Below are 72089 nucleotides of genomic sequence, written 5' to 3'. Positions count from 1 at the left end.
TCATTATTGTAACCATAAGAACGAATTCAATAACTGCGTAATGGGTGCTGGACCGCTTGGTTCCCTTGCGCATAGCTCCTTTTGCGCACTGGTTGGGTAAGTTAGCATGAACGCTTGGAATTCTCTTCGAATTCCTCCAGTTTCTCCATCAAATAATGTGATGTTACTAAGACAAACATTGATAAGTACATGCAAAAATGAAAATATAACTTACTTGGGTATCCAACGGCGGAGTGTAGTAGGTCCATGCCCGGGCCGGACAGAGTTAACCCGTTCACGGCGTAATGAGGCTGCTTAATGTAGGACATCATGCCTGTGCCGGCTTTAAAACGCTTCCTCACTCACCCTCTCTCTCTCTCTCTCTCTCTCTTACACTCACGCCGGGGGCCGGTCTTCCCGCTATTCTCCAGGGGGGTGTCTCTCTCTCTCTCTCTCTCTCTTTCTCTCTCTCTCTCTCTCTCTCTCTCTCTCTCCCTCTCTCTCTCTTATGTCCTCACTTGTTTTTGACCTATATATCAGTCCGTTGTTTTTGTTTTCCTTTTTGTTACTCCTTCACTCTTTGGCGTTTTGTATAGGCTACAGTGGCACCGATAAAGAGTGCAGATGCATGGCGCCGGTACTACTTATGAGTCCTTCACACCTGTAGCTCTAGTACAGCTATTGAATAGGTATGTTGGCACCGATATTGTCTCTTAATCAAGATACACTAAACTCACAACCAACAACACTAACCAATGAAATGATCACAGAGTTTTAACAGTTACAATATTTCAATTCACGACGTGCCTTTTTGAAATGCGTATCGGTTTCAAGTAATGGGAACGAGTTCCCTTCTCTGTCTTGCCGTAAGATCAAGCCTGTCTTTCGAAGCGAAGCGGGGGTAAGACGCGCCTCCCGAGAGTAGCGAAGCTGGGGTGAGAGCGCAGGACTGAGCGAACTAAGAAAGAGTTTGGCTAATTAGACCATAGTTCTTTACCGAGTAGACATTCTGACCCCTCCCTCTTTCTCTCTCTCTCTCTCTCTCTCTCTCTCTCTCTCTCTCTCTCTCTCTCTCTCTCTCTCTCTCTCTCTCTCTCTCTCTCTCTCTGTCTCTGTCTCACACACACACACTCACACAAACATTCCTTAGTGCTTTTTTTTCAAAGTAGATCAGTGAACAATTAACCAAAATGACCACTGGGTAGAACAGAGTTTTCAAAATTATATGTCGAATATCATTTCGTTCATCCACAGAAATTACCTTGCTGAAAGAGGACACGTTTGGTGCATCGCACTTTTTAAAACGCAATTTATTTCATTCGGTTGGCCTACAGCTCCACTATTCAACTTGTCTATTCCTTTCGATCTCCAGTGACATTGCATTAATAAATTGTATTGTCCATGGCAAAACACATTTCATTAATTTTACAACGCTTTCAAAATGCTGAAATAATTGGGCGATGTCTGTGTGAGGAAGTACACGGGATGGAGGAGGTGGGGAGTGGAGTGGGGTACAAGCAGGATTAAAACTACACAAAGACCGCGTTGTTCTGTATCAAATCCCCACTGATCCCCAACATACGCCTTTGCCATTCATTCACCATTCTATGATAATAATTTAAATAATAATAATAATATATCAATAACAACAACAATGAAAACAATTATATGCATATCAATGTTAATATCAATATTATTATTATTGTAATTATTATTATTATTATAAAATTATTATAATGATAATAACCCACTACTAATAATAACATACTAATGTTATTAATAATAATATCCTATTGTTATTATCATCAGCAAGATGATTCTCAGCTACCTGCAATTCAGGCCAATTGCTTATACAGGTATTTCAAAATACAGTGGTAATTCCAACACTTACTTATTATCATTACTGTCATCAATAACATACATGTTAATAATAACATGATAACGACAACAACAACAACAACAATTTCCTCTTGCTTGTGATTTAAATAACTCATCACAGACATTTTGAGTGAGTAAATTATTAAACAAAATCCTTTCTATATTTTATATCACCATTATATTCGTTAGCCTTTATCTCTCAAAGAATAAAAGCTGGGACAGGTATTCGTCTGTTGATATGATAAGACATCGAAACGGTAAAAAAGTTACATTTAGCGCCAAGCCACTTGTTCTCTATTTTTCCATACGGGTTTGGAACATTGTTTGTTTTTCTTTATTCGTACGATTTTCTATAGTACATATATGATAATTGCTTCTAATTTCTATAAGGATATATACATTCTCCATTTAAAGTTGTACATTTCATTTCCGCAAATGCGACGAGTTGTTGTCCCCCCTACGATTATGGCCTTTGTCTCTGCTATCCCTTCGCCCAGACAATTTCACAGTGTCCAAAGCCGATTCTCTGCGCTTGTTAATTGAATCGGATTTCTTATAGTTTAAAATCCACACAGACCCATGTACGGCCCAAACTGTATAAGGGGTTTATCTGAATCTGCAAAGCCAAGGCGGAGATATAAAGAGAGAGAGAGAGAGACTATACCAGCGTGTATTTGAACATTTTAAATCTCAATAAATATCTTTATCTGCGGCATCTGCCGGTGCATGCGTGTTGTTTAAACGGTCACACTTTGGAATATTTGTCTCAAGCGGCCACTTCACCTGCTCAACTATCAGGTATGCCTTTGGTCTTTACATATTGATTCGGGCTACAGGCAATTTTTAAACACGGCTATCGAAATGCTATTTGTAAATAGAACAAGAAACGCAACAGAATATACGTCGACATATCAGAGGAATGACTTAGGAGCTCAAAAATACGTGTAGGCTTCCTGAGACACAATAGCCATAGCGCGCGCCAGTGTACACGCGCATTTATGCACCTGTTTGTCCCATCGTGTAGTTATTGCCCCCTGGACATTCTTGTGGCAATTTATGTTCTCATACGTTTCGCATGAAACTTTAATGATGTAGCTTTATGCTTTGACAGACATTTTCGCCTTGCTTTCTTTATCCTTAATCGCCTCTACGCAGCATTGGAAACTGTAGTGTTTAGGCCTACTTAATACTAAATACCATTTCCACTCAGTAAAGGCTATTTCGATAGCTCGCTATTTTGTGAATGACACTTTAGCTTTATATTCAACATTTGCTAATACACATTTCGTCATTACGAATACATTGAAATCGAGGGAATTAGACGAATATTAGAGAAGGCTGTAACGCCCAATATGGTTATAGACTCAGCGATTATGTTCTGCTCTGTTGGGGTCGTTGTGTTGCACCTTGACCAATTTCTTACTACTCTATATTTTCTCCCTGAACCTGCACTCGTGTTTTAGTGGAAGGCAATGCATCCACTCACAATGTGTGTCTGTCAGTAGTAAACTGGCAGCAATGAGATTTAGTAACTGAGAGGTTAACGACTGAACCTGTGGAATCACTGTAGAGATACTTCTGATACTTCTATGGGCAATAGATAGTTTGGCCTATATTTAATTTCTCTACAAATAACCTCTCTACATCTCTCTTGTTAACATTTACATTTTCATCAGAACAAGTTTTATAATCATTATTATTATTGTTATTCTTATTACTATTATTATGATCAAAATATATAATATCAATATCCCAAAAAAAGATATCATCATTATCATTATCACTGTTAACATGTATGTATGTATGCTAAATCTGTTTTCTGTGATGCAATAAATTGTACTGGGCACTAGGACCCACCCAGCACAGATCCAATTAAGGACCACCACCACATAAGAGGCTTAACATATCTAATCTATACACCCACACAAAAGCTCTCTCATACACACACACACAAATGCACGCGCATGCACACACACACACACACATGCACGCAGGCGCACACACACACAAACACACACTTTGTAAACATTACTTTGAAAACCTATTTTGAAACAAGCACGCAATTGGTCTCAAAGGCACACAAAACATTTGTTGTGTTTTTATTACACTCATCGTATCCAACCTATTAATTTCCTTGGTTGGCCCTTACTGTACGTCTTTCCCACTCTGCATGAGGACTGTGGCCATATAGGACTGCCCCTGTTCTATTTCATAACCATGTTTAATTTAGCTAGAAGAATGTCAATACCCGTATTTAAGTGAACATGAACAATTCTAATGTAACATTTCTAAACTTCTAGGTTAAAGCTTATGAAGCCATGCACCAATTTATTACAAATTAGATAGAAGTTGTGAAATATAGGGGTCATGCGTGCAGTCTATTCAGTCACATATGACTCCATTCCTTGTGTCTTCCGGGCACAAAGCAACCATGTCTGGATGACTACTCAGACAGGAACAGGGACACACTGACAAAACATTACTTTGCATGTCTGTAAAATAGCTATTAAATGTAGGTTATGTAAAACATCTTACTGGTTTTTATAATTTGTGTGTGGTTAAATGAACGTATCATTTCTTGAATTAACTGAGCCTGTACATAATGTATGTACACACAGTATGGGCAGGCTGAATGGCTTTGAGTGTGTGTGTGTGTGTGTGTGTGTGTGTGTGTGTGTGTGTGTGTGTGTGATTGTGTAAGCACAGAAAAGGAGATTACCCACTGATCACCACAGTGTTTAGATCATCGATGTAGAGCATTGCATGTGCCACAACCGCCCTTCCAAAAAAATCTCTAGTGTTAGAGTGTAGCTGTTATGTACTGCTATGTTGACATCATGGTATTTGTTCAACACACACACACACACACACACACACACCCACACACACACACACACACACACACACACACACACACACACACAGAAGAACAGAAACAGTGTGGCACTGACACGCTCACACACACGCACAGAGTTCAGCCGATTTATCATAATATGCTTTATCTGAAAAGTAAGTATCTTACCTCGGGATAAAGGGAGGAAAGAGGGGTTTGTAGTCAGATTGGTAGAGGAGAGGATGGAGCCAGTCTATTCATCCATACGTGGACAGGACCCGTTCTGGATGGATTGATTGATTACTATTTATACGCATACAGTCAGAGTGTATAGGGACGCACTGATACAACGGAATTGTGTTGCTTATGGGTACATGGGCCGAAGTGCCACACTGACTGGCCGAAGTACTTGGACGGACGCTTGTCGTACTTGGATGGATTGACAGAAGGACCTGATTATCCACAATTATCCAGGGACCTGAGATGAGTATGGTGCTTCACACTCCAATGGGTAGCCTTTTTCTACTGTTGGAGGGAGAAGGAATGGCGTGAGTCCTGGTGAAGGGGTGCAGGAATGAGAGGAGACAGAGATAGAGTTAGAGAGAGAAGGGAAGGAGGGGGGGTAATGGTAGGAGGGGCATGGGGTGGACCTGAATACAGATATGCTACAAGGCACATACTGTCTTTTCATGTGTGTTTCCTCAGAATTAATTTTTAGAATGGATTGAAAGCATTTATTTATTTATTCAGATATATCAGTTCCAATGTGTGCTAATTCTCATTCACAATGACAGCCTGGTCAAGAGGCCCAACCTTGCAATGGTAAAACAAAGAACAACCAATAAAAACAATTAATAAAAAACGAATATGAAATTCAGTATAGCACAATAATGTGACATGAACGGAGAGCATCAGTAAGTACAATCTGTTTAAATCTCAAGTAACTTTTCTTAAAAAGAGGGTTAGAGTCTGGTGGAATGAAGGTAGAGAGTTTGAGTATGAGTCTCGTTGCAGTCATTGGCGGCAGAGAACTGGAAAGAGTTATGGCCAAAGGAAGTGCAGGAACGATGAAGGTGATAAATCTACAGGTTGCTGTTGCTGGTGGAGATATTGAGAAGTTTGTTCAGGTAGTGTAGGGATATGCCAAAGAGGGAGTTGTAAACAAACTTGAGCTATTCAGTTTGTCATCTAGTGTTTAGGAAGGGCCATTATGGTAACATACTGTATTTTGTGTTTGGACTCAAATAGATCTTAAAAACGGTCTAATTTGTGTGATCTTTTTGTGATTTGTAACTATTGTTATATGCATCTTGGTTGCATAGCCTAGTACTGTGTATTGATGCTGAAGGATTGTATAGGGTTAACACCATATCTGTGATTGTCGGGATATTGAGGTCAGTCTGAGTTAAGGCTTCAATTAAACTGATGTAGGGATTACTCTGTTTGAACTAAGCCCAGCTGTGTGTCTTTGTGCACATACTGTATATACAGTGCCCTGCATAAGTAATGGGACAGTGAAGCATTTTTTCAACTTTTGGCTTTACACTCCAATAGTTTGGATTTGAAATCAAACAACTACTATGAGGTTAATGTAGAGATTCTCAGCTTTTATTTGATGGTATTTGTGTTTCACCATATTGGTTTTACCATACAGAAACTCCAACACTTTATGCATAGTCCCTCTGTTTTAGGGTACCCAAAAGAAATTGGACAGATTTATCAATTTAAGCACTCATGTTTAGTATTTGGTCAGCAATCCTTTGTATGCAATAACTGCCTGAAGTCTGTGACCCATTGACCCCACCAGACACTGTGTGTCTTCTCTGTTGATGCTCTGCCATGCCTGTACTGCAGCCATCTTCAGTTGTTGTTTGTTTTGAGGTATTTTTGCAGAAAATCTTATCATCAGGAAATTAAATGCATGTTCAATTGGATTTAAATATGAAGATTGACTTGGCCCTGAAAAACTCCCTAGTTGCTATGGCAGTATATTTTGGGTCATTGTCTTACTGTATGATGAAGCATCATCCAATGAATTTGGAGGCATTTGCTTGTACTTGAGCAGACAAGATGTTTCTGTCAACTTCAGAATACATTCTGCTGCTACCGTCAGCAGTTACATCATCAATTAAGACAAGTTAGCCAGTTCTAGTGGCAGCTACAGTACATTAACACCCCCTGCAACATGTTTCACAGATGAGGTGGTATGCTGTAAATCTTGGTTAGATCCTATTTTCTCAGAAATTTCCACTTGCAATCACTCTGGTATATGATAATATTCATCTTATCTGTCCACATGACCTTTTTCCAGACCTCTCCTGACTTTTTAGGTACTTTTTAGCTGTAAATGACCATCCTTTTTGAGGTTAACTAGTGGTTTGCACCTTGCAGTCTGTAATTTTGCTGGTTACATATTCTGCGGATGGTAGTCTCAAACACATTCACACCTACCTCCTGGTGAGTGTTCCTGATCAGTGGGACAGTTGTTTTGTGTTTTTTCTTAGTTATGGTGAGCATTCTTCAGTCATCCACTGTTGAAGTCTGCCTTGGCCTACCAGCCTGTTTGTGATTGCTGGGGTCACCAGTGTGATGGAACACACCTGACTTACCAGAAATACCTGTCAAGCCTATTGTCCCATTGCCTTTGGGTACCCTGAAATAGGGGGACTATGCATAAAAAGTGTTGTGAATAATGAAACCAATATGTACACAAATACCATCAAATAAAATAGAGAGAATCTCTACTTTAACATCACAGTGATTGTTTGATTTGTAGAGCCAAATGAAGAGAAAATGCTTCACTGTCCCATTACTTACGCAGGGCACTGTATATCCCAACATTGCTTGTTTACCAAGTTTGTCGTATAGGTAACATACTGCTTAGATCACACAGTCATAAAGTGTTGTAAGACATGTTATAAGCATATATGACTGCATTGTAATGTCTTACATCACCTCATAATGATCCTGAGCAATTATCAGCAATTTTCCAATAGTTGAAACAAAAAAGTGTCAAAGACAAACACAACAGATTATGATATATTATAAAGACATCATACATGCCTATAATGAGTTATAATGCATTATACCTGTATGCTTAAATGTGTTATTGTCATATATGATGTCAAGATGTCATATAAACTCCTGACTACTAGGCATTAAGATTGTGCATCAGAAGCCAGTGTGTGTGCACAGTCAATATCTGTCAATTCTTGCATCTCCTTGATCAACCACCCAAAACACACATCGCCACACAGACACACGCACGCACGCACGCACGCACGCACGCACGCACGCACGCACGCACACAGAGATTCCTAATCCCGCGTAGAGCAGACAGCAGCAGGTGGGGTCTGGGTGTGTCAGCAGTAGCAGTGCAGCAGTTTGTGTGATAACGGGCCGCAGTTTAGACTCCCTTGCCCTCATTGTCCGGAGATAGCCCAAGTTATGGCTCATACCTTCAATGTACTGTATGCTTACTGCATTGAACACTAGACTAGCTCTTGATGATACCCAACTACATCTCAAATGACTGAATCTATTGTTGAAATACAGTAGATATTTCAAACTACAGCTTCAATCTACTACTGTGTGATATCACTAACACGCATTCATGTTCCCACTAGATTTCAGTGTATACCATCTCTCAAGATTTATCATTGATTCTAGGGGGGTATTGAACATTTGAGTAAATATCTGTATTCCCCCTAGAGTTGCAACTGCACACAGACAAAGTGATTCTTTAACTGCTGCCACTTCAGTTTTCTGTCTGTCTGTGAAGTACATATGATGTACAGTAGATCTCTCCCTAGTGAAACACAGGCATGCCTAAGGCATTGTGTTCTATGTTCATGACAGCAGTTTGACGCAGTTTGATGCTTTATAAAATAAAGCGTTACCAAATGTACTGTACTTGAATCGGGCTGGATAAAGAGTGGTGAAGTGCTATTGTCCTCCCAGATAGAGACGAGATGTTTTATGAAAGGGGAGATTTATGCAATTTAAAGCATGAGCCTGCTCACTAACTCTCAAGATTAGTACCTAGTTTATGATGCCTCAAATAAATTAGGGGCATGTTTGTAAATACGTCAAACCTGTTAGCACATTCTAAAGATATTTACTAGATTTACAAACCATAAAAACTGTAAGTGGTTGTGGTACACAGATTTTGAAATATTTAATTAAATATTTTCTTACAGAACCGGCACTGAGAGTAATATCACTCTACATTTTTCAGTACTTTTTTTTTTTTTAAATAATAACATTCAGTACTCAGTAATCTTTTTATTGTTCTTATTTTATTCCAGTAATTCTTTACATTTTTGTCATCCTAGAAACACTTCCTATACAGTTCTATAAAACTGAATCAGATGGGTTGATTCATTACATTAATTGATCCATATTTCTCATATAGGCTTGTTCAGCCAGGCTCCTAGGGTTGTTCAGCCAGGCTCCGAGGGTTGTTCAGCCAGGCTCCTAGGGTTGTTCAGCCAGGCTCCGAGGGTTGTTCAGCCAGGCTCCTAGGGTTGTTCAGCCAGGCTCCTAGGGTTGTTCAGCCAGGCTCCTAGGGTTGTTCAGCCAGGCTCCTAGGGTTGTGCTGCAGGTGCCATCCTTAGGGTAACGCATTAATGCACATTTCAGCTTTTGTTTAGTAATGCATTGGCTGTGTGTGTGTGTGTGTGTGTGTGTGTGTGTCTGGTGTGTGTGTGTGTGTGTGTGTGTGTGTGTGTCTGTGTGTGTGTGTGTGAGCATGTGTCTTGACAGAATGTGTGTGGTGGTGTGCTGGTGGGTCTGGGTGAGGGGAGGGATGTCTGTGAGTTTGTTTGGTGTGTGTGTGTGTGTGTGTGTGTGTGTGTGAGAGAGAGAGAGGGAGGTAAGGGGGGAGTACAGTAGCTTGGGACCCTCCCCTAGCCCATATGGCACCAGACAGCAGTAGTAATCAAGGAAGTGGAGCAACAGGCCTGAGCCTTTATAATCTCTAGCCACACTCTGACACGTGCCATGCTGACGCATAAACCAGCCACACAAGTACACTGGATGCATGCATATGTACACACACACACACACACACACACACACACACACACACACACACACAGACCAGCACAAACTCAAGAAAATTATGTGTGCCATTCACACACAGTAGACATGCACAAATACAAATACATCACAAAGTGCATGCTTACCTTCTGTACTCTGTGACACTCTCTAGAATATGAATGCATTTCGCAGTTTGCACCAAAGCACATCATATCTTTAAGTCCTCACCTTATATACACACACACACACACACACACCAGACACACACACACACATACACATATACACACACACACACACACACACACACACACACACACACACACATACACATACACACCTTTTCTGTGACGCACAAGGACACATTCTCACAATGGACCTCTTATTGTTAATTGGCAGTTTAATCCTGTGGAATGTCTCTAATTAGTCCATGGTGGCGGGCCAGGATCTTGCTCAATATGCTGCATTACAATAGAGTGGCTGTAATGGTGATCTTGGGTTACTCCAGCAAGCACAGGGCCCAACAATGCCCCATACCCCTGACACTGAGATACATACATACAATTGAAACACAAAATCACAAAAGCCATCCGGTTGAAACATTGTAATAAGCTCCACAAAAGCCAGGGTTAAGGTCAATATGCATGTTAATTTACTCAATGCAAGAAGTGAATGCAACCATGTGCCATTTCTTTCCATTCATATTACTCTTTTATGTACCCTGCACCTGGAAAATTGTTGGATGTGTGTGCTTTCGATTTGGGGTAATATCTATATCAGCAGTCTGACATCAAGGTTTCCACATCAATACTGTGTGTTGCAGGATTTGAGATCAAACTGTATCGACCAGAGCCGTGCACAGATTTATGGAAGGGTAGGTGTTCGACTCCGAAATCCCATACGTTTAACCTCTGTGGCAGATCCAGCCTATCGCAGCCACAGGCCACAGGCTTTGTTTGTAGTCCCTAGGCCTCAGTCCATAAGCAATGGAGCAGATAACTGTTCACTAGATTTGATTCTGTGCTCTACACCTTCCATTGTAGTTCTCCCCCTATAAAATGCACAGAGGTGTGAACAGAGTAAACACAGACTCACACTGCTTCCCAATTCTCCACCATTTTCCCTGAACAGTGCATTTGTACACTCTCAGACATGGATTTAAAAGCATCTTGAGTGTAAGAGCCCATGCTGCTGTAGCACCAATCCCATACTTTTACAATAAATGCATGTGTGTAGTGCACAACTAAATACACACTTCAGGGGAAAAGGTGGAAAATTTAGAGGCCGGGTGGGATGACATCACCACCCAGGAAGTGAGAGATGATATAACAGCACAATGACAGGAGGCAGTCCAAAGACATACATATATTAATCTATTGACGCGTGATCAAACTGGTGATACCAGTCTAGAGTGGTCTCTCAAGCGTACGGTCTCAACGGTGTGATTCATTCAACACTTCATTAGAATGTCTATTTACGATTGACGAAACAATCAGCATTGAGCTAACCACACTGTTATTTCACATAAACATTTTGCACAAATTGTAGTCTTAGATGTCTTTACAACTATATGTCCTCAATGTGAGCAGTTCATTTTTTTTATGTAGACGTTCACAGAAGCAGCAACAGTATTCCAAATCGGAAAATGTAGGCTAAGGCTACGTTATTCTTAGCTCTGGGGAAAGAGTGATCTAACAAGTGGGCTAATTGAGCCAACTCTCAGCTGACAGAAACCATCATATAAATGAGCTCATAGCGATTACAATTTACAATGTATCACATTAGGGGTGAGCTCACTAGTGATCGATATAATTGACTAAAACACTTTCCAAACATTTAATGTAATTCGATGGTGGCTATTGTTTGGGCACTACTCCAACATCAATAGTGTCACCACACTCAAACGGATCACCACTTTCCCCAATCAGAAGCCATGGATGAACAGTGAGGTCCGACTCCTGCTGAAGGCACGCGACATTGCCTTCAGATCAGGGGATGCTAGGGCCTATAGCTTATCCAGGGCTAACCTGCAGAGGGGCATCAAAAAGGCCAAGCACAACCACAAGCTGAGGATAGAGGACCACTTCAAGAACAACTCTGACCCCCGACGCGTGTGGCAAGGCATCCAGGCCATCACTGACTACAAACCGACTAACACCTCACCCCTCTCCGTCGTCGCCTCCCTGCCTGATGAGCTGAACCACTTCTATGGCCGCTTTGACAGGGACAACAAGGAGGTGGCCATCAAGGCTGTCATCACCAGCCCCTCACTCTATCTCCCACCGACGTGTGTGCGGCACTGAGCAAGACTAATGCACGCAAGGCTGCTGGTCCTGATGGGATCCCCGGACGCGTCCTCAGGGCCTGTGCTGTGCAGCTGACTGAGGTTTGGACTGACATATTCAACCTGTCCCTAGCCCAAGCAGCTGTCCCCGCGTGCTTCAAAACCACCTCCATCGTGCCGGTGCCAAAACACTCCACGGCAACGAGCTTAAATGACTTCCGCCCAGTGGCACTCACGCCCATCATCATGAAGTGCTTCGAGAGGCTGGTCTTAGCTCAACTCAAGACCTGTCTACCACCCACACTGGACCCCTTCCAATTCGCCTACCGGCAGAACAGGAGTACAGAGGATGCCATCTCAACGGCACTTCACTCCGCCATAGACTGTTCACCCCACTCCCCTCCGGGAGGCGCTACAGGTCTCTCCGCACCCAAACCAGCAGGTTCAGAGGTAGCTTCTTCCCTGCGGCTGTCACCCTACTGAACACTGAACCCCTGCACCCCCCCCCCCCCCCCCCCCCCCGCCCCACCCGGACAATTGCACTATTACAGTATTCCTATAAACTGTACATACTGTATCCACACTTACTGTACCACTGCTCTTACTCAATACCACTGCTCTTCTGTACATATGTCTATACTGTTCATAATCTGTCTATACTGTTCATAATGCACATATCCCTATATTTTCTTTAATACTACTGTTAATACACTGCACATATCTGTACATACCTGTTTATACTGTTCATACGGCATTCCATATTTATATTTATTCTGCTATCTACCTTACTGTTAATACATATATACTGCTAGACTGCATTACCTATACAGCTCATATGCTGCTACACTGTTCATACTGCAACCTATTTATTCTGCTTTTAATGCTACTGCTTATTCATATACTGCTTACACTACTTATACTTATACTATACTGCAATACTTACTGCTCATATACTGCACTACCTATATATACTGTTCATTGCACTTTCTGCTTTTTTGCACTTCTGGTTAGACGCTAACTGCATTTCGTTGTCTCTGTACTTGTACTCTGCACAATGACAATAAAGTTGAATCTAATCTAATCTAATCTAATCTACTTCTATGATGATTTTTGTTTGGGCTGTCACACAGTTTTTTTTTTTTTACAGAACCTTTAAACCTGTATGTTGGAGGATATAGGGAAAGTGAGCTAACATGCAGTCTAATTGAGCCAACTCTCGGCTGACAGAAACCATCATATAAATTAGATAATAGCGAGTAGATTTTCCACTGTATCACATCACAAATGTGCTTCAAAAGTTGAAAGTAATCCAATGACGGCTATTGACTTGTTTGTGTGCGCTGAGATGTTATTTTTTCTTCCGCATCCAACCAAAGATAAAACGAGATGACAAGAAGGGTCACTACTATCATTCACTTTTCAAGTCTTTCGGAAAGTTTTTCTATGGGCTTCCCGACATACGAGTGAACCATCTACTCACCTCATTTTGCTAAGACATCTTTGGTCTGACAGACGTTTACGTGCCCAGAATGCATTGAATGATGATAAATGTAAACAAACATGGACAAGCACGTAGACAGTAATTAGGATCATTAGCTTATTATGATCAGGACAACCTTCAAAAAAGTATTTTACACACATCACATGTGTCCATTACAATGTATGCACAAATCGGAATTTACATTTACATTTACATTACATGATTCATCACCAGTATTTGAAAACATGTGAATAAGACACCACACAAACCACAAGTGCCAGTGTCTTGGGCTGAATACATTTGTCAGATATCCAATACAGTACAGGCAATATTTAAGATAAAGTTAAGCTATACAAGCTAGATCAACCTTTTTAACCAATTGAGGCTCTGACATACAAAACACAGCACACAGGGCAGACGCATTTGGTGCAACAATCAAATTCTAGAACAGCAGCTGTGTGAAGGTGCAGGGAAGCCACAGTGTTGTGTTATATTGTTAGGAAGCAGACACAGTTTTGGGACCTGTAGGTGCCATGCTGAGTACATAATGTGAGTCTAGTTCTGACGATATTTATCCACTCTTGGAAGACAAAGGAAGTTGGAAAAGACTTGGTTTTTGTTAAAACGATAGTGTTTCTGCGTAAGATGTGGCAGAGTAGGTGCCAGGAACAGACAGAACAGAATAAGATTGAGGTGGAATAAATAAACGACAGATGAGGATAGAAATATGAGGTACTGTAAGGAGAAAGAGAGAGAGGGAGAGAGAGAGAAAGAGAGAGAGAGACAGAGAGAGAGAGAGAGAGAGAGAGAGAGGTCAGACATCTAGGTGCAGGGGCAGCAGGGTTCGATGTGTTGGGGGGAGAAGGTGGAGGGGCTTGGGGGAAGAAGTAGGTCCAAGCAGGCAGCATCACTGCTGACACACTCCTGCTGGCAAATCCAGCTTAGTGAGTCTAAAACAGGCCAAAGAAATCTGTCACAGGGCCCCTAATGCTGAGACCGCTGTCACCCCCAATCACTCACACACGCCTAATCCCCATGCCGTGACCCGCCACCCACAGCCACTGTACAAACGCATACGCATACACACACACACCAGCCCTGTGACCAAACACTCTGGAACCACAAGTCCTGCCGTCCGGTCCCAGCACAGGGTGACACCAGCCATGGGGTCAGCCTGCAGTGCCAGGGGGAACGTAAGGGGGAGAGGTGGCGTACAACTACCTGCTGGGCAGAGTTGGGGTCTGGTTCTGTTTAGCAGATTGAGGCTTTTAGATGATATGAGAATGTATGCAGGAATGAGGTGGGAAAAACTTGCCACAGCAGCCTATACTAAAAGTGATAATAGGATTTATGTTGTCCTATGATCTATGGACTCACATAGGACTCACATATTAACATAACCATTACCTACCTACAGGATAAGAAAACACAAATATCCTCATTCTGATATCCTTATAATTTATCTAATGAAAAAACTGAATGCACTTTTATCAGATAAAAAGAATACAAAATATACTGTGCTTTCAGAAAAATAAGATATTCATGATGCTTATGTTGGTCTCTTCTGTGTCTCCCTGTAGGTTCTGTCCCAGTGTCTACCAACCCTGCACTGCTCCGCTGCACAGTCAGGCAAGGACAGAAGCAAAGGCTGCCACTTGCTGGATTCCAATTCACTAGCCTTCTCCCTGAAGTGCACAATCACTAAGTATCCCCATGGATTCAATTAAAAGGAATAGATTGGTGTAAGCATGCCCTAGATAGAATTTCATCAAACCAATACTTTAGGTCCATGAAGGGGGGGGGGGGGGGGGGGGAGACAGAGTGCACACTTCGGAGAGAAGGCTAGAGAATTGGAATTCAGCCCCAGTGTGTTATCTTTCTATGTGTTAGGAAAACATGTCTAGTTCAGAGAGGCAGCAGAAAGGTTTGCTGCTCCCTGTCTGGCTCCTCCTGGGAACTAAACCCTAAAGCTTCTCTTCTAACTGTTGATCTTAATTGTGTTGTCCACCATCAACATTCAAAGATTCAGGTAAATATCACTCATGCTATGCTGACTTAGTATAAAAGTTTGCCATTCTTGTGGCTCTCCCTATTCACACGCAAGGACCCTAAAGCCATTCTAGGTTTTAGAGAATAAATGACACTTGATGGGTACAATGTTATGAAAATACATGGTAACACTTGACTTAAAGCACACAGGTATAAGGTGTCATAACTAGACATACATGATGCCTCATAATGTAATTATAATGTAATATAACATTTCTGCAATGCCTTGTATATTGCCTTTGACTTTGTTCTTTGCTTTTGATTACTATATTTTCTCCTTTAATAAAGCTGATGTAACTTCCCTTTGTATTTGTATGATAATGATGTATTTACTCCTGTATTGTGAGTCTATATATCAGTGTGCTTCTACAGTATGTGTGTGTGTGTGTGTGTGTGTGTGTGTGTGTGTGTGTGTGTGTGTGTGTGTGTGTGTGTGTGTGTGTGTAGACTGTCAGGTGTGGGACAGTAATTGTACAGAACACTTATCTGATGGCTGGAATGAGGGTCAATGTGAGTGCAAACTGGAAGTGATGGGAGGCTTTCCTGAGCAGGGAATATGTACCTAGACCCGGCTATGTCGTGTTAAGCTAGGTTGTGTCATGCCCTGCCCAAAACACTCATAGAAACTCACATACACACAATCAACCTTCTTTGCTTCTGAGGACAACACCGTTGTTCATTTCAGATCAAAATACACTTTAGAATCAGAATCAGAATCAGAATTCTTTTATTTGGCCAAGTATATTTGCACATACAGGAAATTGACTTGGTGAGGTTGGTGCATGGACATAAAAAACAAATTTACAAAATAGCAAAAAATTTACAAAAATAACACATTTACAAAAAAGAGCAGCAGAACAATACATCTTGTAGGCACAAGAGGCTGTGAAATGGTTTTAGACACTTTATAATGATAATAATACTATACTGGGGAAATCTTATATACAGTATATATACACTCTTTATTAGGTACACCTTGCTAGTACCGGGTTGGACCTCCTTTTGTCTTCAGAACTGCCTCAATTCTTGTGTGGCATAGATTCAACAAGGTGCGGGAAACATTCCTCAGAGATTTTAGTCCATATTGACATGATAGTATCACGCAGTTGCTGCAGATTTGTCGGCTGCACATCCATGATACAAATCTCCCGTTCCACCACATCCCAAACGTGCTCTATTGGATTGAGATCTGGTGACTGTGGAGGCCATTGGAGTACAGTGAACTCATTGTCATGTTTAAGAAACCAGTTTGAGATGATGTGAGCTTTGTGACATGGCGCGTTATCCTGCTGGAAGTAGCCATCAGAAGATGGGTACACTGTGGTCATAAAGGGATGGACCACCACCACCAGCCTGAACTGTTGATACAAGGCAGGATGGATCCATGCTTTCATGTTGTTTACGCCAAATTCTGACCCTACCATCTGAATGTCGCAGCAGAAATCGAGACTCATCAGACCAGGCAACCAGGCAAGATTTTCCAATCTACTATTGTCCAATTTTGGTGAGCCCGTGCGAATTGTAGCCTCAGTTTCCTGTTCTTAGCTGACAGGAGTGGCACCCGGTGTGGTCTTCTGCTGCTGTAGCCCATCTGCTTCACGGTTCGATGTGTTGTGCATTGAGAGATGGTCTTCTGCATACCTTGGTTGTAACGAGTGGTTATTTGAATTACTGTTGCCTTTCTATCATCTCGAACCAGTCTGGCCATTCTCCTCTGACCTCTGGCATCAACAAGGCATTTTCGTCCAGAGAACTGCCGCTCACTGGATATTTTCTCTTTTTCGGACCATTCTCTGTAAACCCTAGAGATGGTTGTGCGTGAAAATCCCAGTAGATCAGCAGTTTCTGAAATACTCAGACCAGCCCGTCTGGCACCAACAACCATGCCACGTTCAAAGTCACTTAAATCACCTTTCTTCCCCATTCTGATGCTCGGTTTGAACTTCAGCAGGTCATCTTGACCATGTCTACATGCCTAAATGCATTGAGTTGCTGCCATGTGAATGGCTGATTAGATATTTGCGTTAGCAAGCAGTTGAACAGGTGTACCTAATAAAGTGGCCGGTGAATGTATATCTTATATACTGGGAGACCTTCTCCTCCAATGAGTTTTGAAAAGGAGGTGAGGATAGACTTTTTAGAATTGGCCATACCCTTCCATGGAGTTTTTAAGACAAATGTTGCACAAAGATGACACTCCACTGTCCTCTAGTGGTCATTTGTTTCAACTATAAACATAGAAAACAATGCTCCAAGGTAGAAATGTTTTTTTATCGAGTTGAAAAGATTACTCAACATTTTTTGGTTACTCTGTTCAAAATGAATTATATATGAAGTGACATATAAGAATAATTAAAGGCCAACTAAAGTGACTTTGATTTATGCAGCATTTCTGCTTTAATTTGGATGCTGTTACATTTTTGGTGAACTTCAAAGCTAGCTTTGTAAAATTGTTAGCAACTCTACTAAGATAAGTTAGCGAACTTATCTCGTTTTTCTAGCTTGCAAGATACAACATTGTCGTAACTCAAACAATAAGATCTAACTTCAGCTTCATAATTGTTTTACCTTTGTTTTCTGAACAGTCATTTTACAACAACATTCTAAATGGCTAGTTTCATCTAGTCTCGGCTGTTATCTGTACCTGTTATCTGAAGCGACAACGTGTGCACTGCTAGTGCTCGCTAGAATGGAATGGATGTAACATGTAAACAAATTATATATTTGGTTTATTTGATTGAGTTTTACTACCCAGAGCACGCACCCTTTTTGAGTATAACATAAGCAGGTAATGTAAAACCTCTTAAATCACACCTATCCAAAAGTATTTGAGATCTTGGTCTCAAGTTAGTTAGCTCTTCAACCCAGCATGAAATGATATATTCTGAGTCGGGAGGATGGAGAAAAATCAACGCCTTTTTTTATTTGTATTTCTTTTCATGGCTTCGGACTTCAATCTTCAATCGTCGACAGCTGTTAAACCCAGCGTGACATGTCTATGACAATTATATATTCTGAGTCAGAGGAGGATGGAGAAAAATCAACGACTTTTAAAATAAATAAATAAATACATGTTTTAATGGTTTCGCACTAATTACTAAAAAAATGTATATATTATTAATATATATAATATATAATTATCAGATATAATAATCTGATAAATTGATTTATCATGCACCCATTTGTCTAAATACACACGTTTGTCTAAATATACACGTTTTGCAAAAACAAATAGGAGTGCACTGTATAAATTAATATCGCCAACTGATGCTAATCCAAATGCTAATGCAATATTGCATAGAAGATCAGGTGTCAATCACAAGTGTGCATTAGGCCTATGCATTTTTGTCAGTACAATATACCAGTAATTAAAATTATATAACTGATCAATTCTATCAAATGTAAAACTAATGCGTGTCCACACATGACATAACATAGAGTTTATTCACAGGAGAAAGGTCACATCAGAGTAAGTAACTCTACAGTACTTCCCTTATCAAAAAACTGAAAAGACACAGCATTCTTTTTCAGGACAGTTAGGGGAATTTAGTTCTGTAGGTTTCCTGTGTTTTTCTGAAAGTTGAGAAAATAGCATGTGTTACATCAATCATATAAACTATAAATCATTTGACATATTCAATGGCAATCAGATTATGGCAGAGCCTCAAATTTGAGCAATAAAAGAAACAACATTGAGATCATTACATAAGATGTTTTCAGTTCAATCAAACAGAACTAATATAATTTGCGAAAGACAAACACTTTTTTCACCAATCCATCCATACATGTAATACACAAAAATCATAACATCCATCCAAATATGACAGTTCTATTTCAGGCTGTGAAGCTAGCACAGGCATGAATATTCACAAGTGAATATTCGCATATTCACTTCTACACACAGTGGAAAAAACATATAGTGGAATATTAATTGCTGGTAAATGTGTTAATAAAAAAATGTATTAAATAATTAAAAGATAATGTATTACAGACATATAACTTCAAACAGTGATGTCAAATGTCTCCTGAGTTAGCATCAAAGGCACTGTAAAAAGTTTAAGCATAATTACTTTTATTTACTTCAGTTTGTATATGTGCGTGACGTCACGTCCGTAAAACAGTCTGCAAACCATCTCTATTTATTTGTTTATTTAGTTTGTACATATTTAAATGTTGTATTATTTACGTTTTGTATAATTCTTGTATAGCTATTGAAGTGAAATCCAAAACCATACAAAAAAAATGTATAATGAAAAAAAAGGGGTTGATTTTTCTCCATCCTTTCCTGACTGTATAATTGTCATAGACATGTCATGCTGGGTTTAAGAGCTATCGAAGATTGAAGAATTAAGAGCAATTGAAGAGAGAAATATCCAATATAGAATTGGAGGGGACATTTTCTTTCCAGTGTTTAAGGCCCCAACCACACTAAACTATCAGAAAACAAATAAAAACGTGTACATATGAAATCACTATCTGATTTGATCCACGGAATTCGGCGTGACTTCTGAAACAACCTTAGTAACTGAACAATGCAACCTAGCAACTCAATTCAAAACAAACCCTTGTCATCTCCGTTGTTCGTCAATGGAAGACTCCCATAGAGGAACCATTGGCTCAATCCGTAATTAGCGGATAGAATATTTTGATTTAGTCTCAAGAGTCGGGGTCGACTCCAATTTTTAGAGGGAGGGTTGGCTCTGTGACTCCAAATTCCACTGCTAATTTATGTCTGAGACAACAAAAACGGTAGATAATGTCTTGTATAGAATGGCAATCTTCTCCCAACGCACCGTAGCCCAGTCAAAGCACATATGCACACATCCTGACATTGCAGTTTTAGTCATTCTGGGACAGTTTGCTATTTTGGAGTAAAGAGACTATTACTATGTGCGCGTATATCGAGAAATAATCAACACGCTCTCGAGCAATCACAATTGGGTATTTAACAAAGCCGTGATATAATTGGCTTACATCAGCAAATCCAACTCTTGATATTCCAAGATGTTTTTCATCATGTTTTGCTTTCGTTTTTATTCACACATCATGACATTTGTTTGCAAAATGTAAGAGCAGGTATTCACAAATCTTTAGCAATATTTACAAATAATTTTGCATGTATTAAAATAATGGTTTACAAAATACAAATCAAGAGGTGTTTGTGTGTGGATAGTAAATTACATTTGTGTTTAGTGTTTTTTGATTACAGATCATGGTACACATTTGTGAGTTGTACTCAATTTATTTACAATAATATTGGCATTAATCTATCTCCATAATGACATCCCAAACCCATGACAAAGTTTATTGAAACATAAAAATAACAACAACAATGAATGTTGAAAGTTGCCAACAGTAAGCTATTTGTAGTGAGGGTCAATGTGGAAATTTGACCTCTGTACCCCAGTAGAGGGGCATGGCTTCAGATTTCCGTGAATTGAATGCTTCTGGCCTGTGTACCTATGAGACCAGCAGAACTCATTCTTAGAATGATTACACAACAATGTACTCTCTTGGCAACCAGTTCTACCTCACTAAAACCACTCTGTACACTGCTAAAGTGATTGCATCACAATCAAAGAATACCATGACAACGAAGCTGTCAGGGGACAATCACAGCAAGTTTGGAGGGAAGCTCTATGGGAGACTAGTAAATAAAGTTATTTTTGAGTGTGAAAATATTTTTATTTGATATTGGTACAAGTAATGTGGCTAATGTGACCAATCGCTAATATAGCTGAATATCGCTAATATATCTATTTTATCTGTTGATCTATCTATCTATCTGTGTAGACTGACTCAACTTAAAAAAACTTCCATTCAGATTTGTTGATACTATTTACACATTATGAGCACTTTGTGACCTTCAACTTTTAAATGGCCAGACTTGTTTAACTTCAGTTTTGAGTTGTCAATAGCCGTAAAAGATGTTGGGCTACTGTACTTGAAACAACATAGGTTACACTCAGCACTGGACATGTTTTTTTAGGATTAACACCTTCTGTCAAACAGCCTAATACTTACTCTTCAGAGAGATAATATACCTTATACTGGACTGCTTTCAGAAGAATAGCCTAATAGCCCTGTCAGTGCATAGGTATGGTGCACAAATCTTTTCCGGCTATTGACAACTCAAAATATCGAACTTAAAATGTTTATTTTTGTATTGAACTTACAGGGTTTTTAACCAGAAGATAGATATTTTATAACTAACCATAATAAGCATCTAACCTACCGGGATGAGACTTTCACAACAATAACACCTGATGCTCCCCTCCTCTTATGTGTACAGTGCTCTCCATCAATATTGGAAAGAGGAAGCAGTTTGTGTTCTTTTATCTCTATACTCCAACAGTTTGGATTTTAAATCAAACACAAATTACTATGGGGTCAAAGAAGAGATTCTCAGCTTTAATTCAATGTTGTTGTTTTTTATTGTATTGGACAGATTGGTTTCACCATTTAGAAAGTACAACATTTAAAAAAAATACTCCCCTTATTTCAGGGCTCCAAAAGTATTTGAAAAAATCATATAATGTCCAAATAAAGCACTCATGTTTAGTATTTGGTTGACAATCCTTTGCATGCAATAACTGCCTGAAGTCTGCAACCCACTGACCCCACCAGACGCTGGGTATTAAGTTCCCTGTTCAGCAAATTAAATACATGTTCAATTGGATTTAAATCTGGAGATTGACTTGAAAAATGCCCTAGTTGCTATGGCAGTATGTTTGGGGTCATTGTCCTGCTGTATGATGCGCCATCCAATAAGATTGGAAGCATTTGCTCGTACTTCAGCAGACAATATGTTTATGTACACTTCATCTTGCTGCTGCCATCAGCAGTTACATCATCAATGAAGACAAGTGAGCCCGTACCAGTGGCAGCCATACACGCCCAAGCCATAACACCCCCTCCACCATATTTCACAGATGAGGAGGTATGCCGGTATTTTGGGCCTTTTTTCTACACACGTTACACTTGTCATCACTCTGGTACATGTTAATCTTTGTCTCATCTGCCTCAAGACCTTTTTCCTTTTTTTGGCCATCCGGTTGCTGTTGTTAACTAGTGGTTTACACCTTGTAGTGTAGCCACTGTAGTTCTGCTGCTGAAGTCTTCTGCGGATGGTAGTCACACATGCACACCTCCTGATCTGTGGCACAGTTGTTTTTGGGTTCTCTTAATTATGAGTCATCCACTGTCAAAGTCGTCCTTGACCTGCCTGGCCATTTGTGATTGCTGAGCTCACAAGTATTTTTCTTCTTTTGGATGGTGTTTCAAACCGTTGTTTTGGATATGTTTATGATAGTTTTGTTATGATTTCTTAGCCCAATATTGGCTTCCTTGACTTGCAGTGACAACTCTATGGTCTTCATGTTGACAGACACCAATAGCAGACTCCAAAGGAAATCATAGAAGCTAGAATCAGTACTAGACATTGTCAGCTCTCTTATGCCTGCACAAATGATGTGACGGAACACACCTGACTAACGAAAAACACCTGTCAAGCCAATTTTCCAGTACTACAGGTTCCCTGAAATAGGGAGCCTACTTTCTAAAAAGGGTTGTAATTTCTAAATGGTGAAACCAATCTCTTAAAGCTGAGAATCTCTACTTGAACCTCATAGTCATTGTTTGATTTCAAATCCAAACTGTTGGAGTATAGAGCTAGAATAAGACAAAATGCTTCCTCTTACCAATACGTATGTATACTGTATATATTGTATATATTTGATATCATAAAAATATATATTTTTTATTGCTGATGCCAAAGCAGTGTGTGTGAGTGTGTGTGTGTGTATGTGTGTGTGTGTGTGAGAGAGAGAGAGAGTTTGGGTTATCAACAAGCCAAATTAAATGTGAGACTTCATGATAGATAGCTACATAATATATTGATAACTAACAGAAGCAACAGGAGCTGACAGTGATAACTTAGCTGCAGCACCGTGGGAAGACTGCCGCAGACTTGGTTATTATTTTTACGAGAAGTATTAAACCATAAGGGAAAATTCAAAACTTAACAAAACAATACAATTTTAGCTCGATGTATTGTAACCTGAGAGAGCATCGACCGGCTCCAACTTTTGCAGCTGACAGGCGGCAATCTGGTATTGTAGATTTGATAGTCCATGGATAAGCATAGACAATTTTACCAACATAATAAGATAGATTTTAATGAAATCAATCTTATAGACATACGACTTCATGTAAATACCACATTTTGTAGTGGGCTCTCATTGTAAACAGAGTTGTATTTCTTTTGCTATTTGACCATGACCATATGAAAACAGCTGAATGGATCTTTATGAAATTTGGCCTATATTTAGTCTGTCACTCAAGTAGATGAGCCAAATGGCTTTGAGAAATATTCAGTAACAACAGAGAAATTATGATTATGGCAGCCTTTTTCAATGCAATGTCCAAGGCATTAAAAATATGATCTATCCATCTATCGAACTATCTATACTGTAGTCCAAACCATATTCTAACTTTAACTACCAAAATAAGCCCACACAGTTTCTTAAGGAACTTCCTTTTCTAGTTTTACTTTCACTTATTAATATTACTCCTCCTATAGGTTTTGAGCTATTTACACCAATCCAACTTTACAATGTACATATACAATGTACATATACATACACATACAATGTCTAACTTTTCAGTTGCTAGTATTCCAATTTTTGAAACTCTTTATACTTTTTAAAATATTCAGCTTGTTCACCCCATTGTCACCCCATTGTTACTGCAACTGCCATGGAACATTCAGAACTCTTCAATAAAAAACAACAGGAGACCTACAGAATACATTTTTAGAACGATTAAACAACAATGCACTCTCTTGGCAACCAGTTCTACCCCAATAAAACCTTCTTACATGCTCTCAACGATCCTCAACTACTTAACCAACCAACTCTACCACTACCTCTTAACCAACCAATGAGGGCAAAAACCTGCATCGCCCTGCCCCTTCCGACCATGCACATCCCTGCTATCTATCTATCTATCTATCTATCTATCTATCTATCTATCTATCTATCTATCTATCTATCTATCTATCTTACTTTCTAACATTCTATTTATATAACCTTCAATCTTTCCAACCTTCTATCTGTCTAAGAAGAGACTTGGATGCAATTGTAGTTGCTTGTAATAAAGTTGCACTTACAGGCGGCCCCTCCGAAAAATTGCTTGCAATTCACTTGAAATTAACTTGCAACTCATGGCATGAAATATAAATCAATCCTATTTTATGCAATTGTTGTACAGATCAATGTCACATGACTTGTAATTGAACATCCTGTATCAACATCGGCGACAGATTCTCAATGTTTATAAACATAATATTTTGGCCATGTTTGAGAGGATACATTTTGAGCAGTTGGCGACCAGCGCTGATCAGTGCCTTTCAAGAGTCATGAGATCGAGGTTCATGCACATTTTAGAGCAAGGCGCTGTGGAGCCATGCAGTTGCTTCTCAACCTGCAACCCATGTCAACAAGATACAAGGCCATTTTATCGGTTTGCATCTTCTTGTTGTATGAAACTGTGTTGATTCATTCTTACTACTGTGGCTTGTTCCTGGGCCCTGAGTGTTTCTGATTTCATGCACCAGCCACCACTTATCAATTTACGTGCAGGTGCTCTTCTCAACCAGTCCAGACACCCCAGATGCACAAGCTCCCAGCCTGGCCCTTCCAACTGTAGCTGTAAAGCATTCAACCAGCATGTGTCCTTTCATGAGACCTATGAGGCTCATTCAGAGAGGAGGAGGGTTGCATTGGAGTCAGTGGTGTGTCCAGACCAGGAGTGCTGGAGAAGGCTGAAGGAGGGCCTTTACTCAAACAAGTTTATTGTGATGAATCTACATGCCGCAATTGGCGTCATGCAATCACAGACGGATTGTCCACACCTGCAGCAGCTGATGTACTCTTTCCGAGACTCTCGGGGACTAATAAAAAGACAGCCGGGAGATTAGGCTCTCTGGGGAGCTGGGGGGTGGTGGTGGTGGACATTTGTGGGTATTTAGGCTGACGACAAAGGCAGATAGAGGGGAGTGCCAGGATAGGGAGAGCTTAGTTAGTATTGGGGTATAGGAGTGCACCTGTGCTGCTCCCCAGCAAATGGTTTGGAGCACAGTGTTCCACTGCTCCAAATGGTCCCATGCAGGCTCCCATGGCACATACTGTACAACGAGCCGGTATGATGGGAAATCCAACTCTGTGTGAATATCTACTCAGGTAGTGTCTATTTCCAGGTAATTTCCAGGTTTTGATCAAAAGTATGAGTATGTGTATTTAATGGATGGTTCGTAAATTAGGTGTAATTTAGTTAATATGTGTTTGTATCAAGCTAGATTTATGTAATGTAGAGAATCACTACAGTATGTATCCAATTAAACATTAGGCAGCCTTAAGCGTTGTTCAACTCGATAATTAAAATGATTGGATGAATACGGTAGTGTTTCTCTACATTACATAAAGCTAGCTCGATACAAACGCATATTACCTAAATTACACAGAATTTACGATCCATAAAGATAGCTCGATAAAAATGCATATAAGCTACATTACACCTAATATATATCATCATATACACTTGTTGCCTCCATTTCTCACATAGTCCGCGTAGCATGATAGAGATGTCCCTGCTCTTTCACAGCCATAAGCATCTCTTCAACTCGATCTTAAAAATGAAATCGCTTAAATCCCCCCCAAAACCATGCTCCAAGCAGGGATCGAACCCTTCACCTCACACGTGAAAGAGCAGGGACATCTTTATCTATGAGAAAGGGAGGCAACAAGTGTATATGATGATATTTAGGTGTAAGGTAGTATGAGTATCAGAAGTATGTGTATTTAATAGATGGTTCGTAAATTATGTGTAATTTAGCTAATGTGTATTTGTATCGAGCTAGCTTTATGGATCGTAAATTAGCTGTAATTTAGCTAATATGCATTTGTATCGAGCTAGATTTATGTAATGTAGAAAGTCACTACAGTATTTATTCCATTAAACATTATGCAGCCATAAGCGCTGTTCAACTCATCATTAAAATGAAATCACTTAATTCCCCCCCAAAATATGTTCCAAGCAGTGATCGAACTGTGCACGTCACACATGAAAGAGCATGGACATCTCTATCATGCTATGCGGACTACATGAGAAAGGGAAGCAACAAGTGTATATGATGATCTGTCATGGTGTGAGCGGAAATCCGATCCATAAACGTATATTAGCTAATTAATTGCACCAGAAAACATCCATTAAATACACATACACTCATACTTATTACTCATTCATACTTCTGATTATTGCGCAATAACAAAAGCCGGAAATGACTCGAAAATACCCGAGTACATATTCACACCGAGTCAGATTTCCGCTGACACCGGGTTGGGACAGTGGTACCAACGCAGACCCCGGGGAGGGTCACACCGAATGTGCCAGTTAAGTAGGAGTGTTTTTCACCTTTAAGATGTATGTACAATGTTGTTTAGTTTGTGTCTGGTTTCAGCTGTTAAATGTGTAGCCTTTTAAAATACAACAGGGGTTGTGGGAGGAGACAGAACCGCGTAGCTGCAGCCGGGCTAGTGCCAGCGTGCTGGGTTGTTGCCTTAACATTGGAATGGATTGTTGAAATGCGTTACCACCAGGGCAGAGCCCTTAACAGTGTGCAATGCTCCTTAAGTTTTGTAGTGCATTTACGGGTAATTTGATTGGTCCCCAAACCCTATTCATGTGTGCTGTGTAGTGCTTATCTCACCTAGTGTGATCTTTTGGTTATTGCATGTTTCATGCAAGTGGTGTCTAGGCCACACGCCATAGCTTAGTAAACTTAGTAAACGCCAGGAGAAAGTAAGGGGGCACAAGACATTTCTAAGGGGGAAACAACTATTTGAACACAACAAACAACAACAACAAAAACTGTTTGAGCTTAGTCATAAAACTGCTGTATAATTGATCATACAACGACATACAATATATTTGCAGCCATAAGCAGTCTTGCCAGCAGAGAGCGCATTTCAACGGCTTTGCAAATAAACAATTCAAACTATTATACTCAAACATATAGGCTACACAAATATAGTTTATAGTTAAATGGCTATTTCTTTAGGTAGGTAGGTTTATTCACTCACAACTATGTTGCGGATGACCTGACAAACAGGCACCTGGCTTTCAGATAAGCGTATTTCTAGAGTCCAGCCTAAACCATTCAAATGTACGTTGTTTTTGGAGGCGAGAGGAGCAACAAGGGGATCTTGAGACAGTTAACCCTTTGTGAAGCGTATAAAATGTCTTGACAAAAGATATTTCAGATAGATCTAAGTTATTAAACTGAGGGGGCAGACAGTTCAAACTGAGGAGGCATTGCCCTCTGAAGCCCCCTCGTGGCACCGGGTCCGACGCAAATAAATTACACGCAACTTTTATTGCATCACGTTTCTTCATGTAACCCTGGCTTAACCTTCTGTATGGCTATCCTACCCTTTGACCAACTTGTATACATCGGTCCATCCTACTATCTAACTTTCTTTCAACCACCTAGCCATCATCCTTTCTTCCTATCACCAGTCACTACTGCATACATAGTAATTAACATCTTAATTGTATTTATCTATCTATACCTCCCTTCTCTCATGCATCCATCCAACCATTCATCCATCCATCCATCTAACCAACCAACAAACCATCCATCCAACCAACCAAACCATCTTTAAATTGTATCCACTACCATAAGACTCACTTTTTTTTAAAAACTACCTAACAAATCTATCTATCTATTGCCAAACCATATTTAAATGTTTTCCACTACCAAAATAAGTCTTTGCAAGCCAACAAAGATTCTTCTGGAACTTCTTTTTCTAGTTTAGCTTTGTAAATGTACACAGAAACTAGCTTAGATTGTTCCATTAGCCAGCCAGATGGGCCAATCACATTTCCCATGAAATGAAACGGGTGCTTACCTGCAGCTGTGCAAACTTAATAGTGCACAATACATGAATATAAATGGTAAAACCAAAGCATGCCTACCCCCAAACCCCGCTCAAGTCCCAAAAATCTCCCCAAGGTCCCAGGTCAGGTTAAGACCTGGCTTTTTTTTTTTGGGGGGGGGGGCGTTCTCGGAGATGGAAACACAAAAGTCTGAGTCTTTGGCCCAAGCACCGGTGCCGTGTCAGCTACTGTAGTGTTCCTGATCTGACAGAAAGTGTGTTTTTAAGAGTAATCTAATAAAAATTATTGTAAAATTGCAATGATACTTACAACACTTGGTCCCTCAAAGCAGTTTCATGATGACTAATTATGGTTATTGATTATACCATTAATATTAAATTACTCAACTTTTGCAATAATGATTAATTACTACTTCAGTAATGATTATCAATCATGATATACTCTTGTTCATCACATTTTTGTAATATATTATAACAGTAATTTTGATATTTCCATGCACTTTACATCTGTATGAATATAATTATGTATTCATATTTCTCATTTATTCATCTCTAAAACGTGGCTGGTGCTTACAGATGAAATATTATTGATTTCATCTGTAATCTTATGTCATTCAAGTAAAACATTTTGATTAATTTTGGTGTTAAATTGACAAATTGGGATAACATCAATTAATGTTCTGAATTAAATAATTTATGTTAAAATATTCTTAATGCATGAAAACACTTGGAATGCAATGGTGACATGTAAGTAAGCTATCGTCAATTAAGTTGTACCTTATATACCTCTTAAAACCATTAATAGAAGAGGAACGCTATCTGACAAGGGAACACATACTGACACGATGATAGTAATGATCAATATTGTACATTGTAATGATATAAAATTGCTCCAGAGATGTTTTGAACTGTATACAATTTGCTGTGCAGATCAAAATCAACATCCTCACACACAATTAAGCAGGCAGATTCTCCTTTGTACATTGCTCTTAAAAGATTCCACTCTCCCTCTAGATGGCTGGTAGTGTGGGGCAGAAGAGAGGAAACAGGGCAGTTGTTCTAGCACCCTGCCGAGGACAAATTGACTCCTCAGCAGCAACCTAACCCATCTACCTGTCTGTCCGTCTACCCCCTCATCTCAGACATTCTATACTCATCTCTCGACAGGGACATCATGAAATTACTCCACAGGGACAGCTAAACATGTCTTGTCACATGTCTTGTGTTTGTATGCGTGTGTGTGTGCATGGATTCTGATCAGCATCAAGCAGGTACATGCACAAAGAGAGTACCCTAGAAGTCTGCTGCTGAGAGCACTAAGAAAACACGACTATATACTTTATTCTCATCATAATCATTATGACTCTAATTACTACCAACATAAGTAAAGAGGGGAGGAGAATAGAGGGGAAGACAGACTATGGTGAGGTTTGGAGAGGGAGAGGTATAGATAGATATGCCTCTAAGCACGCTCCCCACGGATGCGACGGGCCAGCTGGATGTCTTTGGGCATGATGGTGACACGCTTGGCATGGATGGCGCACAGGTTGGTGTCCTCAAACAGACCCACCAGGTATGCCTCGCTGGCCTCCTGTAGATGACAATGAAGAGCAGATTACTGTACAGTGCAACAATTGATGTTAAACTATATAATATCCAGGGATGCAAACTGATGAGGGGTGAAAAAGATGAGAGGATACAATCACAGGAAAAAAATATGTAGGGGGGTACAGGAGCATTTTTACATTTTCATTTCTTTTTTTGGCTCTATATTCCAAAAATTTGGATTTTAAATAAAAAAATACTATGATGTTAGTAGTGAAGTATAGATTCTCAACTTTTTTTTAATTTTGGCGCCCTGAAATAGGGGGTTGTATAAAAAGTGTTGTCATTTCTAAATGGTGAAACCAATATGTACACAAATACCCTCAAATAAAAGCTGACTTTCTCTATTTTAACCTCATAGTAATCGAATCCAAATATATGCTTCACTGTCCCATTACACATGGCACTGTACATCATTAATGAGTGTGGGTAAAACAATTTAAGTGTCGTCAAAATCAAGGTTTTTAATCAAATGCTAAAAAGATCATATACTGTACATCTAGCATAATGTATCTTACCCGCCCCAACTGCAAAGGGCAAATTCATTCCCCGGTCCCTCACCAGTTGACACACACCAACACAGGTGAGATTAATAGATGTCAAGTGCTTTCCCTGGCAGGGTCAAACCCAGAGAATTCAGGGCATACATTGGCAATTGAGGGCTGGCTTGGTGGGCTTGGGCTGGGCTAGGACATAGAGCTGAGGCTGGAGGAGATTAATTATCAATTAATTTCTTCAGTACTGCATATTGGAATACATGTTCACATGTGTATTGGCCAAAAAGGTTAAGAAACTTTGTGGGCTTGCAAAGTGTTATTTTGGTAGTCTAAAGATGGTTTGGACGATAGATAGCTGGATAGATTTGCTGGTAAGTTAGGGTTAGGGTTAGAAAGTGTTATTTTAGTAGCAGATAAAGTTAATTGATTGGTTTGTTGGATATTTATATCTATAGATAGATAGATAGATAGATGAGAGAAGGTTGGATAAAAGGTTAGATAGATAACAGAAAGTTAGATAGATGGAAAGGTACATAGATAGATGAGAGAAGGTTGGATAAAAGGTTAGATAGATAACAGAAAGTTAGATAGATGGAAAGGTACATAGATAGATGAGAGGAAGAAGGGGGAAGCTGGAACATTTAGCATTTCTCAAAATACCTGAAACAGCTTTTTCCATAAACCTTTGCCTAATCGTATGTTTATTTTACAGAATTGAATGCAATGCCCCTTAAATAGAAATGTATTCCGTCTGCTACTGCTTCATGTTATAATGTTGCTACTGAATGTAGCTACTGCAGCAGCTGTAAACATTTGCATGTAAACCATACCAGCCTGTACTGGGTTGTACTTGATAAATTCAACTTTCAGAAGCTTACATTTTTAACAATAAGCTTGTGATGGAATATTCAATTAAGTCATTTAATTTTGGATGTCACTCTCCAACTGTAACCCGACCAAAATGTAATCAAGAATGTTAACTTTGATTATAATAGCATTCACAAACTAGCGAAGATCAGCTAATTTAATGATGCACATGCACACCTGCTTGTCTTCTATGACCTTGAGTAGCGGGCCGTGCCGTTTAATCCAATGAGTATATTTCCCACTAGTACAAGTTCTCTCACTGCTCGATGCAGGAACAGTTTTTGCCCTCTCGTTTTCTGGGAACATTATTATCTGATACATTGTAGCATAATGTAACCCTGAAAGGTGACTAGTTTACATCCCTGAATATCAATGTAAGTTTTTTCAGAAATCTACTGGCCCAAACAGAATGAGTCTTCTAAATATTATTTTTCAAATATCTCTTCTTAGCATATGGTTGTGTTCCTCAGTTGGGGTTGAAGCACAGACCTGCAGGGCTCCAATAGCAGCACTCTGGAAACGCAGATCAGTCTTGAAGTCCTGGGCAATTTCTCTCACTAGACGCTGGAAGGGCAATTTGCGGATCAGCAGCTCAGTGGACTTCTGGTACCGACGGATCTCACGCAGAGCCACAGTACCGGGCCTAGAGTGAAACAGTTAGAATTATTTTATTTTTATTGTTCCTTTACCTATATACATGAAATTCTGACCAATCACTTCAGGCCTAAATCCCACTTCATGTGATGAGGGTGATAATGCCTGAGGGACTCCCCCCATGTGTGTTAGTTCTAATCTAATGCCTGAATTAACTGCAAACTATTTACTAGAAGTATGTACTACATATGAACCATACTATTTAGAGCCTACTGTTACCATAGTATTTAGAGCCTAAGTATTTTAAGCATACTACATTTTAAGCACACTACATTTTGGCACATTTGAACATTGGCTGCAGTTCTAAGAGCCTCTCTGCGCTTGTCAGTCCATTCCTTCACCTGTAGCGATGGGGCTTCTTGACTCCACCAGTTGAAGGGGCGCTCTTACGGGCAGCTTTGGTGGCCAACTGCTTACGTGGGGCTTTGCCTCCAGTGGATTTACGGGCAGTTTGCTTTGTACGGGCCATGGCTCTTAAAGATCACCTGAAATAAAAGTAGAGGATCAAACACTGAGATATTGTTATCATAATCGAAGCCAATCTCTGTGCATTGGCCAGGCAGTTAACACTGGAGGAAAAAGAAGACGAAGGAAAGTGTTGATATAGTCTAGTTGATGAAGTGCCCAGCTGATAGTGATGACACCGAGGCTTCGGTGCTTGCGTAATTTTTCAGAACCACACTGCTCCAAGATAATGTGCCGGAGCTTGTATCAAATGGCTATGGCCAAGTGATAATGATGTCCAAGTGACAATGACAGCCTCGTTTGGCAATGTGATGTGTCAAAACGTGTATTACTGAACCGAGCGGGACCGAGGCAGGGAGGCTTCTGTCTGTTTCAATTGGTTTCAATGCTGCTCTGAGAAGAGCAGACCTCTGCTGGACGACACTGAAAACAATAGCGGGTACCTTTTCATGACTGAAAGTATTGTTTGATAGCTCAACAGGCAGAAGGGCGAGCGCTAGAGAAGATTTTGTTGCCGCCTGCTTGGAATCTTGGAAAAACAAATCTATGTGCAACACCTAGCTTGGATGACTCACTGAGAACAGTGTAATAAATGATTGCTGTATTTATTGTTTTGTCTTGCTTATCCTTAATTACCAATAAACTGTTTTAATGTCATTAGATAAACACAGAATTTGGGGAAATGTCAAGTGCTGAAATTCCAGTATTCAAGTCACTATAAGTGCATGAATATCACAATCTGTGCAATACAAGGCTTTATTTTGTCTTTAATGTGCATAAATCTAATTAAATATATGATTGCAACAAGGAATTTATCAGTGAGCTTTTCTTTTAAATTGTTGCTGTAATTTCTGCACACCAGCAGATGGGACTATTCGCACAGTTTTCAAGGCACCGAGGCTTCGGATCTTTTTTCGGCACAATTTGGATGGAGCCCCAAGCTTCAGAAAACCTCGTCTGCCCACTACCAGCTGATTTCAAAATGCACATTCAGTATTTAGGCCTACATATTTTGAAACCTCTGGCCTGGCACAAGCCAAAACTTAAAGTGTATATATCTGAAAGAAAAGCTCCCACGCGAATCTAGCCAATCAATGTGGACAGAGGGCAAAGGGAGGCTAATAATCAATCAAATTGTCTAAACATTGGAGTATAGCCAATCAGCATACGGTCTGTCGAAAGGAGGCGGGATATGAAGGTATTTGTCATTGTTGGTAGTCCCGCCCACTCAACTATGATGATGGCGGCTGCTTGATGCGCAACCGGGAAAAATACCCAAGGCAGAGGAGCCAAGGTCTAGCACTATTACATTGCTAATTTCACTAAAAACGGATCGACCATCTCATCAAACAACTGAAAGAAAGTAAAGAAGACATCTTAAATAACTCATAAGTAGGCATAGAAACGAAGATCGCCCCCCAATGCTTGCGCACAACCGATGTGAACCCGCGCATAATTTGAAACAGAATTTTCCCCGACTGTACTAGGTGCAGACAAGGCTGCAATTCTCCGTCGTTTCGACAGCCGTGTTTGTTATTTTTCTCTCCCTTTAAAATACTACATATTTCCATCAAAATAATATCAGAATTTAGCAAATATCTAACTTTTCAAATGTGAAGTTTACCTAAATTATATACAGTCGATTTATTAGGACTTACTTACGGGAAAAGCGTTTGAAAAAGATGTGAGAAATGTTTTGCTTGTCTGACCGTGTCAGTATTTTCTTCCTCGTAACCACAATGGGAGGAAGCGTAAAGCGCGAAAATGGCCGCCGTGTCAATCATCTCTCCCATAATGCAACATGTATATGTCTTGTATCATTCATCTATCCTAGACTTTTATTATATTATATTCCACTTGTATTATGCGTGTATATCGATTAACCCATTGTTGTTCCTTGTTGAAAACATAACGGCAATGTTTCTTGGCTACTTTTTTTCTTGGCGTACTTGGTATACACTCTGGAGTGCAAGAACGCGTTTTGGAACACAGCCAGGCTTTCAGTTCTAAAAGGGGCGAGAACGTGATTTGGAGATATGGCTACGCGAGACTAATATTATCGCAACTTTGATCGGTTTTTACATAAAAAGTAAACTCAATGTTTTATTTTAATGATATTAAATTACAACCAAAGACTGTAATCTTGAATAATATGAATTAATAATGAAAATATGCATATTATTAATACATACATCTTTCAAAGGGGCAATCTGGGATTGGTACATCAATTTTGGGACTTTTAAATTAATCATATAGCCATCGATTCTTGAAGTGTATATAGTAAAAGCCTCATAAACTGACAGTTCAACCAGAGATTTTTGCTTTGGTGAAACTTTCCTACCCCATTGGAACCCAGAATATAAGCTGTTTTACTTTTATTCTTTATAAAATAACACTGTAGGCTATATCTTTCAAACATGGTTAAAACTATCTCTTTGATCATCAGTCCATCCATATCTCTGTCTATGAATTTGAGAATGGTTACATTTCTCCAGCCCCATCCCTTAGCACAAAAAAAAGTGACAGGGTGGCTGCTTTGTTGTTGATTGAATCATAGTGTGTACTAGATCATCCCATTCCTCCAAAGTGAACAGCCGGACAATAATGAAACATTGTATGTGTGCTGCCGTGAGGCCAATGGTGACTTTGAAAGAGCCACAGACCTCAAATATTAAGATGGGAGAACATTAACCATGCATCACAGTCAGCATCAACCATAGCTTCAAGAATGATGATAGCAGTATCATGGTGTGGGGGTGCATGTTATCTGCAGGGACTGAGGAGTTCAAGATCAAGAGGAAAATGGATTAAGCAAAGCAGAGACAAAGTCTAAGGGGTGAGCCTGCTAACCACTGAGCACAAGCCCAAAGCTATACTGGAATGGCTTAACACAAAGACAGTGAATAATCGTGAGTGTCCAATTTATAGTTAAAACATAAACCAAGTTAAAAATCTGAGGGGAGACTAGAAGATTACTGTCCATGAACAATCCCCAACCAACTTGATAAAACATGGGCAATTCACCAAGAAGAATGGGTGGATATTACCTAGTATGGTGTACAATGTTGGTAGATCACACAAAGGAGCTTTCAAGTCCTGACTCGGGTTACATACTTCGTCACACAACACATCTTAATTTGTAATTTTTTATTGTTGTCAACATTTTTGATGTCTGAATTGATCCAAATTAAATGCTTTTTAATTTCAGGCTCCAATGCAACATTTTTTTGAAAACTTCACAGGGGTGTTCATATGCTTTTTCTTTGCACTGTATATAGGTATGTTTTATCCTAAATAAAAAAAATGTTATGCCTTTATTTATTTTATTTATTACATTTATTTGACAGGGACAATGTACAATAAAAACATACATATTAAAATGTGAGAACTGATCACCAGAACTGTACCAGATACAGTATAGCTACACAGGTAATTTTCATCTGAAGTCCCTAACAAGCAGATGTTTCTAAACACATTCTGAAGCAAATGCTGCCATGAATGATTATGAAAATTCATAATGACTAATGATGAATGAGAATGAGTTGACAATGAGAATGAGAATGTTTGCTTACATGGTCTATAGGACATCTTCAGAGTATTGACTTGCGACCTGGTCTTGTTCAACAAAGTAAACATATTTAGAGAAATTTAAGTGAGTATTAGTCACCAACTCCAATTTGTAGCCAGCTATAGTAAGGGTATTTATGATATAAATCTTGTTCCCGGACACTTCCACCCAAATGCTTGGAAGGTCTGGTGGACCAGCACATCAGACTTGGCCTACAAGGACAGGAAGTATTTGCCGGTTGTTTCTGTGTCAAGAGAGTATGAGAACTGCCAAGTAGCCTTAGGACAAATAGTTGTTAATATCATTGTATCCCAAACATCTTACTAAATGGAAAGTAATGCAGATGTTATTTCTGTATTCATTTTTTAAATGTAATGTTATAGACTCATGCTGATAAATTATATGCTTTCAAGACGCACAAGCCTTTTCAAGGTTAACCTTTATTCCTAACTTTGAATGTTGGGATAGAATTGCCAGTGGTAGGTGAAGGCCACATACAGTGCCTTTGGAAAGTTTTTAGACCCCTTCACTTTTTCCACATTTTGTTGTGTTATAAACTCAATTTAAAATGGATTAAATTAAAAGAATTTGCCATCAATCCACACACAATACCCCAGAATGACAAAGCGGTTTTTAGAAATTTCAGTAAATGTATTCAAATTAAAATACAGAAAGACCTCATGTACATAAGTATTCAGACCCTTTGCTATGACTCTTAAAATGAGCTAAAATGCAAAAATGTCATCAATAAATCACTCAATAAGTTGAATTGAGTCCATCTTAATGCAAGGACAATAGTTCATGTAATTTTGGAATTAATATCTTTGTTTTTATACGGTCTCTGATTTGCATAGGAATCAATTACACAGTGTGTAATGACAACCTATTCTGCCATCCTCCTTCACCAAACATTGACAAGGCTATAGGTACGATGTTAATGTTATTGTTCTTACACAACTACCGTTATCTGTTATAATATAATGTGACCGTATAAGATAGATGACAGATGGTCCTGGCCTGATGAGAAACAGATGAGAGGTATTTAATATGTATGTACAAATAAACATGTCATTTTGTACTTATCACTCAAAGCCATCTCCTGACCTCAAATCCAAATGGGCACTTACAGATTCCCTGAAAACGTAAAGCTTAATATTGCAATAACAGCAATCACTTTTGAGATTAAGACACTTTTAAGACATCTAATAATGTGAGGGGAACTGATGGGGCTATCATCTCTCTTTCCCCACTATCGTTTTGTGTCATTACGCTGTGGTGGTACAGGTAATATACAAGACATCAGTGATGAAACTGCACCTAAGGTTCTAGTTCAACATGTACTAAGAATAGCAAGCACAAAAGATTCCGAATAATCAAAACACCGTACGTACCTGATGTCATAACACTTGTTCATGATGGTAATTCTGCCACTGACGCTGAGCGAAGGTTTTTCATACCTGTCTGCGGCGTGTCTGTTTACTTCCTCGTCACTCAGTTCGGAAGAATGTGTTTGGCAGACTCAAGGTCACGAGATAGCGCGAGACTAGTAACACTAGTCTTGGATTGGTTTACTATTTAGTAATGCCCCCCACTACCGAACGTGTTTAAAGTTGTTTTTTAAAAATGTGCAGAATTGACATTGACAGCAAACGAAAATGTGTTGACAAAATATATATGTAGCTTATATGAAAGAACTGGTTCCTCCCTCGCCCGGTTTCGATCATCTCACCGCCAAGCATGGGAAAACCGCACTTCCGTATCCCAGTAAACGTCACGCCGTTAGTATCTATACGGTTATCCAGCATGGCGGCGGTCAGAAGAGTTAGACGCGTGGCGGCTGGGCAAGCTGGATTTCTATCATTTAAGTCGTCGACCGACCACAATGACTTGACCAGTGGCCGGAGAAAACGTGTGAATAAAAACAAGAAAAAGAGTTGGAACAAACACAGTGACATTCAAGATGTTGAAGAGTTTCTGGATGATGTGAGACTTCAGGAGAGGGCTACGGGGTAAGCGCATGTGCTATCTGATAATTGTTAGCATAGCTAGCTAGCAAAACATTGTTATCGAAAAGTACACATAACAAGCATTCTATTTGATCGCTGTTAGATGATGTGGTACAACCAATACCCTCCAATATGACGCATTTCTCTTTTTTTTTTTTGTATTTGACAGAGGTCTGGTATCTGAAAAGCCAGATGATAGCCTGTTCTTTGTGGACGTTGGAGATCAGAAGAAAACAGTCCAGACAGGTAACTAACTACATGTTGCTGTGTTGACTTGGAAGCAATATTCCATTTAAGATTTGTTGTTGGCTGAAGATGTTCAGTGTCATGAATGTAATCTGTTTATCTGTTAATGGTGTTAGAAGTCAAAGAGGGGAAGAAGGGAAAAGCATCACGGCCTCTGAGGATAGATCTGATACTGCAGCATGACTCCCTCGTCCCTCCACCTAAAGAGTGAGTTTCACTGATCCTCTCTTTCCCTCACCTTTCACCCTATCCTCTGGCCCTTACCATCCCACCTCCTGTCATTCTGCCCCTCACCCTCTCACCCCCATCATCCTGACCTAAAACTCCCATCATTGTATCCTTTCCCTCATCCACTCACACCTTTGGAGTCTGCTCTGTCAGTATGAGGCATAGTATGGTCTGTCCAGTGATGATCGCATCCTTGCACTCACAGTATTCCTTTGCGAATGTGAAGATGACCATGGAGCTCAGGGTGCCGTTGTGTGAATGGCCTCTTGGGATCTGAGGAAGATGTGCTGTGCTGCCTCAAATCAATTTGTCCCCAGACAGTGTAACACAAGCCATGCATGGCAATTCCCTTTATTCATAGTCACTTAAATGCAACATTCTAAGATAGCTAGCCAGTGAATGGATGTCAAACCAAATTAAGCAGTTAATAATTACTACCAGAATCAGATAGTTATTTAAGCACATATTTGCATTGCTTTTAAAAAATGTCATCGCATTGCCAATGTGTTTGTACTTCCTACCCTGTTAGCTCCTTTTTAGAAGATTGTTTATCTCTGAACAATGGCCGCTTTGTGAAAAAAGTGAAAAGGCATCCAGTTATTATTTCTGGGCATAAAATGTCACATGCATACATCATATAACAACAAGATAAAGACACATACCACAACACGTCAGCCTACCATAAAGAAGAGACGGAAGCAACATCCTCAGTTAAAACATTTCTCTCTCCCCCAGTGTCTTGGCCCACCAGCAGCCCAACGCGAAGAAACTTCGTCGCATTGCCCAGAACTCTGAGAAGCTCGCTGCCAAGGGTGTGTTGTCACGTAGACAGAAGCGGCTCTTAAACCTCAGGCAGGCAACAAAGACATTGACACGGAAACAGCCTGTGGCAAACAACCACCCAGACAGACCCTACTATGACCTGTGGGGAGGAGAGAGTGAGTTGGGGACAGGCATAGTCCCCCCCATTATTTCCTCTGTTTTGAAATAATTTATATTGGCGTCTATCGTTTGTTTGTGACAATGTTTTTTCTCCACCTCTCAGCCAAAGAGACTGCAGATCCCTGGTTCCTTGAACAAACTGGAAAGAAGCTTGTGAAGGTGAGGGTAGCACATTTCTACATCTAAAAAGTTTGAATGGATAGTTCACCCCAATAAAATAATTAGTCAGTTTAGGACAATGTAGGGCTGAGCGAAAAAACAATCAAAGTAATTATCACGATAAAATATACCACGATAATGATAACATTCATTTGACATTCATTTTGGAAAAAAAAATGTTTTTGTTTAGTTGCTAGGCGATAACCAATCAAGGGCTGGGAAAAATACTCCTAGTGATTCCTGAATGGTATACATCTATACATTAATTCCACTGCATACTTCCTACATAGTTCCTATTGTTTCGGTAGAAAGGTGGCAGAATACTAGCAAGCAAAGTTTACCCCACGTTGTAGCATGTAAATTAGCTAAGGAGTCATGACACAACATACATGCAACCCATAATGATTGGAACCGAACACATCTCATCTAAGGGCCTGTTGAAGCTAAGCCTGACAACCTCTACGGAGTCTTGACACAAAATTGCTAGATGTGTCTATGCAGCTTTAGGCAGAACGCAAGAGAGCATTTCTTTTTTCTCCCTGTGCTGAGAGCACAAGGGAGAGGGGCACACACAATCAGTGGAGGGAGCCATGGATCGAGGGGAGAGACGTATGCCTGTTTATTCATTCACATTATGGATAATAAAGTTGGTAACAAAGCCATTATTTTGCCCAGGTAGTTGAAAATGGCTAGCTTTTCAGCTAACAGGCAAACATTGGCACTTGTTTCTCCAAGGGAACGTAGCCATCCAGTGTATCATAAAACTGTCCAATGTTTTAAAGTTACCAGTTACAAAAACAAAAACCTATTTGATAAGCAACACTTATCATTAGGCCTTAATTATTATATTTATAATATATATATATATATAAAGATGTGGTTGGTTATGCCAACAATTCAGCTGTCTTGCTGGAGGTCTTAGGCCTTTTGATTTAAGTGACAATTTTCGAGGTCTATTTTTTCTTTTTCTTTTTTTAAATGTATGCATACAGAGTAACAGATACATATAGTGACCTCTAGGTACATGCCTTCTGCCTATCATGCCTATTTTTAGGTGTCTGGTATTGACTTAAGACATTTTGGTTTACATTCTGTTTAATGTTTTGAAAATAAACAGTTTCATGATCTTAAACCACAACCTTCTGGTTTATTTAGCCTTCATTCCCATGCAGAAAATGCCCTTTAAACTGTACATAGAGCATTATTTAATGTATATTGTTATTATTGTTATGGACCGATATGAAAACATATATTGTGATAACCTTTTTGGCCAAACCGCCTAGCCCTAGGATAATGTATATCAAAACAGAATCAAACCCACAACCTAAGTGTTGTTAGCGCCATGCTCAACTAACTGAGCCACAGAGGACCACAACTACTGCTTGTGTATACCTGAGTTTGTTAATTTAAGCACTAACAATGTTGTACAGTGACTGTCTTTAAAATCATGCTCCTTTTGATTTAGCGACCAGACAAGCTGAATGAGAAGTCCTCAGTTCTCCCGGCTGTGGAGGTCATTGCCCCCGGAGGCTCTTACAACCCAGACTTCTTCTCCCACCAGGTAACTTACAGTCCTCCGTTCTTTGACTGTCTATAATCCAGAACTTCACACTGTTTTCTCCAACTCCTGTCCTATAGAGCCATTGGATGTGCATCCAGCCCTACGCTAACACACCTGATTGATATAAATAAACTAATGATGGTCTTCAATCCAGACCACAAATTGTTCAATCAGGTGTGTTATCCCCAAACTACCCTGCTCCAGTCGTGTAAGCGTAATGCCTGTGTTCCGTCAGAGTTACACTGGGGATGCTGCACAAGGCCTGTAATGGAAGCATGCCCTCAGTCAAGTGTTAGACTGAACTTGTGGTGTTTTCCTCTTGACGCCTCTGGGTCGCCCCGAGGATGGAGGGAGAATAGCCTTGAAATTGAAACTTGCACTCCAGCCCTGCGAATTGGGCGTAAGGCCGCATTGCTCACACTGCCTGTGTAGCATGTCTCAAAGGCGAGAGTGGGAGCGATTCAGCCGGACGCTTCCAGAACAGAGCCGCGATGGGAGCAGTGTAGTTTGGGTGCTACAGGACCAGATTTGGGATGCTGTTGTATGTTTTTTGTCTTTTCATGATGAGTGTTATGCCAATACCATGTCATTTATACACTGAAGTGCTTTGTCTACCTGACATTTCTCTCTGTTTATACCCAGGCCTTGCTACAAGAGGCCCATGAGGTGGAGGTGAAGAGACAGAAAGAAGAGCTGCGAATAGAGAGACAGCTTGCTGTCAAACAAGACGACACAGCCACTGAGGTATGACATTACTACCCCACCTCTTCGCTGTTTATCATCCCCCAGTCACTGAAATATCTGTGTTCCTGCAGGAGACTGTGTTCCACGAACAGGTGGAAGGGCTACTGGAAGAAGAGGAAGAGGAGGATGCAAAGGAGGAAACAGAGGACGTTCCCCTTGGTGCGTGCCTACAGCAGGAGAAGAAGACAGAGAAACAAAGGAAGAAGGAGAGATCTGAGAAGATAAAGGTACACAAACAACTACAATTGCGCTCATCTCCTACACGAATACGGAATTAGGAAATACGCCACTTATGGTTCTCACATTGTATGGACACAAACCGTGCTGTGCTGGTTCAATTATTTTCTTTTCACATTGTTCTCCCCAGCACAGCTTGACTCACTAAACACTGAGTTGAACTGTCGCTATAACAAAGTGTTTTTGTGGTAGATTATTCTATAATATTCTATAGAATCACTTTCGACCAAACATTTTGATTTAAATAATAATGCATTAATTTAGTATAGTGCTTTTCTCAGTACTCAAAGACACTACATTTAATGGAGAAAACAAGAATAGATAGATAAATAAAAAGTAAAACAAAAGCACAATCAGTAAAATTGGTAAAGATTAAAAGGAAGTTTAAAAAGATGGGTTTTTGAAGGAGAGCATGCTTCTTTGATGTGGTTTGGGCGAGTGTTCCAAGGAGTGGAGGCTGCAGTGGAGAAAGCCCGGTCCCCCCAGGTCTGGTGTTTAGTCCTGGTGATGGGGACAAGGAGGTTGGCATCAGCTGACCGGAGACTGCGGGTAGGGGTGTGCTGGAAGAGCAGGTCAGAGAGTTAGGAGGGTGCCAAGCAGGCAGCTGAGTTCTGAACATGTTGGAGTCTGTTGAGACTAGCTCAGAGGAGGTAGCCAGCTGGTTATAGATTTTGTTGATCTTGGTTTGAAAGAATAACAAAAACAAGTTGCATTAGTCAGTGGTGGATGAATGAGAGAGATTGTCCATTGGTTTGAGGAGTTTGTTAATAGTGCTGAACAGTACTCTGGGATTACCACAACCTGACTGAATGACATCAGAGTAGTAGGAGGAGCGGGCACTTTGGAGAGCATCTCTGTACAGCTGGTGGTGTTGTTTGTAGGTCTCTTGGGATCTGAGGAAGATGTGCTGTGCTGCCTCAAATCTATTTGTCCACAGACAGTGTAAACAAGCCATGCATGGCAATTCCCTTTTCATATTATTTCAAATGTATCATTCTAGAATGACACATACAACAAGTCAAAATACTTGAACTATACCAAAACAATACTCTATACCGAAATTATACCAAAATGATGCTCAGTACCTCAACACACTAAACTGTTTTAAAATGTAATTTGATGCATATCAGGGCAAAGTTGCTCATCTATAGCCATAATATGGGTCAAATGACATTACTTAGACCTATTATTCATTACAGCTAAATAATTGAATGTGTTTAATTTGCATTTCAACATATTACATAATATTCATGTGAGCATTGTCATTTGATTACACTCATACCAGCAATATATTTAGCTATTCTGCCAGTGGGGTCATCACTAGCCACAGTCAGATTCCAAAGCCACAAAGTTCTTCTGTCCCTCTCCTGTAGCTTTGTGGGTCGTGGTGTGGCTTAGTTAGTAAGTAGTAAGCTTACTACTGGTAAGTAGTAAGTTAGCTTACTACTGGTAAGTAGTAAGTTAGCTTACTACTCCCCTCTAGAGAAATTCAGACAAATGACGAGACAGGTGTATTCCTCTCAATCATTATATGACGTGAGAGACACATTTGACAGAACTACCGAAAGTCTCACAAATTCTAGTATGGTACAGTTTTTTTTTTTTTAAAGTATCGAAAAAGTACAGAAGTTCAAGTACTCATTCTCATCCCTTCTTCGCTTAAATTTAAGTCAGTCGCACTTGTGCGAAACTTGTGACAACTCTTCTGCCACTGATAAAGTTTGACTGTCACTGCAGCTACCGACCATACACAAAGCAGGCCAGACCACATCTCACTCACTGCCATACTCTCTACTCTAGCCTCACTTTCAAACAAACCCCTAAGTCTGTGAGCTTTCTTAGTTACAATCAAATAATACATACAAAATAGCATAGAAGGTTACACAACTACACGCGACACCATGTGGCGGGGAAATATTTCTCTGCATTTTGACACAAGCATGAGACATGCATGAGACTGAACCCCCTGAAGTCGGCTGGTGCGGGTGCGCCCCAAGATATTGGCTGTGGGTCCTGAAGCCACACAAACAGCTAAAGATTTCAGCTAGGCTGTATAGAACTATAACTGCAGTAATCTAAGGACAACCAGTACTCCTAGTATTGAATGACTGAAGTGACTGAGACAGGGTGTGCTGTAGTGTCTGGAATGACAGACAGTCGCCGATCCTGAACCCGAGCGTAAGCAGCTAGAGACACCATCTGACAACCCTCCTGTTCTAAAACTGTAAAACCTTTTCTAGGACGTATAGAACTTCAACTGCAGAGATCTAAAGACAACCAGTGCTCCTGGTATTGAGTGACTGGAGGGACAGACACAGCTTGTGCTGCAGACCATCCGCTCTCACGAGCTAACGCTTTAACCCAGCGACTTGTCGTCACTGTGATATAAGGGCGGATCTTGTGCAGACACTGACAGTTAATTCTGTTGGACCAATCAGGAAGGGAGATGCAGATTTTAAATCAAGTAGGGTAATCCGAGGAACTGTTTCACTGAGAGACAAGCAGTTCCCCACAGTTTTGAACCGCTAAACAGCTCTGCCAATATGCAAATCATGCCTGTGCAAGCTTCACAGCCTGAGATGCAGCAAATTGTCATATTTGGATGGATGTTGTGATGTATTTTTTTACCAATCCATTGTTTTAAAATGGATTGGTAAAAAAAGTAATTTCTCAAATGATATTCGTTCTGTTTGATAGTAATCTGATTTCCATTGAACGCGTCAAAGGATTTATTGCTTATTTGATTGATATAAGGGGCTGTGTCCACCGGACACGTTTTTCAATCCACCAGCGCCTTTTCCCAGTTTTCAATGGGAAGGATGTGTTTTGTGCGCTCCTCCACCAAAGCGATGGACCTCGCTGTTTTTAGTGGAGCATTCATTGAATATTGAATTGTGTTCAACTTTTGGAATAGAGCGTCGCACGTCAATGTCACTTTGGTTTATAGGCCCAATCAAATTCATGGAGGGGCAGGACAAACGAAAATTTCACAAGATGTTGGCTACTTCAGTGGAAAGGATCTCTTTCACTACAGTTTCTGAAATAAATATACATACTTTTTGTATGAAACAAACACTCTAAGTGTATTTTACCCCCTCTTGTTAGCAAGCTACTCTGTTACAAGCATAGAAATGCCTACGAAGTACGTGTCAGCATAATCACTAATCGTTGCGAGCTACCTTGCCATCTAAAGCACTTTATCAGGTAGCCTAGCAACAACAGACACATTTTTCAACTCCGATTTGAAGGCCGCTGTTTCAGGAACAGAAGCAGCGCACCTCGCTGTTTTCTAGGCAAAAACGCGTTTGGTGGACACGGCTCCTAATGCATGGTATCTTCTCAACTTTCAGAAAAACACATGAAACCTATATAACTAAATCCCTCTAACTGTCTTGAAAAACTGCCTGGGACCATTCAGTGTCTTTTGGAGCAACATAATGATTCTCAGAAAGAGCTTTTAAAACAAGATGAAGCTGCTAATCATCGCTAATGCTGTATCTGAAATTATGCTATAGCCTAGCCCTTCTTCCCGCTAGCACAGGGGTGTCAAACTCATTTTAGTTCAGGGGCCACATACAGCCCAATTTCATCTTAAGTGGGCCGGACCAGTAAAGTCATAGCATAATAACCACAAATAACGACAACCCCAAATTCTTTTTGTTTTAGTGCAAAAAAGTACATTATGAACCTGAACTTTCTTAAGAAAAATAAGTGCAATTTCAACATTATGCCTCAGTTTATCATTTGCACATGTGCATTACAACTTACAGATCACAGTGTATCTACAAACATCCTTCTCAGAAAAGTTTTCACGACCGTTCCGTGGACCCTAACCCAAAACGTCGCGGGAAACAGCCGTATACGTGAACTATTTTCCTAAACATATAGAGAAGGATCCAGAGAGTATAGCGAAGTGATTGCGCTTCTCTCTGAGCTTGGTTTGCCCTACCATTTTGGCAAGTCGCATATGAATGGTATGGTCAAGGAAGCGGAAGACCCACTCGTATAACTGCTGTCAAGACCACGATTGCAGTTCTCCAAAATCAAGTTAATAGACCAGTCACATTTTTGGAAGGTAGCTGCACCGATCCAAAATCTAGAATTTGTTCCCCAATGAAAAAATTATGAAAAATAGTGAAGTGTAAATGAAGCAGTCACACAGATGGCCCGTCTTTAAGGGTAGCCAAAGCACTGAAAAAGTGTAGGGTCTGCAGTTGCCAAAGCGTGGATAAGAAGACGTTTTCATGTTTTTTTTAAACTTTTTATTCAATAAATTTTTTTATTTAATTTACAAAGGCACAAAAGATTTAGTCAGAGCTATCTGGAACTAAACAATGTAGTATTTTACTTTATGATCAAAACAACTTGTCAAGATCTAGAAATTATTTTAAATTTACTCTCATTTCCACATCTGTGTAGTAATCCTGACCACCTGAACTGACACACCACACCATGCAAAGTGAAGTAGGAACTATTAAGGAAGAAGGTTAAGTTATCCCCGTGCCTTGTAAATGTATAAAACGTATACATAAAAAATACATAAAAGTTGTGGCAGTGCATGAACAATAGAGTTCCACCAAAACAAACTATGTTGTACTGAAGCTGACTGACATTATATTGCACAACGTTCAGTGTCTTTAAATATTTCCACAGTAAGTATTCATTTTCACAGAACTACATTCTTTAGGGTGCAAAAGTGTCTTAAGCAGCATTTTACATGAAGTAGGCTTACACACTGTTTAATTTGCTCCTGAAACTTGGCATCTTTTAGCCTTCACAAGTGCATCAATATCAGGTTTAAATCCTGAGTAGCAGCCAATTTCAGGATGTCATTTAAGTGCTTGTGTGTGAGCCTTGAGCGTAGCTTTGTTTTATTGAGGCTCATTACAGAGAACAGTTGTTCACAAAACTTTTGCAGCAAGGGCTGTCAATTTGCGGTACCCTGGCAAGAGATACTCATAAAATGTGTCCAAGCCCGCCGAGGCAAATTTGTCTTTCAAATCTGAATCACACTGCAAGTCAATTATTTCAAGTTGGATGTCGACGGGCAGATCAGAAGCCGTGACCGTGAATGGCGAGCGAAAAACTGTGAATTCTGTCTCAAGTTCACCAAAGACCTGAAACCGTTGCTCAAACTCCCGCAGCAATCCCGTAATCTTGTCTTTGTACCGATTCATGTCAGCATTAACTCCGGTCGCACGCACATCTTTTAGATGAGGAAAATGAGCAGGGTCACCACTTGACAGTTGTGTCTCCCACAAAGTCAGCTTCAACTTGAATGCGCATATGCTGTCATAATACTGTGTGACAACTTTTTTACGGCCTTGCAGCATTTTGTTCAGATTATTCAAGTGCTCTTTTCTCCATGAACTGTCCAATTTCCTCTTGTTGATAAAAGAAATGCTTCAGCACGGCACCTCGGCTTAACCACCTTACTTCAGTGTGGTATGGCAGGCCATAGGTAACGTCTGTATCACTGAGTAAGCTGTCAAACTGACGGTGATTCAGACCTCTGGCTCGGCTGGAATTAACAGTTTAGACAACCACTTTCATGACGTGATCCATTTTTAACGACTTGCAACACAATGCCTCCTGGTGCAAAATACAGCGAAATGTCCAAAAACCATGTCCTCCATTTGCAGCCTGTACTTTCTCTCTGAATTTTGTCACACCTGCTTTTTTCCTGATCATTGACGGCACGCCATCAGTAGCCAAGCTGACAGCATGGGCCCAGTCCACTCCAACCCTGTCCAGCGCTCAAAAAATGTCATTTGCTGTTGTGGTATCTGTCATAGGCACCAACTCAAGGAACTCCTCGGTGACGGTCAAAGTCTCATCAACACCACGAAACGACCTGAGTTTGTGCTTCATTTGGCCGAAAGATCTGAAATCCTGTCTGCTACAGTGTTTCTCGTCAGGCTAATGTTAGCAAAAACCTGTCGCTTCTCAGGGCACATGATTTCCGCAGCCTTCAGTATGCATGTTTTCACGAACTCACCCTCACAGTATGGCTTTGATGCCAATGCTATTTTGCTGACGTTAAGGTAGCTAGCTTTCACTGCTGCATCACTGATATCTCGGCTATGGGTAAAAACAGACTGCTGTTTTTTCAGACCCACTAACAATTCATTTATCTTCTCTCTTCTCAGTTGTCCTTGCAAGTTGTTGTATTTTTCGCCATGATGAGTCTCATAGTGGCGCCGAATATTATATTTGAGTACTGAAACCTGCTGCAAACACACCAAGCACACAGGTTTCCCATTCACCTCTGTAAATAATTAGGAAACGGTCAATTTTTCTTGGAAAACTCTACACTCTGTGTCCACTGTTCTCCTTTTTGATAAAGCCATTTTGGGTAATGAGGGTGCCACAAAGTGTTATGTTGACAGCAAAAGAACAAGTAGAATAGATTGTAAACACAATTTTTTTTACCAGCAGCTCCAGCATGATTAGTTTGCTTGCTTGACTGTGTGCGACCCCCTGTGGACAAATTTGAAATAGCAGTTACTTTTATTTAAAAATTGCAGTTCATGTCTTCTCTAATTTTTACACTTTGCAAAGTCATCTCGCGGGCCAGACTGGACCCTTTGGCGGGCCGGTTCCGGCCCGCGGGGCGTATGTTTGACACCCCTGCGCTAGCACAAGTAGAAGACCAAAGTTTTAATTTGTATGCATAGGCCTATGGTAAACACACTAGCCAGCAAGGTAACTTTTTCCAGAGGATCACAGCTGGTGCAGAAACCACAGTCATAGTTACTGTAATACAACAACAACACTAAATAATAAAATGGATGTTACATGCTAAATTTTGGGTGTTGCAACATGATATTGGTATCGCCAAAATGAGGGTTAGCTAACGCTAAAAAGAGTATCCTCTCTTTAACTGTGGACTTTGTAAAATGTATTTCGAGTGCCTATATGACTGATTATGATGAGGCCAAAAATGAATACTCCATTATGAAAATTCATAATCAAACCATTTTCATGATCAACATAGTCGACTACGTTGAATAATCGTTGCAGCCCTAGTGAAAATACAGGCTGACCCTATACCCTGTCATACTGAAAGTAAAATGGTTTAGTGTGTGAGGAGCTTACTGTCTCTTTCGCCGTGCAGGAGCAAAAGAAGCAGGAAGTGCGCATGGTGACGGACAAGCGTCAGCAGCTATTTCAGCTGCGCTCCATACACGCATCACTGAAGATGCGTGATCAGCGAACCAGAGAGAGGCAGATCAAGCGCAAGGCCAAGCAGGAAGCCCAGAAAGCCATGCCCAGACGTCTCGGCAGGCTCAAGTGAGTACAGCCAAAGGTTCTTTTTTACACGTGAGTGTTGTTTTCGGCACTATATAGGTGGCTGTTTTGGGCATTTTTAACTGAAAGCAACACTACGCGACTATGCCTTGCGCTACACTTGTATGGCAATGTTGTCCTCGTGGAAGCTCTGCTCGAGTCTTGATTTTATAAAAGCATGAATACATTTTTCGGCATCCTTTAATGAAAGAGAACATCTTCTTTTAGCAATATTGCGTAGGTGGAAATAATCGTGTTGTTAATGTGAGCGTCCAACGTAAGGTCAAAGGCAATAATAATACAGACATTTTGGGGACACGAGACTGAGATTTTGTGTTTTTTTTGGGGACACAAGACTTCCTTATAAATTATGTGCCCCCCCCCCTCCCAGTGTCATCCATTTTAACCATGTTAATGTCCTTCACTCCCCAGGTTCCAGGCTGCAGACCTGGAGGTGCAGCTAAGTGACGAGATCCCTGGGTCCCTGCGGACACTCAAGGTTGGTCACTCTGTCCGTGGCCTGATTGTAGGGCTTGGCGTTATATCGAGTTTTACTGATATGTACCGAATGTATTTTTATGCACAAAATGGCTATGAGCTGTATCGTGTAGGGACAGATTAGTCGACTAACATAACAACTAGTCGGTGCTGTGGACACTTTGTGAGACACATTGAAGTTTCCCTGGGACTGTGGAAAACACTAAAGGTGACGCAGTCCAGGAGAGACTGGGTGAGGTCGCTGGTCAAATTTTTACGCACCCCAGAGTTTCAAAGGACGCGCCATAGCAGCATAGGTTTAACGACAGTTGATGTAGCCTAAGGCTCACCAAATCCTGGCATAGGGGTTAACAAAACTATTCTCCATCAGTCATTATGCACACATTTTTATTGTTTTTACAACTTACAAGCATTTTGCTTCAGTTCACACATTTGCGTCGTTTCCCCACTTCTGTAATATCTTAGGCATGAGACACAAGCCCAAATCAAGTCTGACAAAGCCAACCTCTCACCCTCTACTGGAGCCGTGGCCAATTGCCACCCGGCAATTCATGTTAGCGCAGCAGATAGCTTCACTGCTGTTCTCAGGAGAAGAACAGAAGAATATTCTTGCAGATCTTCTCTGCATGAAAAAAAATGTTGCCTTGTTGCTGCTTTAGCATTTAGTCTGCTGCCGCTTTATTTTGGTTTCTGGTAAGACCTAGGCATAACTGACACATGCATTTAACTTTATTTACTTTTATAGAAAATGAGAGATTCTAAAGAAACCCTTTATGCTTCCTTCAGCTATCTACAATGTTAGGGCATTACAAGTAGAAATAAACTGTAATTTGTATCATTTGTCTTATTTTAGGCAAAAACTGGGTGTGTTTTATCAAAACAAACAGACATATACAAAAAGCAGAACACCGAGTTTGTATGAAATCGTATGACCTGGTTTATATGAAAAGCTATGAACTTGTGTGACGGTTAGGTAGTATTGGGCATTCTTTTGGAGTGGTTAGGTTTAGGTACGTGAATTACGACTTGCGTGGCAGTTAGGCAGTATTGGACATTAACCTTCAGTGGTTACTGTTAGGGTAAGTTGTCAGACGAAGACATTAGCAAACATAAGCATCAACAACAATAATTAGCACAAACAAAATAAAAAATCCCCACCACGATTCAAGCCAGCGACGTTGAGATTGCAAGTTACCACTCCATCGTATTGAATTGCCAATATAAATCGTCCCTTTCACATCCGCTCGGTCACATTCGTATTTTTTCATACATCCTGGGTCATGAGTTCACTCCCCCTCTTCAATGTAAAAGCATTGCATTGTATATGTGTGCAAAAAGATTCATTCCAACAATTGATGAGAATTGATTGCATAGCAAATAAACAGTCTTTCTTTCTTTCTTTCTTTCTTTCTTTCCTATTCACATGAAATGATGCAGCCAGAGGGCAGCATCCTCAAGGACCGCTTCAAGAGCCTACAGAAGAGGAACATGATTGAGCCTAGAGAAAGAGCCAAGTAAGTCCATTTCAGTTTCTGTAATAACAAACTTTTGGCAAAATTAAGTTGTTTAATTAAGTTGTTTAATGCTAACAGTGTCAATTTATTTTATAATGTTTATCTCATCTGCTGGCTGCTGTAGTTAGATTTACATTTAAGTCATTTAGCAGACGCTTTTATCCAAAGTGACTTACAAGTCAAGTACATTTGTCTACGCAAGTATATATAAGTACGTGAATCAACTATACAACAGTCAGAAAGGAAGAACACTTTTAAAACTGTTAGCTACTAGTTATTACTAGTTAGCAAGATTAGTGGTCACTTGTTTTGTTGAACTAGTATTGTTGTCATACATTGATGAGAAGGGGCTGTCATTCACCAGACATCCAGCAAAAGCGTATTTCTGAAATACTAGGCTTGTCTTACTAAGCTGCTTGTCTTTACCTGAACACACTCTAAGTCACAGACTTCTCCCTAGTTGTTTTTATCAGCTGGATGTTAATGTAGACTGTGTGAACATATTACGCTGACCTGGCACAAGAAAGTGTGACTGCTGCTGTCCACTCACACTTCCTCTTTGATGCATTGGGTCTGCTTGATTTGCAATGCACAGTGCTGGTTGGCCAGCCCGGTATGACAGGGGATAGGGGATGCGGATCGAGTAAGCCCCAGTGATAACTCGGCTCTCAAAGCAAGCAGAGAGCCAACAAGAGAGCATGTTGTCTAATTTGTGTCGGCTACTCAGTAACGATTATTTGAAATACAATAGAGAAGTGCAATACTTAATTTACAAGGTAGGCTACTCAAGCAAAGGTATTGATATTCAAAGCAACTTCAAAAAGTACAAATCTTTGAAAAATCAACTCAATTACAGCAAGGAAGTGTGTGTAGGGAATGGGGATTTGCGTCTGTTGAGCATCTAGCAGTGGCAGCGGGCCAAAATGAATTGGCAACACAAATCAATACACAGACCAGATGAAAATGTGTGTTCCAAGAGAAATAGAGGCTTGGGGGAAATAAAGTAATTTATGATGGATTTTTCTATAAAAAAAGGAATACACATTATTTTATTGGTACTTGTAGCTCTCTGTGAAGATGCTTTAGAACAGGGGTGCCCACACTTTTTCGGCTTGCAAGCTACTTTCAAAATGACCAGGTCAAAATGATCTACCTACATAAAAAAATGCTATATATATATATATTAGTCAATATATATATACATGAGTGTGTGTGTATATATATATACACATTCTACGGTCACGTGTCATATATATATATATGACACGTGACCGTAGAAGAGAAGCGATCTCAGACTGGCCACATTGTATGTCAATCAAGTGGCGCACTCACACTGGCTCAATTGCCTCGTACCGTGCTGAAGCACAAATGTCTGTCGTAAAAAAATAAATAATAATAATGTCACGCAATCGACCCGCACTACTCTCGCGGTAGATCGTAATTGACGTATTGGGCACCCCTGCTTTAGAAAGTACAGTGCCTGATAGTTGTGCTCTTTCTCCTGCAGGTTCAAGAGGAGACACAAGCTGAAGTATGTGGAGAAGAGAGCCTTCAAGGAGATCACCTAAAGAGCACGACCATCTATGGAACTCTTAAAGCCTGCATCAGGGGCCTCCAGTTTTGGTCCTGGAATGCTACTGTGTGTGCAGGCATCTGTTCCAGCCCAGCACTAACACACCTGATTAAATAAATCATGGCTCAGACTGAAGACCAGTTGATAATTTTAAACAGGTGTGTTAGTGCTAGGCTGGAAGGAATGTGTGGCACACCCAGCAGCTCTCTAGGAGCGGAACTGGAGAAGCCTGGCATATGTGATGTCAATACTGAGGGATGTGTTACTATGTACAAACCAGACTGATCTCGACTAGGAAAGTACTGGATCAATCAATTTGTAGCAGTAGCTTACAGTATTCAACATTGTGCATAATAGGCTTCTTGTCAAATCATTAAGATTAATGTCTGGCCTCATCAAAGAGATTGCCAGTGTACACAAAGCAATTTAAAACCATGTGTCATGATGTGAGCATTGATAAATGTCAGCCAATTTTGTTTTCCTAATTTCTTTGACATGATTTAATTAATAAAGCAAGTGAATTATTGAAATGGTTTGTCTGACATTCTGTGCCTTTGTCCATAGTCATCTTTTAATCGCATTTGCTGAAGTATAGCATATAGTCAAGAATCTGTATGACTGTAGGCCATTCAACTGTCTAAAAAAGGGTTGACAGGGAAACTGTTGGCTCTGTATTGTATCACCATAACCCTGTGAAATCCTCAGCTTCAGTGCTCTGCTACATATTTAGGGTTATGGTGCAGACTGTAAAAGGCTGTGGGATCCGCGCTAATGAGCAAAAACAGGTCCCGTCGTGTGCCAGTAGTGTGGAGCGTGTGTGTGGGGATTCCACTGAGGTCAATGCCACATACACTCTAGCCAAATTTAAATGTGAAACTGCACTAATAAAAATGGGATTCCTTGGCTGAATGAGGTAAAAAAAGACCAAATAAAGGACTCATGTTTAGTATTTGGTCGACAATCCTTTGCATGCAGTAACTGCCTTTTTTCTATTTATAATTTTCTTTATTTTCCATATTACAAATAAGACAGCAACAACAACTCAATGATGACAAACATCAAACACATCGTTCTATTTATAGCAAGTCCAGGAATTTCCTTAGCCAGGTATCTATGCTAAAGCAGGCAGGATTGTTTCTCACTGATGGAAAACCAATGCTATGATGTGTTGTCTGACACAAGATTGGATAATATCCACCCTACTCCCTAACAGGCACACTACAGGATTAAGTGGAATACACATACATTAAATATTCCAAACAACATATCAATTACTTCATTCCAAACTATTTTAATGTCAGGACAGTTCCAAAACAGATGTATTAGTCTGCCAACCTCACCGCAGCCATGCCAACACAAATCTGACAGGCTTTGGTCCATCTTTTTCAGCCTGTGTGGTGTAATGTATGCCCTGTGCAGGACCTTCATTTGAATAGTTTTATACCTTACACATTGTGATATTGCAATTGTGTTTTGCATTAGCCAGTGTGTTACCACCTGCGGTAAACAAGGGATTATTCCATATTGGTCATGAAGGGAGGGATGTTCCATTAATAGCTTACCTTTTATGCATGTTTTTGCCACATTACAGGAAAACTCAAGTAGTGGGTTATCGATTGTATAGTGCAATTTAGGGTAGTACCATAATGATGATATGGAGATTGTCTTGTAACATTCTGTCACAATTTTCTCCTCAAGCCAAACCCAGCTACCTGCTATTCCCCCATTTGTGTAGCCACAAGACAGTGGGTATCTTGCATTGTATGACAAGTAATAAAGAAAAACATCTGGGACACCCAATCCACACTTAGTTTTTGCCATGGACAGTTTTTTTTATGGTTAATTCTAGAGTAGGTTTCTTATCTTTCCACAAGAACCCAGAAAATATATTACTTTAAACCAATACTATGGGAACTAAAGTGGTATAGCTGATATTATGAGTATGTTCATCTTTATCACCTCTGCTCTTCCCCACAATGATAATGGTAAGGCTGTCCATCTCTTAGTAATAGTATTTAGGAGACCTGGTCTATTTGCATGAAATATTTTATTGATTGGTGACCTGATGTTTATCCCAAGGTATTTCATACCTTGTGGTTCCATATAAAGGGAGCAGAGTCAAGGTGCGATGAGGAAGTGTGGTGGTTCAAAGGAGCCTCACTCTTACTCCAGTTTACTTTATATCCCAAAAATTGGTGCTAAAATTAAAATATTTGGGGTAGCCAGACATCCGTGTCATGTAGAGCGGAAAAGATGGAAGGGGACAGAAGATTTGTTCACAGACGAAATTGGTTCATGAATACAAGTCCAAAACCATATTTAGAGAAAACACAAGATAAATAAGGCCACTCTATTCTGCCAAAAGCTTTGTCCACATCCAGTGATACTGCTACCACTGGATGCTGGAGAGAGCTGGCCTTCCACATTACATGAAAAAGCTTCCTCATGTTGTTGGATGAAGCCAACATGACACAAGCCCCACCTGATCCAGATGTATTAAGGAGGAGATGACCTTCTCAAGACACTGCAAGGATCTTAGCAAATATCTTATAGTAATTATAGTAATATAATTAAAGGTCGTAAATTGTTCATTTGTATATAGTCCTTGCCTGGCTTTGGTATTAGAGAGATTGTGGCAGAACGTATGCTCATTGGCATTGACTGATTCTCAATTATGTCATTGTATAGCAGAACAAGTAGTGGGGACAGTGTGTTCTGGAAACCTTTGTAGAATTCTAATGGCAGAATACATTTTGTTCTCCAGAACAGGTGCTGCCATTGCCTTTATGTAATTTTCCCTAAGGATGTGGAGAGATATTTATTTTAAAAAAAAATTCATGTCTTTATTATTTGTAGGACATATACAATTCAGAGTAAAACTCTCTAAAAGTTTAGTTAATTAATTTTTGATCACATACCAAGGATCCATTACGATCTTGTATGGCTAGGATTGTTTGTTTTCCAGCTGTTTAAATGCTAACGCTTTGCCAACTTTGTCTCCTGACTCAAAGTATCTCCTACGTAATCAAAACAAGGCAAATGTGGTCTCCTCATGCAAAATTGCTTGGAGGTCTGATCTTACTGGCAGTAAAGAATTGTTCATTGTGGGTTTATTTGGGTCCAGCGTATGTTGTGTTTCTAAAATCTTAAATTCAGCCACCAGATTGTTTTTCCTCTGAAACATTTTTCTTCTTTTTAGCTGAGGAGTAACTCATGATCCGTCCTCTGCATGTTGCTTTAAAAGCTTCCTACACCATTTGAACAGAGGGAACAGAGATTAGATTGGTAATAATAAATGTTCTTTATTTTATTGTAAAAGATATTTTCATTATAGAAACAAATTCATTATCTCTTAATAGAGAATTATTGAGTCTCCATTGTCTAGTTCGGTGGGTATTGACAGATAGTGAGACAGTGACTGACAGGGGAGCATGGTCTGAGGTAATTACACTATGAATCTGAGAGACAATCACATTTTCTATGAGAGATCTCAAGAGAAAATAGTCTATTCGTGAAGCAGCCGATAGAGCTCCCTCTGCTGGGAGGGGACGACTAGAGCGTTCTACTGTGAAGTCCTTGACCAGATTAAAGTCTCCTCCCATTAGAATGGGGCCTTCAGCAAACTTGGATAACAGTATGTTAAGGGGAGATAGGAACACAGTTTGTGCAGAATTAGGAGCATAGATGTTTACAAGAGTACATTTTTCATTTTGTAAAAAAACTTGACTATTATACAGTATATCTGCCATATTTGTCAGCTATTAATTCTATGGGTCTAAAAGAAATATTCTTAGCCAACAAAATGCTAACCCCGCTGGCTGCTCCATTACCTGGTGTTGAAAATACTTGACTAACCCATCTCTGTCTTAGCTTTAAAGATTCCTCTCCAGTTGCGGACTGGCTATCTGTAGCACCAGGAAATTTCCCAGTGGGCCATAGGCCGGTGGATCTGTGGGCTGCGGGGTTGGTGAGCAACTCGGTCTGTGGGCTGCGGGCCAGTGAGCGATGCGATCTGTGGGCTTCGTGTAGCCCTGCCCCCCCCCGTCCCCGTCCCCGTCCCCGTCCCCGTCCCCGTCCCCGTCCCCGTCCCCGTCCCTGTCCCTGTTCAGATGTGTTTCTTGTAACATGGCTACATCACAAACTAGAGATTTCAAATGTGATGCAATAATGCAACCCATTCACCCCACCATCTTCTCAGGGTATCTTCTCTGGTGGTGCTCTGCCAGGCCTGTACTGCAGTTGTTGTTTGTTTTGGTGTGTTTTTGCCTTAAGTTGCCTTTTGAGTAAATGAAATGCATGTATACTTGGTTTTAAATCTGAAGATTGACTTGGCCACTCTAGAACTTTACACTTTTTGACCCTGAAAAACTCCTTAGTTGCTATGGCAGTATGTTTGGGGTCCTTGTCTTGCTTTATGATGAAGCATTGTCCAATGAGATTGGAAGCATTTGCTCGTATTTCAGCAGATAAGACGTTTCTGTACACTTCAGAATTCATTCTGCTGCTACTGTCAGCAGTTACATCATCAATGAAGACAAGTGAGCCAGTACCAGTGGCAGCCATACTGTACATGCCGAAGCTATAACACCCCCTCCACCATATTTCACAGATGAAGTGGTATGCCGGGGATGTTGGGACAGTCTTTTTTTTTTTTTTTTTTCTATGTGACGGAACACACCTGGCTAACCAGAAACACCTGTCAAAACATTTTTCCAAACCTACTGGTTCCCTGAAATAGGGGGACTATGTATAAAAAGGATTGTAATTTCTAAATGGTGAAATCAATCTGAAAAAAAAGAAAACATTGAATTAAAACTGAGAATCTCTACTTCATCATTGTTTGATTTAAAATCCAAACTGTAGACTTCATCTACCACTTCTGGGGGAAAGATTATTGCTACGTCCTCCACACTTCAGGAAAAGGATAGAGAACTGGGAAGCAGCAAGAGAGACTTCTACAGTAAATGGCTGGCTCTCCCTGACCTGGGGATGTTTAAAACATTCCATAAGGCCATGGGAGACGGTAAGTCACTTCTCACAGAGATTGATAGCATGGCTACCATTAGGGTGCAGGCAGTGTGTCCAGTTCCCTGCTCTCATTGGAGGACAGGGGACAAGAAACAAGCAAGTAGGACTGATGGAATCTAACCATGCATTTTTTTTAACATCTACAACAATAACAAGTAACAAGTAACATGGTTGAAAAGCCGAGATTAGTCTAACCTTTACCGTCTCTGTTAAGCTTAAACAAATTTGTAATTATGGGGTTGCCATGGTAGCCTAAATCAGCCTGCAGCATGTCTGCAGTTACTATTTCTACCTTGCTACAGATAACCCCCTCTATTCTCCACTGAAATGTGTGATCATTATCTTGTGCAATTAAGTCTACTTGTCAACTCTGTACAAATAAGATGTGCAAGTATCTTGTTCAGTCCAACAGTAATTACTTACGCTACTGCAGCGATTACCGCTGACAGCTCTAATTACCACTGTTACACATGCTAACAATATCAGGGCAGAAATCTGAATCAACCTACCATTTTAACCAATGAAATTACTTCAATATCTTGCAGTGCCCTGTGTAAGAAATGGGGCAGTGAAGCATTTCTTAATTTTTTGGCTCTATACTCCAAAAGTTTATATCAAACAATTACTATGAGGTTAAAGTATAGATTGTCATCTTTTATTTCATGATATTTGTGTATATATTGGTTTCACCACTTAGAAATGACAAGACTCTTTGTACATAGTACCCCTATTTCAAGGCAACATAAGTAATGGGACAGATGCATATAAGATGCATATAATACATATAAAGTCATGTTTAGACTTTGACCCCACCAGACGCTGGGTATCGTCTCTGGTGATGCTCTGCTAGGCCTGTATTGCACCATCAATGAAGACAAGTGAGACAGCAAAGAAAGTGGCTGGAAATGTGTTTATTTGGTTTTACTACAAAACATTAAGTTTGGTCAAATCCAGCACATGCAGTGCAGTTTCCACACCATCTCTCGTGTGAAGAATAGTGGTAGCTGCATCAAGTTATGGGTATGTTTGTCACCGGCAGGGACTGGGGAGTTTGTCAGTATCAAGAGAAAAACACTATAAAAACAAAGGTATTAATTACAAAATGACATGAACCTTGCATTAAGATGGACTCAATTCAACTTATTGAGTGATTTGTTGATGACATTTTTGCATTTTAGCTCATTTTAAGAGTGTCATAACAACGGGTCTGAATATTTATGTACATGAGGTATTTCTGTGTTTCAATTTTAAGAAATTTACTGAAATTTCAAAAAATGTGTTTTCGCTTTGTCATTGTGGGGTATTGTGTGTGGATTGATGGCAAATTATTTTAATTTAATCCATTTTAAACTGAGTCTATAACACAACAAAATGTGGAAAAAGTGAATAAAAAAAAAGTCTGAATACTTTCCGAAGGCACTGTAGCTGTCTCTCAAAACAGCTTGTTGTGTTTATGGAAAATAGTAAATTGCATTCATAGTAATTTTATTGTGTAATAAATGCTTGTGTTCACAGTTGAATGGTGAAACGTTAAAGTAAGAAAACTGAGACTATGAGCACTGAATCTTCTCCAGTCCATTCTACCCACTCTCTCTCTCTCTCTCACACACACACACACACACACACACACACACACACACACACACACACACACACACACACACACACACACACACACACACACACACACACACACACACAAACAAACAGGATAAACATGATTCTTTGTGTACGGCAATGTTGAATATGGGGTTTCAAACCTTCAACAAAACAAAGAATAAGTGGAACTATAGGTAACTGCATTACAAATTGTGCATGGTATCTTGCTGCACAAGTAGAATAATATTGTTGAGTTATCCTGGAAACCCGCACCCAACAATTGATTGAATTAGGGACTAAAATGTAATCAAGATTCTTCTTGTGTGTTTGCGGCCTTTAGAGTCCAACTAGCTTGGAGTTTAACTACAGTAGAACAAGATAAGGTTTGGTGTTCCATGGAGACACCACTCTGTAGATAAAGGTTACTCCTTTCCGCAACTTCTCTGATCATCTAAACACATTCTGAGAGAGGCTGGATATCAGTGATTCCCTCTACAGAAATGTGTTCGGAAGGAAGAGTTTCAAAAGCTTTAGCATAGTATTGCAGTAGATGAATAATGTATTTGAGACAAAAGGCTACTCTATGTGGTATGATGTGGATATAGATTGTTGGGTAATGCTGCATTTTATGCATCTACATATAAGCCATAAACTGAAAAAATACACCTGATTAGGCTTCCCAATTCTACCTAATACATAGCAGTGAAGTAACCACCTTTGTGCAACTACATTTAAATTTCACTTGCTATTCATCTAACCCCCTTTCCGTTTGCTAAGTCACATGCCTCCTTCATTTTCATCCCTCTACCACTCTTGTACCTTCCCTTATCAGTCCTCTGTAAGAAAGGCCTTTAATGAATTCAGCCTCAATGGGATATGTTCTTCTTTTTCCTTCTCCTTACTCACCTAATCTCAAGGCTCTGCGAGTCAGTAGAATCTGGAATGCTGGTTCTAGAGTGAGAGATTTAGGGAGGAATTACAAATTACAATCCTATGGTGAGCTCTTCCTCAACTCTAACCCACAGAGGCGGTTATGCTGTATGCAGTGTGAAATCACCCATATAGAAATACTACTGTATCATGACTACATTCCTAAAATGTATAATCATCAAGCCATTGGTACTACTGTCAGTTCCCTATACTCTCCACCAATAGGACATAGCCCTGTTGCATCAGTCCAAGTGTATGACATAGATCCCTTTATTGAGCGCCTTGGTATTTCTGGGATTTTGGCTTCTGTTTTTCACTTTTTACTTCATTAGGTACTTGCCATTGGCCATTCTCATAGTCAATCTTATACCTAGAGAATACTCTCTCCCTGTGTCTTATTGTCTCCTCTCCCTTACTCATTAATTCACTCTGACAACCATAATGTCCCTCCCTCCATTCCTCCACCACCCCCCCCCCCCCCCCCCCACTCCCAACCATCTCCATCCCCCAATACACTGTACGTACGCTATCAGAATGTACTCTATCATTTTGAGGGATTATGGTTGAAATATAATTAGCTTTACTTATATTTAATATGCTAATAACTAAGTTAGAGTTGAAGCTAGCTCATCCTAGATATACAGCGCCTTCAGTAAGTATTCTCCCCCCTGGACTTTTTCCACATTTTGCTGTCTTACAACCTGAATTTAAAATACATTAATAGATTTTTGTGTCACTGATCTATACAAAATACCCCCAGGGATTGATTTTTTTTCATGTTTCATGTTTTTCACATTTTTTATTAATTAAACATGAAAAGCTGAAATGTCTTAAGTCAATAAGTATTCACCCCTTTTGCTATGACACTCCTAAAATGAGCTCAAATGCTAAAATGTCTTCTACAAGTCACTCAATAAGTTGAATTGAGTCCATCTGATTGCAAGGATAATAGTTAATGTGATTTTGTAATGAACATCTTTGTTTTTATAGGGTCTCTGATTTGCATAGGAATCAATTACACACTGTGTGGATCAGATTTTGTATTACTTTGTAAACATTTCTAAAAATGTTTTTTACTTACTTTAACTACATTACAAGGTATTTTGTGTAGATCAGTGACAAAAAAATCTAGTCCGGTTGTAACACAACAAAATGTGGAAGAAATTCAGGAGGGTGAATATTTACTGAAGGGCACTGTATGTCTGCTGCCCAGTCACAGAGCAAGGCTGGAATAGACTGGAAAATAGACTGGTGTAATGGTCATTATCTTAAGTGAACAAAAACTAAAATAAATCTTGAGCTAATATTAATGACTAAAACATAAAAACTCATTTGTCTCTGGGACATTTTCTCATGAAAAGGCACAATCACTGTTCCCATGTGTCTGATGTAACTGACCTTCCCATTGATTTTTAATGATGCTATCTGTAGCAGCTCCTGGCAAAACCACTACAACCTTGCCATCCAAACTACTTTTGTCCCCTCTGAAATACCCCCTTTCAGCCCTGCGTGCGTGTGTGTGTGCGTGCGTGCGTGCGTGTGTGTGTGTGTGATTTCTATGGGATCATCACAGTGTATCTGATATTGGGAACTGTAAACTATGGATTCACTCATAGATAAAGAGGGGGTTGATGGCTTTCCTACAGTGGGCTCAGACACACTTCAATTTCCAACTCGAAGCACTTCGAGTTATTACATTTGTATCTGACCAAACTGAACCAGATGGTTGAATTTCTCACAGTATGGATCCTGGTAATAATTCATAATAGGGGAAATTATTTGCAGAGCACTGCGATGCTAAACTAAACAGAGATTTGTAGGCAAAGGAAAGATAAGGAAGATAAGAGGCTGACATACATACATACACATGCATACACATTTAATTCAGTGTTTTCTTCTTTCTGATTGGTTTCACCATTTAGAAATTACAACCCTTTTTATACATAGTCCCCCTATTTCAGGGAACTAGTAGTATTGAATAAATGGCTTGACAGATGTCTCTGGTTAACCAGGTGTGTTCCGTCACATAATTTTTGCAGGCATAAGAGAGCTGTCAATGTCTAGTATTGATTCTAGCCTTTATGTTTTCCTTTGGAGTCTGCTATTGGTGTTTGTCAATATGAAGATCAAATTTTGTTGTAACTGCAAGTCAAGGAAGCCATTATTGTGCTGAGAAATCAGAAACATATCCAAAACCTTAGGCTTACCAACAACAACAGTTTGGAACATCATCCAAAAGGTGAACTGGCAAAAGGCCTTGTAGGCCAAGGAAGATTTCTACAGTGGATGACCGAAGAATGCTCACCAAAGGAGGTAGGTGTGAATGTGTCAAAGGCTACCATCCGCAGAAGACTTCATAAGCAGAACTACAGTTGCTACATTGCAAGGTGTAAACCACTAGTTAGCAACAGAAAACAGATGGCCAGATTACAGTTTGCTAAAAAGTACCTAAAAGAGTCTGCAGAGTTATTGAAAAAGGTCTTGTAGACAGATGAGACAATGTACCAGAGAGACAGCATGTGTATCTGACACTGGAACTGGATCACTTGTCTTCATTGATGATGTAACTGCTGACGACAGCAGCAGAATGAATTCTGAAGTGTACAGAAACATCTTGTCTGCTGAAGTACGAGCAAATGCTTCCAATCTCATTAGACGGTGCTTCATCATAGAGCAAGACAATGACCCAAACATACTGACATAGCAACTAGGGAGTTTTTCAGGGCAAAAAAGTGGAACGTTCTAAATTTGTTTAATCCAATTGAACATGCATTCAATTTGCTGAACAGGGGACATAAAAACTGAAGATGGCTGCAGCACAGGCCTGGCAGAGCACCACCGGAGAATATACCCAGCGTCTGGTGGGATCAATGAGCCAGACTTCAGGCAGTTATTGCATTTCTCGACCAAATACTAAATATGAGTGCTTTATTTGGACATTATATTATTTTTTCCAATACTTTTGGAGCCCTAAAATAGGGGGAATATGTTTTAAAAATGTTGTACTTTCTAAATGGTGAAACCAATCTGAAAGAAAAAAACAAACATGAATGAAACATGAAACAAACTGTGAATCTCTACTTTGATCCCATAGTAAACCACCTAAAGCTCAACCTTGACAAGACTGAGCTGCTCTTCCTCCCAGGGAAAGCCTGCCCTCTCCATGACTTCTCCATCACAGTATAAAACTCTACTGTGAGCTCCTCCCATACAGCCAAGAACCTTGAGGTGATCCTTGACAACCGGTTATCCTGTGTGGCGAACATCACAGCGACAGCACGCTCCTGTAGATTCTTCCTCTACAACATCAGAAGGATACGTCCATTCCTCACCAGAGAAGCAGCACCACTTTTGGTCCAAGCACTTGTAATCTCTCGCCTTGACTACTTTAATGCACTCTTGGCCGGACTCCCCGCCTCCTCCATCAGGCCTCTGCAGCTCATCCAGAACACTGCCACTTGTCTGGTGTTCAATCTCCCCAAATTCTCCCATGTCACGCCCCTCCTCCGCACCATCCACTGGCTCCCGGTAGCAGCTCGCATCAAATTCAAGACCCTGGTGCTTGCCTACCGGGCGGCAAAGGGAACAGCCCCTCCCTACTTGCAAGCAATGGTTAGCCCCCAAACTCCTGCAAGATCACTCCGCTCATCCACCTTGAACTGTTGGAGAATGTACACAGCATCCCAGTCCGTCAACAAGCCATCAACAAGCCATGACACTCACCATCCTAGATTGTTCTGAAGTGGTTTCTGTAGTTAGAAACAGAAAAGTCCTACCTGATAATAATTAAGACATAAGGAATCCAAAACAATGATCAAAAGTCACCCATGAACCCTCCTTGAGAAGATTTTATCGGCCAGTATGGAATATCAGTTCTCTATGGCTGACAAGTAATATTGTGCTTCTTCATACGATATAATGGATTCCTGGTTAATCTGGTAATCTGACGGTTGCCCTGTCCAAAAGTATTAGTCATTGAAGTTAGTACCAGAGTATATCCACTAGATGCCACTGCCCATGCAATAAGGGGAATAAAGTATGAAATTGTTATTTTGTTCTCAGTGGTAATTCACAACTTTACCTTCCAATAATAATTATTTATACATGTAGAGTGAGTTAAAGTTAGAACAGTTTATTTCTGTCACATTTCAATACAACATCTGAAAGAAAAGAAAGCAAACAATATAAGGGAATAGCATTGAGAACTACTCACTGAGAGTGGTTGTTTATCATACCCAATGACATGAGGCGTGTGACCAGAACTTCACAACTAGCCAGGATAGGACAAAGATTTGTTGGTGATCAAAAATCATGATTTTTTAAATTAACAGATTGTATAGGCTAATAAGCTATTGTTGGCCAAAAGGGACCAATAAGAAACACATTTTTGTATTTTCAATACCAGCTGTAGATGCAGTGTACCGAAACGGGTAGTGATCTGGTCAACATGTTTGGATAACAAAAGTCACATGTATATACCAAGTGTAACCAGAGCTTGTGTGTAGTGCCACGATGTGTCCAGGCGATGCTCTGAGTGGTCTGTGCTTCCCTAGCCTTGACTGACGTGTCAGCCTGACGTATCTCTGCCATGTCGACAGGCAGGGCGATATGCAACGTGAGCGGCACCATTAGCAGGCCAGACTTGGCCTGGTTGTCGTGTCGTGCCACGGCAATCCTGCCAACCCGTCAGTGTGTGTGAGAGTGGACGTGTGCGCCATGGAAGGCTGGTATTTGATTGGCACAAGCTGCTAAGATCTGCTACTTCCTATTAGTGCACACTTCACTTCCTCTCACGCACCCCACAGCTACTGCCTCAGCTATCTCAGGCTCTCTCTGCCTATTTTCTCTATCTTTCTTTCTTTGTCTCTCCTACCCTCACAATTTTTTCTCCCTCAATATCTGCCTCAGTTTGTCCCTTTGTCCTCCTCAGTCTCTAAAGACCATCTGTGCTCTAACACCTCTTATTTGGACTCATCATCTTCACTGAAGTTTTCTCTCTCTCTGTCTCTCTTTCTCTCTGCACACCCTCTATTTGGTCCCTATAGAAGCCCCCCTCCCCCTCTCATGGCTTTCACCTCCCTACTCCTCAGCTGCTCCCCCTGAAGACAAGGCAGGAGCAGCCAGGCATAACATCCAGCATGTTCGTAGCACTGCAGCCCTGTAACCCTTCTCTTCTTCTCTCTAGCCCTCCTACTTCAACTATTTATTCCTCTCTCTAACCCTCCCCTTCTCCGCTTCCCTCACCCCTCTATTCTTCATTCCTCTAAACATTCTCTCAGCCTTCTCACTCCTTAGTCCTTGTCCTCTTTATCATCATCATCATCATCATCCCCCTCCAATTCCTCAATCCTCCTCTTCCTCCCTGTCTTTCTCCTCCTCTTCCTTCACCCCTCTCCTCCTCCTCCTAGCTTTCTGATACTAGATCGTTAAGCTTGATCCTCTCTCCTCTACACCTTTATATCTTTCTCCTCTCACCCTCTCTTGTCTCTTCCTCTATTCCTCTTATTCCACTAATACATGCTCTCGCTCTTCCTCTAACCCTTTCATTTTTTTATTCCTCTCCTCCCTCCTTCTTATCCTCCTCCCTCTCACTGTAGCACAGTAGCATGTTTGTTTTATTCAGTGTGGGGTATGTTCAGTGCTCAATGTTGATGTTTGTATGTGTGTACATTTAAAAATATATATTATAAATGTTCAGCTTTAAATTGATATTTGTATGTTGAGGTGAAATATAATCTTACCCAGAGTTTCCTCATAGGCCAGTAGTTCTCCATTATCTATTTTGCTAGCACAGCATAGGCTAACAATTAGCATCACCGTCTCCAATAGACCAGGATTCAGACAGTAACTAGTTTAGCATTGTTGAAATTACATGCCAAAATCTCCTCATAGAAACTGATATATGTGTTCATAGCGCATTATAATAATTGTTATAAGCATGCATGACTGCTTTTTATCATCTCATACTGATTCTGAGGTATTAGTAGGCATTTTACATTAGAAAAATAGACCGGCATATTATGATATATCATAACGACATAATAGGGCATCATACATGCCTATAATGAGTTATAATGCATTATATCTGTGTGCATCATAGACAGTGTTACCAAACTGTGTTTTAAAACATATATGTTTTGAAGATATGAAGTGTACGTTCCCAAACAACTTTGCAGTAGATGAGATGGGTAAATTAAAGGTTGAGTATATAGCTTTAAAATAGTGCTAAATTGTTATGGTTGGGGGTTGCACTCCCCAGTGCAGTCCCTAGGTGCCTTCCCCCATAGTGTGGACCGACCACAAGAACCTGGTATACAAGAACCTGGCGTACAAGAACCTAACGGTGGGCGCTTTTCTTCATCCGCTTTGAATTCACCATTTCCTACCGCCCAGGGTCGAAAAACATCAAGCCCGACGCCATTTCCCAGCAACTCAACCCTGTTGGCATGGAGAAACAGCCTGAGCCCATCCTTCCCAGCACCCTCATCGTGGCCCTGGTCTCTTGGAGAATCAACGTTGTGGTGAGAACAGAACAAAAGCTCCCGCCAACCCTCTGCTGGGCTTCTCCGGCCCCTTCCCATTCCTAAGCGCCCCTGGCCCCACATCTCCCTGGACTTCATCTCTGCCCTCCCCCCATCAGATGGATTCACGACAATTCTGGTCATTGTGGACCGCTTTTCAAAGGCGGCCACTTCATCCCCCTCCCCAAACTCCCGTCAGTCCAGGAGACTGCTAAGCTGGTGGTCCAGCACGTCTTTTGGGTTCACAGCCTCCCCCAGGACATGGTTTCCGATCGTGGCCCACAGTTCGCCTCCTGCCTCGGCACCTCCGTCAGCCTGTCTTCTGGCTTCCACCCCCAGTCGAACGGCGGAGCAGGTCAACCAGGATCTGGAGGGGATACTGAGGTGCTATGCCTCCAGCAATCCCTCCTCATGGAGTCAACGGCTGATGTGGGCGGAATACTCGCACAACACCCTCCTCTGCTCCTCCACCGGGTTGTCTCCCTTCCAGTGCCACTACAGGTACCAGCCCCCCCTGTTCCCTGAGCACGAGAAGGAGACAGAGTCGGTCATGTCCGTTCAGGCCCACATCAGCCGCTGCCGCCGCACCTGGACGCATGTGCGCACCACCCTCTAGCGGGCTTCTGACCGGTCTCAACACCAGACCAATCGCAGGCGTCACCAGGGTTTGGCTCTCCACACAGGATCTCCCCCTCCGAGTCGAGTCCCGGAAACTGTCCCCACGCCTGCAACTTCCCCTGTCCATGCGGATGCACCCTATTTTCCATGTGTCCCTCCTGAAGCCTGTCGTCTCCAGTCCTTTGGCCCCACCCCTTCCCCCGCTACGCCTTGTCGGGGGTCAACCCCTACACGGTCCGCCGGATCCTGGCCTGCCAACAGTTTCTTATAGACTAGGAGGGTTATGGTCCAGAAGAGAGGACCTAGGTCGCTTCGTGAAAGAAAGCTATTGGAATATACAAGTACTGTTTTTGGAGACTGTGTTCTCCCCTTTTGTTTTTGAGCTTGAGTCCATGTTTGTATCCTGTTTTGTCTGCACTTCTTTAAGGAAAGATCCTTTTGTTTGATACCGCTACCTGGAATGAGATCACGAACAAACATTTTTTTAAGAGTTCTATTTTGGTCCAAATACCAGGCTTTCTAAAATATGGTGGTGAGGTCGAGCACTGACCATTATGTACCTATTTTACATATTTGCCACTATTCGCATGCTGTATGCACATTTTAATAGTTTCCAATAGTTCCCATATGTGGCCAAAGAGGGCAGCAAAGCTCAAAATTACATGTTTCACCTTTAAGCTACAGTACAGGGCTAGAAGAAGACAACCACCAACACTCCAAGAAATCTACTGGATAAGACCTGAGTCATTTTATTTCTGTAAATAATGACTTTGGTTCTTCTCAGTGAAATACATTTGGATTTTTTTTTACAACATGTGCAGTTGAAACCACTTGGAAATGTTTTCCATGCCATCATTGGCTTCTGTAATAAGTGAGTTGAAGTTCATATGTGTTAGAATTTGATTGGTACTGTATCATCAGCAAATGGTTTTGGAAATGAAGACGTAGAAACAGATGTGTTAACACTAGTTGTGATAATTATAGGTATATATATATATATATATATATATATATATATATATATATATATATATATATATATATATATATATATATATATATACATATATATATAAGAAATTAAATTATTATGGCAGTGATGAAGATGATAGTGATGATGATGATGATGATGATGGTGATGGTAATGGTTAGGAGGTGGACAAGTAGGAGGTGGATGATGACGACGATGATGGTAATGGTTAGAAGGTGGACAAGGATGATGATGATTACGGTCATACTGCTGCTGGTTATGACGCTGTCTGTGTCTGTGGTGGTCTGTGGTCCCTGTGGTCTCTCTGGTGTGAGGAAGTGACGCCTTCGCCGGTCAGGCCATCTGTCCACAGATTAATCCTCACCGCTCTTAGAGATATTACCGCCTGGCTTATAGCCGTGGCAACCAGCCCTCAATCCCAGTTCAGCAGAGCAACCATGTGACCCTGCGGGAGAATTGGGTGGGGGTGGGGGCTAGTGGAGAAACACACACACAAACACACACACCACACACTCACACACTGCACACGTGTTCTGTATTGACAGTGCCGTAATGCAGGGGAAATGCAAACACGTACGTACGTACGTACACACGCACACACACACACACACAAACATTCTCTTCCCTTTTTAGTCTCTCCTCATCAGTTCCATGGTGTGTAAAGGTTTAATCCCCCTGAAAGGTTTCAGTGTCACTTACTGAGTAGCTAGTATCACTGATGTCATTAATGAAACCAACCATATTTAAAATGTATTTGGTAAGATAGGTCATACGTATAAAAACATTTTCATCTGTCACATACACATACACACAAACACACACACACACACACACACACACACACACGCACACACATACAAACACACAGAGTAATAATGTAAAATGTGTACACATTCTTTCCATCTGAGCCCACACTGTAAATCAACACAAGGTCATTGTCAGCATGTAACATTCAAGGTTTTATTCAGTCTTTACATAGTACAGTACACAAGTCAAAAATGTACAGGAAACCTTCAAATAAGGTAAATTAGATACAAAATGAAATCTGCTGTCAAAACAACAGATTTTCAGTTGAAATTGTACAAACCAGTGTTTTTTTTCTTTCTTGCATGAAGTTGATCTTGATTGTTGAAGAATGTTCTAGACCCACTGATAGTTCCCTTTCAGATCCTTAAGAAAAATCATACCACAAAACCTGACTTTGAGTCCTTTAAGAGAGCTGTTGCTGCAAACAAGCCAATTATAGGCTTTAACCTCATCCCCCGCTGTACCCTATCACATTCTTGATCTTATCTTTAATCACTGTCACCGTGGCAACCAGCCAGATACAGCAGGTTCACTCTACAGAGCAATGGTGTTCCAAACTAGTCTCAGATGATTTGTGTGTAAACTAGTTTACGTTGCTAGTTTATGGTCTGAGCTTTGAAGGGCCACTGTTTAGGTGAGACACAAGCTTGAGGTATACAACTGTGAGCCATTTTCCGCACACTAAAACCTTCCATTATTAAATCCGTCCCTTAACCCTATCCTCACTACACCGAGCACTCAGTATAATTAGATGATCTTGTTATTATTGATATCATGAGAGATTAAAGGGTTGGAGATTTTCCCCATAAATTCTAAATATTCATAATCCAGCTCGTAGCTGTATCAGGACACAGAGTGTTGGACGCGTTAGACATCCTCTTGCTCAGATCAAGTGCATGTCTCTCACATGAAATGACAGTTGAGCTCACTGGGGAACATTGGATACAAAAGGAATGTAACAAGTGGCAAATACACATTCTAATGTTTCATTGTATTTTCATCTATGGCTCATCAAGTTCTATGCCCCTGAACAATGCAAGTCGGCACAAAGTGCAATGTTTCTGGCTCATTTTAGCGCTCTGTGGCGCAAGACATGAAATTCATTAGACTCCTGAGCAACACACAATATAACCACATCTTAGCGGGGAGAGCAATATTGGATCTGTCATGTTTATGCGAGCAGGGGTGACAGGGAGGAAGAGATGTCAAGAGAATGGGGCTAAAGTACTTGTGTGCTGAAACTAAAGCCCTTATGTAGAACACAACACAGTTTCTCCTGTTTCAGTGTTTAGACTTGACCATGCAGGCTATGGGGTCTGTAATAATGTTACTGTATCAGACAGGAGTCTATAATACAAAATAATACAAAATACTGGCCCAGTTTTTATAATTTCCTGTCATGTAGAATATTAAATCATATCAGCTCTAATCATTTGATTTCTATCTGAAATGTCCAGAACGTTTCATCCACTGAATAAACCCTTTGATGATGAAAAACTGGTTCTGCTGCTTCCTCAATCTCTGTAGAAATAGTTTTCATTCGCTTTACCTCCAAAAATGGGACCCATGCCACAGATTCTACATCACCCGCTAATGAGGGAAGGCAGTAGTGTTCTAAAGGGAAGGGTGCATCTGCCAAAATAGCGCCATCATCTCAGCAGTCAGGTAGGGGAGCTAGCAGAGGTTTAGATAGAGTCTTGGCAGTACAAGGGGTTAGCATAGAGACAGGGTCTACATTATGTGGTTGTGCAATAACGCTACATACAGTAATGGGAATGACTCATATTACTTGTTCTCTATTTATCTACAGTACTGGGCATGGTGGCTCTCTGTCTCAACCTTTGTCATCATATACGTTGGCATTCCCAAGATCACTGACTTATAGACAGCAGCATGTCATTTCCAAGCATTAGATCAGGACAGATATCCCCTAAATTATCAAATTAACCTTGAATATATTGTGTTCAGTATTTCCATGTACAGTAACACATAATCTTCTTCATATTGGACTACTGATTTCCAATACTTGTGTATAGCTATATGATGCTGACGTTGGCTGATACCATTTCAAAAAGGTTTGTTGTATCAATCATAGAAAGTCCTAAAAAAAACATTTTTAAAAGATCAGCAGTAATCCAAAACTGTAATTCCTGAGACTGCTGACAATGTGGGGCAGTCCTCAGTGCTGGTCCTAGAGGACTACAAAGTCCCCATGTTGTTATTGTGTCTTAGGGCTTCATCAATAACTAAATCAGAGGTCATTACTTGAATAGCGTGTAGGTGATGACTGTAGGTGATGACTCTACTCTGGAATGTTGTTTCTGATAACATTATACAGTTCCCTTCATAAGTATAGGAAATACTCACAAATCAAACAATTACTATGGGGTTAAAGTAGAGAATCTCAGCTTCAATTAAATGTTTTCTTTTTTCAGATTGGTT

General features: G+C 40.4%; 3 protein-coding genes across 4 annotated transcripts in view; 1 reads left to right on the top strand and 2 right to left on the bottom strand.

Annotated features, from left to right (window-relative positions):
- The window catches only part of LOC310823387 (homeobox protein otx5-like), a gene marked incomplete at both ends in the record, with an annotated part of 2759 nt that extends 2448 nt beyond the window's left edge, over positions 1-311 (bottom strand). The window contains one exon of the mRNA XM_083696230.1: positions 215-311. Within this exon, the coding sequence (XP_083552356.1) occupies positions 215-311 (97 nt within the window). The remainder of the gene's footprint in view (positions 1-214) is intronic.
- Positions 312-29351: 29040 nt separating this feature from the next.
- On the bottom strand, positions 29352-34347 carry LOC310823299 (histone H3.3A). Of its 2 annotated transcripts, none has more exons than XM_083696131.1 (4): positions 34250-34347; positions 32464-32607; positions 31958-32111; positions 29352-30090 (listed from the first exon to the last, which is right to left on the bottom strand). In XM_083696131.1, the coding sequence occupies exons 2-4, from the start codon at positions 32589-32591 to the stop codon at positions 29962-29964; spliced, it is 411 nt and encodes a 136-aa protein (XP_083552257.1). In that variant the 5' UTR covers positions 32592-32607; positions 34250-34347; the 3' UTR covers positions 29352-29961. The 2 variants fall into 2 exon arrangements, with proteins under 2 accessions (XP_083552257.1, XP_083552258.1); XM_083696132.1 differs by having other exon boundaries at positions 34246-34329.
- Positions 34348-37958: 3611 nt separating this feature from the next.
- Positions 37959-53677, top strand: nop53 (NOP53 ribosome biogenesis factor; the record flags this gene model as incomplete). The annotated part of the gene is made up of 12 exons (XM_083696129.1): positions 37959-38164; positions 38331-38407; positions 38524-38614; positions 39371-39573; positions 39681-39736; positions 41202-41297; positions 41940-42041; positions 42113-42268; positions 49396-49571; positions 50001-50067; positions 51504-51580; positions 53088-53677. The coding sequence occupies 12 exons, from the start codon at positions 37959-37961 to the stop codon at positions 53146-53148; spliced, it is 1368 nt and encodes a 455-aa protein (XP_083552255.1). The 3' UTR covers positions 53149-53677.
- Between the last annotated feature and the right edge of the window lie 18412 nt (positions 53678-72089).

Source organism: Argentina silus (genome assembly GCF_951799395.1).
Source record: "Argentina silus genome assembly, chromosome: X".
NCBI lineage: Eukaryota > Metazoa > Chordata > Actinopteri > Argentiniformes > Argentinidae > Argentina > Argentina silus.
Note: the sequence above shows the minus strand (reverse complement) of the source record. Positions and strands in the feature narration are given on the sequence as shown.

What these genes read in the sequence shown, in the direction of transcription:
- LOC310823299 (XM_083696131.1), bottom strand. Translation starts at nt 32,591, where the DNA reads ATGGCCCGTACAAAGCAAACTGCCCGTAAATCCACTGGAGGCAAAGCC. An exon ending in AAGAAGCCCCATCGCTACAG is followed by an intron (nt 32,112 to 32,463) that starts GTGAAGGAATGG and finishes GTTTCACTCTAG; the next exon opens with GCCCGGTACTGTGGCTCTGC. An exon ending in CTGCTATTGGAGCCCTGCAG is followed by an intron (nt 30,091 to 31,957) that starts GTCTGTGCTTCA and finishes TGTCATCTACAG; the next exon opens with GAGGCCAGCGAGGCATACCT.